Genomic DNA, 51,851 nt, shown 5'->3' with positions numbered 1-51,851 from the left:
TACTTGCCTTATGTCAAGGTACCTTAAGGTACCTAGCTGAAGCTGCCTCCTGCCCGGAGGCCTCTTACCCACTTGCATACCTCTGAGCAGTCCCAAGGAATGACCAGGCTTCCACTCTGACATTCGTATCACCTTTGATGGGCAGCTCCAAGCCATTATCTTCTAATATAAAAAAAAAAAAAATGCTCCTCAGCTGTAGTAACCTTTTCTAATGGAGGATTTAGGGTATGCAAGCAAGGATAAAAGCTCACTCACATGCTCATCTGTCCTAATTAAGTGTCAGCATCTGCTTGTGGATGGGGTGGCTGAAAGAATAGAGTAGCAGCAAATCCATCTCTATTCCTAGAGATAACTGGTAGAGTTGCTGACACTCAAAAGATTAATGTAGCTACATAAAATGAAGAGTCTGCCAGCAAGTTGTAACAAGGGGCTCTACATACTGCAGAGCATACTGGACACTTTCAGGGCTGTCACACCGCAACCCTTCCACCTCTGGCCAGCTAAGGGGTATTTGGCCAAGGGGTGGCCCTAATAGGTGAGGAGGAGGGAGGAAAGAAGCCAAGGGCCAGGAAAAAATAACTGGTCCTCACCAGTGAAACAGAACAAACCGCATGAGACACAGAGCAGAGGATTACAGGTTTTTATTTGTCAAACATTCTCCCCTAGTCTAGCACATTCTACAGTCTTGCTAGCACAGATGGTAACAAAGAGCCTGTAATGATTCAGAAGTTACACTGCTACAGAGAGCAAACAAAAGCAGAGATTTATTATGTAAAAAATGTATTGTGAGAAATGGGTGAAAGAGTGCAGAGGGGATGGGGTGGAAACTATGTCAGCTAGTGGTGCCTGCCCTGTGTGCAGCAGACATCTGTGCTAGCAATGCAGAAACCCTTCCTGGGATCACACCAGGTGAACACTCCACTGTGCTGGAAGCATCATTTCACAGAACCATCCCCATTGCCTCATGAAAAAGGCTCCTTTCAGGAGAAGTGACCTGTCTTCTATGTAGCCAAACCTCTCAAGGCACCTTGGGGAGCACCACAGGGTAGCACCACACAGAGCACCACGGCACCAGCTGCGAACATCCCCTTCTACCACACACCGTAATGCTGCCTTAGCCACAGAACCATAAATGCAACACTATCAGCCCTTTCACCTTCAGCTTCTGCTGCCTCATCTCCCTGCTTTACCCCACAACATTAGATGCAATTTTGATTCCATCAGATTGTTTTCCATTGACTACAGACACATCCAGAGCGTGAGGAGAGAAATTAAGGCTACTGAAGAGTGGGGATCCCTTTCTTGCAGGGCAAGCAACTGTGGTGATGGGTTACCACAGGCTACCGAGCTTTCACATGGGCAGATCTTTCAGGTTTCAAGACTCATCTCTTGCTTGCTTTTCCCACACTAATTACAACACGTTTTTCATTAGACATGCAGGTGAGGCAAACCCTAAGCTATCTCTGTTCATGCTTATGTCCCAGAGTTGATTGATTTGTTGTGTAGGGTTTTGGGGTTCTTTTGTTTTTGCCCTGCCCCCCCCCCCCCCTTTTTTTTTTTTTTTACAATGGGTACAAACTTGCACATTATTTTGGTGACAGTCCAGGACACCACGCTCAAGGCACTCCGACCCCTGGCACCAGACACAGGTTTCTCATTCCTGGAGCAAGGCTAGCCCTGAAGCATTTGAGTGTGGCTATAAATAAGCAACTAAGTAAGAAAATTTAAAAATTATGATCTACATAAAAGCTTTCTAGGCATTTCCTTTGGAAAAGCTGATTAGTACTACTTGCTTCTAGTATGAGCCTCATTTATGAATACACCCAGGCTCTGGAACTCTCCCACTGCTTTCATTTCTCTCACTTACCAGGATGATTTGACTGTTGTTTTTAAAGCAGCACAGGGTAGGGGATGACATGTTTTTTAGACACACCAAGGAAAATTAAAGGCTCTAAGAAGCTTTCAGTACTCCAAGCTCTCATAGGAAGCTGGTAGTAAAGTATGCTTAAGTTATAAAAAAGGCTCAAGCAATCTGCTAAACCCAGGTGTAAACAAAATCAACAAGTCTGCCTCCTACTACGCTCCATGGACCTAGTTAACCTGAATCCTTTGCGCCCCGTGCTGCATGGTGGCTTCATGCTGTGAAAGATGGCATTTAATCCTCTGGAGACGAAGAAAGTTGTTACCCGAGCTCAGCAAGGACAAGGAAAACACAACACAACATACGGCTTCACGCCAAGAGTGCCCTGCCCACTCCCAATAGACACTTATCCAGAAGCATCACTCCCCATGTCACCGGCCCCCTCCCTCCCCACCCAGCTCACAGCTACTCTCAAAATCCCAGCCCAATCCTTCATTAGAGCAAAAACTAGCCCACAAGTATGGGGCCCGCAGTGCTAAAGCAGAACAAAGATTCAACAAGACACTACCCTGAATCCAGCAGCAGTCAGTAGCAAATGCTTTGGGCAAGAATACAAAACACTGGACAAATATTGGGCGACCCTCTGCCAGGTACAGCCTTTCAGCAAGCAGCAGTTTAGGAACTTCAAAAGTCTCCTGTGTCCTATAAGGAAATATCCCAGGCTAGAAAAGCTCAAGGTTTACAAAAAAGAAGTTATCTGTGAAGGGACTGGAGAACTCCTGAATTCTCTGCACCCCAGCCCTCCATGCCCATGATCCAAGCTATCCTGCTACACATACAAACAAGAAGGCAAGTGCCTGCCTGAGCCTGCAACATTACATTCATGGTTTACCGAGCACTCCTGAGCACTGTTAGTCCTCTGAACACCATCCTCATCACTAGCATGCTCTCAGGCTTCTCCAGCCACTGTCTGCTCCTGTTGTGCTGAGGAGACAGTAAGCACCTGCGTGGACAACCGCAAGACAGACAGCACTGTCAGTGCGCTCGTACAGCAGGACTCCAGCCAGAGATGCTCCCGTCTCCAGTGCTGCCCCCAGGACAGCTGACTCCCCAGGAGTCTGGCCTGGGAGTATAAAAAAAAAAAAAAAAAGATAGGTTGTCTATTCCTTGATGAAAGGACAGAGTGTCTTATGAACTCACGTTGTAGGGCACCAGCCACGATGAGCCTTGGTGTACTTGGGCTGCAGCTCCTTCAGCTGGAAGAGGTTGAGGGCATGTACTAGCCGAGAGCATGTCAGACCTCCCAGGGCACTACTCAAGTGTTCGGGGCCAGCCTCTCTGCAGTCAGAGATCAGGTCAGGTCCCTAGTGCTGTCACACCTAGAGGACACCTTGCAACAGTATGAAGACAGCACTTCTTCCCCACAGACCAATCCAGCCAGAAACAGCTCATCGTGGATCTGCAGGTCTGAAGCGCTGGTTACTCATGTTGTCCTTCCTATGGATTTGGGGTCTGTTTTCATGCGAAATGAGCTAGAGATTCACACAGAGCATGACCACACGTACTGATGTCTTGTCCTTTGATCCATGGCTATGAAGTACAGGTAGCCAGTCAACTTGCTCTGAAAATCACAGGATTCATTTCCCCTCAGAGCCCAAGCCGACAAGATGGCCTATTATCTGCCAAATAACACAAATCCCTCCAGATCCATTAGCTGAAGCCCTGAACAGCTGATTCTTATGTGCAACACATGCCATCAGGTGTTTGTGGAAAGGTTATCTATCCATTTGTGTAATGAGCTAACTGCAGTGAGAATGTGCATCCACAATTCAAGCCTGCAAGACCTGGGATCCCAGCTTTGGATCTGCCTTTTTATTTGTTTGTTACAATGAAGTATGGCCAGACATGCAGATTATGGGTAAATCTGAAACTTGTCACCATGAGGTCTCTGCCATGAAGGCAATCTTCAAAGCAAAGGTTATCTAACTATAGCATGGTCTGCCACCAAAGCCTTTGAAAAGATAAAACTGCTGATGATTCCTTGTGGCAGGTAACCAGACAAACCACTCCTGTTCCAATCTCCACTCAAATGAAAATGAAATTAAACCCATTAAAACAGAGCAGACGAGGTGGTTGTACTGGGTCTGGCTGAGTCCCATAACAGCCTTCAGTGCTGTGCTTTGTATTGGTGGCTGGAGAGGTGCTGGTAACACAGCAGTGCTTTGGCTGCTGCTGAGCAGCGCTCCCACAGCATCACGGCTGGGGGTGGGCAAGATCTTGGGAGGAGACATAGCCAGGACAGCTGACCCAAACTGACCAAAGGGAAATTTCATACCATAGAATGTCGGCTCAGATGTAAAAGCTAAGAGAAAGGAGGAGGGGTGTGTATGTGGTGGCATTTGTTATTTACGATATTTGTCTCCTGGAGCAACCGCTACACATACTGAAGCCCTGCTCCCCGGGAAGTGGCCAAACATGGCCTGCTGATGGGAAGTAAAGAATAACACCTTTTGTTCTCCTTCACTTCTGCACACACACCTTTTGCTCTTGCTTCATTAAACTGTCTTTACCTTGACCCACAAGTTTATTTTTTCCACCTTACATTCTCCTCCCTCTTCTGCTGAGGAGGGGAGTTATAGAGTGGCTTGGTGGGCACCTGGGGTCCAGCCATGGTCAACCCACCCATGAAAACAGAGCAGACAAGGTGGTATAACAGTATGGCTCATTCCACTGCATGACAAAAACCTTCTGAACAGAAGCCATGCCACCTTCAGAAAGCATTGGAGAGGCTTTCTGCCAGACCAAGCCTACCAGAACACTATGAAAGCACCATGTCTCCCACAGACCCTGCCACTGTAAACACCAAAAACGTAACAGGAACATGCCAGCTAATGCTCTGAACTAACCTCTTGAGTCCTAGCTTCTGGCCTGCAAGAACAAAAAGACAGGGCAGGACCCCAGGCATATCCCCCGAGGGTGTGCCTACAGGTTTCAAGTTCCACAGAAGTAGCAGAAGCTTCAGGAGGAAAACAAAAACCTTTGGAAACCAAAAAGCAAGCTATCAAATACAACAGACTGTTGTCCATAAGGGTTACCAGAGTGTCAGCATATCTAGCATGATGTAGTCCACACCATCTTCTCAGCAGATGTGGGAATCTGTCCTATGTATCAGCTGCAGTCCAGCTACTTAAGGGATTAGCTGAGAATGAGCACGTTGTTAATGATTAGCATTCTTTAACATCGTGCTCTAGGCTTGGTGGGAGTGCCCAGCTGAGGAAAGAGAAGCTTTCTGCATAGCTGTGGCTGAATGCCATGCCACGCAGGCACCTTCTGCCTGTTCTGGGGAGAGCAGCCATTCCCCAGTTACATTGTGGTGCCCTTCCCACTTTTCCAATGACATTTTCAGCTTCTTGACCCAAAATGCCTTAGGCCTGTCCCCTCCCATACTGTAGTGTTATCTGGTATCAAGGGGACAGATGCAGCAAATGCGGGTTTTTTAATCCAATAATCTCATTTTCAATTAAAATATATAATATATATATTTAAAAAGGTTTAGAAAAGCTTCTATGTAATTTGCAGCTACTTTTACATATAGATTACAATAGTGTACAACTCTTCCCCAAGGTGGTTTGAAACCACAGGGACCTGCCAATTCTTTCCCCTCAGTCACACACATCAAATATCAAATGCGTTTGTTCTTAATACAGCTCTGAAAAAAGAAGTCTGTCACTGGTACCTTCTCAGAGGGAGAGATGCCTAAAACACCTGATGGGGACACACTTAACATTGGCTTCATATTCACTGTAGAAAGTTCCCAGATTAGTAAAAAAATATTTCATCTATAGAAAATGCCCTTCTGAAAAGCATCCAGGGCTCTGTTAAGGCCACACCCAGGCTTTCCATTTCTCTGCTGTAGCAAGACAGATCAGAAACAAACCCAAAATGATGTTTTTATGTCCCAGAAACAGCTATTAGCATCTGTGCTTATTTTACAGCAGCCTGGTGTATCAGGAAAGTGCTGAGAACAGCATAGAGACTTCTTGAAACATGCTTCTGATTCAATGGGGCTCAGTTGGCACAGCGAAAAACTCCATGTCCTCCTGTTCCACTCAGGTGGACAAGAGGAAGCCTTCTACACTGCAGTCACCACCCCTCCCTGCAGAACAACAACGGGTGCTCCCAAGATGGGCACACTGAAACCAACCCCCTGAAACAGCACACCCTTTTCCCACAGGGCTTCCACCAACAAGCTCCTTCCAATTCCTCTGCGAGTCCGTGGGATACCAAATGCACATCTGGTGGTTTAATCAAAATGGCCAACTACTTTGCCCTCGAGGGCAAGCCAAGTGAGCGCAGAGCCAGTCCGAGGCACGGGAGACTTTCTGCCATAGCAGAGAGAGAATAGCTGTTGAGAGATTCCTCCAGCAAACCCAGCTCCTCACATGGGAAAACGCTATTGCCTGGCACAGAGTCTTCTGGCCGAGGTTTTTACCAGGGCTCCTCTTTGGACAGGTACAGACCAGGGTTTCTCCAGATGGCCCAAGGTGGGGTCAGGTTTGTAGGAAGAGCCATGGCACGTAACAGGATTATTATTTTTAAACTCTTCCTGTTGCAGCCAGATGCAGGTTGTCCCTTCTTCCCAGGCGGGCAACCCCTTCTGCCCAAGGTGTGGTGTGCAGGGAAACCGAATCCAACATGCTTCATTCTTTTCTCTGCCAGGGGTGGGAAGTGAAGTCAGAACCCGATGTTCAAAACCTGAAGGACACTAGGAAGAAGAAAAATAGAGTGAATGGTTAGATCTCAGCTTCAGCAGGAATCCTCGACACATAAGGAAATTACTATCAATCAGCCTCTGCTGCTCAAAGGATGCCAACTTTCAGCAAGGAACAAACAGATCACAAGAGACCTTGATCAATGGAAAGTCAAGTGGAGGATGCAACTGCTCAGCTCCAAGCTTCAGAATATAATTGAGACACAAAGACAAAACAGAAGCACAAAGGTCAAAAGTAAGCACTTCTGTAAGCTGAAAGACCCAGGGCACTGCAAGATAAAGAGGTTTATAGAAGGACTTGGTTATTGCAGGAAAGCAGCATGGAAGAGGAAAATTACTCTTCACTTTAAGAAACTACAACTATCAATTGACAGGGAAAAGGCTAAAAAAGGGATTTTTAGAGATCGTACACTTAAACTGCTTATGCTCACCCACTAAAAGAAATCCTGTATCTACCCATGAATAATTAAGCATTTCTAGATATCTCATTCCCCTGCAAGTCTAAAGATCCCTTTTCAGGTCTTCTGCCTCACCTCAACCAAGCTGCCTGTCGTGGTTTAACCCCAGCCAGCAACTAAGTACCACACAGCTGCTCGCTTACCTCCCTCCCGCCTCCAGTGGGATGGCGAAGAGAATCAGAAAAAAGGTAAACCCCATGAGTCAAGATAAGAACAATTTAATAATTGAAATAAAGTAAATTATTATAACAATAATAATAGCAGTGAGAAGATGGATAACAAAAAGAGAAATAAAACTCAAGAAAAAACCCAAACCAAGACAAACCCCAAAACCCTGCACAAAACAAACAAGTGATGCACAATACAGTTGCTCACTACCCAGTGACTGATGCCCAGCCAGTCACCAAGCAGTGATTCCCCTCACCCCCGGCCAACTCCCCCCAGTTTGTATACCAAGCATGACATCCTATGGTACAGGATATCCCTTTGGCCAGTTTGGGTCAGCATTCCTGGCTGTGCCCCCTCCCAGCTTCTTGTACCCCTCCAGCCTTCTCGCTGTTAGGGGATGAGAAACTGAAGAGTCCTTAACTTCGCATAAACACTGCTTAGCTATAACTGAAACCATCAGTGTGCTATCAACACTATTCTCATACTAAATCTAAAACACAGCACTGCACCAGCTGCTAGGAAGAAAATTAACTCTACCCCAGCTGAAAACAGGACATTGCCACAACTCACTCAAACAAGCCTTTGAATAGGTCTAAACACTTAGGACACTGACATAAAACCTCTATTGCAGGTCTGTGATTCACTTTAGAAAGCAGAATAGTGAGATAAATGAGGGGCATCCCATCAGTTGCATTCAGCAATAGTGAGCATGAAACAAATTCGCAGAAAGGGAAAGAGGCACCAAGAGTGAATGAGCCCTAAACGAGACAAGACAGGAACTTTAAACAGAAGCCAGAGCAACATACTACTTTGGGAAACTGCAAGCTGATGAGGGTTTTATTTATTTATTAATGATCTGGTAGACAAAATACAGCATTTGGAACAAAGGGAACTAGATAGAGCACAGCAAGAAAACCATGACTTCACACCAAGCTGGGCAAGGGATAGAGTTCTCCAAGGTATAAAGCTATAGGGAGTCTAACTGAACAACTAAAGATCATTAACTAATGTCCACCAAAAGAGTGGATGGACTTTACACTTGTCAATGAGGCACAAACTGTACCACTGTACAAAAGAGGCAATTCTATTCCCATGTATTCCTCCTACTGGCTTGCAGAAATACGTAACAGAGGTGGATGAACAAGCCCCAAGACCCTGAGCTGCTCAGAGACAGCCGGGTGGCCACCCACACTTCCCATGACTGGAATGGAGGACACTTGAATTAAGTGCTGAAGGCAAGAGTGGTTGCCTGTGATTGAGCACCTGCATGCCACAGTCTAATTCTAGCTGTGGCTACCCTTCTTCCATGACCTGGCTCGCTAAGGCTCCTGGAAGTCACTGTATGGCTTGCACAACCAGTGCCTTAACCAGTGAATGGCAGGTTTACAACTGAGCTGTAGCTACCAGACAACAGCAGCAGAAATTGTAGAATTTATATTTTTCCTGGTCAAGGAAAGTATTCACACGCTGACTTTCTTCCTCTGTGGCTAAATAACTAGGTTAGTGGGTGTTGCATCACTGCTGGGCAAGGCAAAGTTTCAATGTTTGATCTCTAATCTCCTAGCAAAGACACACAGGGTTCAAACAGACTCCTGGTGAAGCCGTGGACAAGCTCTTCAGCATTTAACTTGCAAGAAGGGGTGAAGTCATGTCAGCTTTGAGCACCATGGCTAACATCAACTAGCTTGTATCTTCCCAAGTGCTACAGAGAGACTACGTACTTGTTCCTAAAGATCTTCTCTTGCCTACAAAAAGTATCTCTCCAGCTTCAGTTTCGTTCTGGCTGTTCAAGTTGCTGAGTGTAATTACTGGCATTTATTGATGAGCAGTTTTTGCTCAGTGTTATACCTGTAACTGACCCCAAAAGCTACAGGTTAAACCCACAGTAACTACCCAGGACAGCTTTAGGCTAGCAATCAATTAAAGTAGCTTTTGCCAATGTGAATTAAAAAAAACAAAAAACCACATTCATAGGAAGGATGTGAAAGGAAAAAAGCCTGGCACACTGGAACAATATATACAGTGACAGCCATGCTTTCCCTGCACAGTGATTTCCAAGGAGGGACCCCTGAGAACTCACTGCAGTAACAGATTCAGAGAAGGGAGAGATGACACAATCTTGACCTCGTCACAGACATTGATGTCTGCAGCTCACGTGGTTTTGGAATTTGTAAATTTGTGAAAACATTCTGCCTTCTTTTCCCAGGGTCCTTCCTGGCCTCCAGGAACCCTCCTATTTCTCTCCATATACACCCTGTTCCCCCTTTCTTAGAAACCTGACCCACCTCTGTCTTGGCAGCATTTTACACAATACTTGCTCTCCTTTGGGAAAAAGTGCCCCTTGATCCCCTTCCATGGATTCCAGGATACAGGCAAAACTGAAAAGCTTTGCAAAGCTCAGAAAAAGCAAACAATCTAAGGACATACTAAAAGGCTCGACACAAAGCACGCTGAATGGGGCGTTACTTCTCCAAATGCAGTACTGCTGGTAAGAATTGTTCACTGGGAAGGCATGTAGGAGCTACACTTTCTGCTGAAACAGGATACCCGTTCAGAGCTTGCTCCAGATCTCGCTCCTTTCTTGGTGAGCACGTGTCCAGCGTATTTCCCAGAAAGTATCACTTCAACTTCACGCATGGAATAAAGCAAATCCAGGGTGTTAAACATCAGATAGCTCCCCTGTTTTGATTAAGCAATCCACATGCTAAGTATGGAATAATATGGGACAGGAACACAACCATGCTCTTAAGAGCTCATGTTCTCCCTCCTAAGTGTTTGATTATAGCCACATCTTCAGCAGTACTAGACCTTACCCTCGGATAAACATTCCTTCAGCTTCTCTGCTTCACCCTCAAAAAACAGTATGCCTGGTATTCTGTGGACAGAGGTCTTGCCTATCCAACTCAGATAATTAATGCATCCAGGACTGCAGGACGGTTTGCCTATGTTTTGAAAACACCCCTGTGCAAAACACTTCAACCCTACAAAGTCAATGTATTCCCCAAATATGATGGCCTGCCCTAGCATGGCATGAAAAATAAAAAAAACAAACCAGCCACAAAAGCTCAGAGCAATATCTAGTGGCAACACTGCTCAAAAGGTCACAGCCTCTGTCACTAACTTGCAGACAGTCCTAACACGGGTTGAAGGATGCCAATGTTTTGTCAACCAAATTTGTCTCTGAAATCAAAACTGAGTTGCCATATTCCACCTGAAGTCAGGATATTCAATTTAAGACATACACTTAGTAACTCAGTAAAAGCACAGTTAACAAATGCACCAGACTATAAAAAGCCCTGTAACAGAACAGAAAAGCTTGATTGTTCCTCCTTCTTGCTACAGTGAAGTTAGATCTGTTAAGTAGGGATAGAACATTACTAATAAATGAAATCCTAAGCAGTGTGGTGGGACTTGGAATAAAAGGAGTTAAATTGTGTTTCAAATGTCAGTATATAGTGGTGGATCAATAACGTTCACTGGGTTTAAGTACCACTGGCTCAAAGGACAGCATTTCACATCGTCTAAACCCAAGACACTTGTCTAGAATGGCTATATTGGGACAGTGCAGGAAAATATTTAACTTAGTATGTGGTCTCCAGCATGAACAGCAACAGAGATCACCAGAAAAATTAGGCTGAAATGGGCCTCCAAAGGTCACCTAGTCCAAACCACCTCCAGGTTACTCAGGTGCCTAGGAAAGAGTATTAAGGTCAAGTACATGATAATTTCAATCTCCATCATTTTGAAGCTCAAGGGCTTCCCACAGCCGAAGCAGTATCTTCATTTTGCCCTTATTTCTGCCGGCTCAGCTGGCCAGTATTAGGCATTGCATTTGCAACACTAACAAGTGCCACATCTACCTCCTAAACAGGAAATATTCTTGGCAAGGCTTCCTACTTTTCAACCAACATCCAGCCTATGCTCCAGTCCATAAAAAACCCGACCATTTTCTATTAGCTAATTGAGCTCCAAGTGTGAAGTACACCTTCAGCTCCATTTCTCTAATTCTTCAACTGCCTCAGCTCTTTAGCACTTCAAATCAGGGTGTCACACCCTCAGAATAAGTCATTTTTAACTCTTGTTCTCATATACACTATCTGCCAAGCTGACTTCAGAAATTTTTGTGCAAATATGAAAGATCACTGAAGAAGCAGCTTTGCTGTGAATGGGATAGCACCAACACATCCCTCCTCCTTCCATCTCCCTCCACACTGCAAACTCCCCTTCCCATTCTCATTCCAATAATGGGTACATCGGCAATTCAGTAAATGCTGATGAGCCAACTTACCAGACTTTACAGGCACTATCCCAGATAAGGAGAGGGCAAAAGGTCTGGTAACAGAGTGATTGTGTCCTGCTGCAGGCAAAGCAGGCAGTCATGACACAGACACACTTTGCAACTACACATACTGAAAAATTTTGCAAGGGTAATAACCTGAACAGAAACACAGTGTGTGCTCGGCTCAGCCCAACCATCCTGTATATATAGGATCATGTCTTTATGGAAGAGCATATGCTTACATGTCAGCTTCAGAGCCACAGACACTGCATGGCAGAGATTAACGCCCTGCAACACAGTCATCTTTGGTAACAAGAGACAACAAGAGTTTCATTCAGGTTACTGCTTTACTCCATAGAGGAGTTTACTACCCAGTAAGTTAAATCTACCTACCTTTACACAGCTTTTTCTCCTTCTAAAAAGGGAATGTGGCTCTCCCAGAAGCTTTTTACTGAAACACCACCTGTGCTTCCAAAGAGGTATCTTGTAACTGCTGCAGAGTTGGGCACAGGAACCATCCCAGACAGGGCTGTTCCCACTATAGAGCTGTACCATTTTACATAACTGCCCCTACCTTTTTGTGCTCCTGAAGTTAACTTGGTACCCAGGTATGGTTGGAGGCCTGTGAGGTGCTGGGATAGCTGGGAGTAGACAAAATGGGTTCAAAATTAAAGTCCAGTCCTTCTCCATCCATGAGTTCACTGTTGATTATGTAATCCATATCACATTCGAGGTTCTCCATGTACATGTCAATGTCCAGGTCAGTGGGCAGCCTGTCCTGGTTCAATCCCAAGGGAGCAGGGCTCGCAGAAGAAAGAAGCAGTGGACTGCCCAGCTGGACTGACTGGGTAGTTGTTGCAGAAACAGGAGCCTTCAAACTGGTGATGCTGGCAGTGTTTTGAGGAGATGTTACTATGGGAAGCGTTGATGGCAAAACACTGGCACTGACTGGTTCTGCCTGCCGCTCTGTAGGCTTTCCTCGTGGATTGCCTGAGGTCATCTTACTCTGGGCAGCTTGTCCACCTAGAAGCAGAAGAGTTCGGCTGCTCATCCTGTTACCAGACTGAGGGAGAACTGGATCGACCTGAGTCATCATAACATCCCTCGGAGGCGGAGAGCTGGGTGTCAGAAGAGCTTCCAAGGTCTGAGGGGCAGAGAAATGGCTGACCGAACTTTGCAGCGAGATATCAACAGGGTTAAACAGGGAATTGCCAAAAGTAGTGGTCTGACCAGCTGCACTTGGGCTCCTCAAGGAAAAGCTGGAATCTCTCTGGATCTGACCACTCGAGGCAGACTGCTGGGTAGGTAACACAGATGAGCTGGGAGACATCAAATTTAACCCATCGATGAGTTCAAGCTCCTCAGTCACAGTTGGTGGAACATTGCTGGATGCACTGGAGTATACCAGAGAAGGAAGCAGCTCTTCATCGTGAAGGTCATCCTGCTCTGTCAAGATAGGAGAAAGCCTGGCACTAATGGTGCTTGCATTTGAACTGGTTCGAGGCCGGAAGGTGTTCCACATGTCAGAGTCCTCATTGCTTCTTGAGGATGGGCTCCCAGGCCACTTAGGGAATTGGGAGCCAGGACTGTCAGCAGTAGATTCTGGAGCAGACTGGAGAGGAGGCTTCTTTTTGGATGCTTTACTTCTGACTTTTGCAAGTTTGCTGCTGTTGTCCATGGAGGCAGCTCTTCTTCTTGGTGCTTTTCCACTTTTACCACCCTCAGGATTGAGCATCCACCAAGAGCTCTTCCCTGTAGCTTCATTATGGACTTTAATAAACTTGCTGTGCAGGGACAGGTTATGTCTAATAGAGTTCTGGAAAAAACAAGCCAAAACCAAGATATGAGGACCTGACAGTTGACACACTTCCCACCTAGAAACTTCACAAGCATGAACACATTCAGACAATATCCAGAGAAAAAAAGATGTAACAAAGACCTACCCATAAAAATCTGCTATTTCTGCTCAAACATGCTTGACAGCACTGGCAAGCAGTGCCATGTCCCACTGCAGCACCAAGGGTGAAACTACCATTGACAACTAGCGGCTTCCAACTAGCTGAACACTAACACAGAAGCGCTTTTCAGGGCCATACAGAATCTGCGAAAACTAAGTATACTACACAGCAAGTAAGCAATTCCCAAACACAGCTTGCAACTTCAACATGAGCCTAACTGAATCTGAGCTAACGCTGCTTCCCATCCTTCTGCCAACCCTATTAGCCAGCATAAGCCTGGCTGAAGTTTTAATTTTTATATGGCTAGCTTTCAGATAGATTCAAGCACAGCACAGCAGTGAACCAAATAGACTGGGTAAAGGGAAGTAAGAAAACACTTCTAATTCAGTACACCTATTACCATCTTTATCCTAACACCAGAGAAATGAGAGAAACTTTGTGGAACAAGAGTCCTAGTTATCCTGGAACCTGCCAGCCTCGCTTTGCAAGGAGGCAGTACACTTTCCTCTGTGTACATTTCTAATGGGGTAAGATGTTCAGCAGATAGTACACTCCCACACAGTACATGCCAGTTTTAGCCTCTCCCATCTTTCCATTTGGCAAGGCACGCATTCCTTGCCTCTCCCAAGTCCCTTATTTTGGTTTAGCTTTGCTGGAAATTGCAAGCTAACATATATGTAACACCACCAAACTGAATTTTCATCCTGCAACTGATAAAAGTCCCCAGTATTTTAGAATTAGCAAGTAATAATCTCACTGTTTGAGCAGATCCTCCATGAACTCCCCTTGAGACCTGTGTCATGCATTTGTTTCATATTTGCATTTAATTTGTTCAGATGGTCAAATTAGCCATCATTAAAATGTGCTACGCTGCTAGCATAACAGAGGTCCAAGAGCAACATCTTTTTCATATAAACTAAAAGGTATACTGCAGCCTTCAGCCTTCATGCGTACTCTCCTAATTCGGAACCAAGTTAACTGTGCTTTTATCATCCTTTCCCACCACCTCTGAACACAGTTCTTTCCTGCCTGCTGCTTTCCCTCTCCCCACCCTTTTCCTCTCAGACAAGTCCTCATCATGCTAATTTTGGCCACCTCACCAAAAGTACTATCCTAGAACAAAGCAGATGCAGATAAACAATACAGGCAAAGTGGAAAGTTTTCATGCAGAGGGAAGGAGATGCAAGACTTATTCTGTGAGAGCTTTCATTTTAACCTCTGGCCGTTAAGGACTTGGAGAAGACTGGCTGTTTGTTGTGATTGGCATCAAAGAATACATATGCTCTTACTTGGAAAGCACCCCAAGGGTTACTGCGGAACCAGGGCCTGACGGAACATGTGTCAGTCAATGCTCTTACATAGTTTTATTATTTGAGTCGCTCACAGTAATAGCTATACAACACTCCTGCTTGGCATCTTGTCTTGAATTGTAATTTAGACTGGTACCCTGTCTCCCAAAAGACTGTTGCTTTCATTTCCAAAGAATCCCCCTCCCCTTTTCCCAATGTGCATGCTTTCAAATGCATACTGCTACAGCAATAAGAACCACTAGGTTGTCACTAATTCTGCATTTATTCTCCTAAAAATAATCTGTGAACTTATGATGACACCCAGTCCCATCAGGCGTGGCCCAGTAACTTGCACACACAGTGCACTTTTTGGAGTCTCATAACCATCCATATTTAGCTCCACTTCGTAAAATGGAACTTTAAACCAATAGGCTCAGGATTTCAAAATTTCACAACAAACTATATTCTGTTTTTTTCTCATGTACGGCTATAGGTTTTAATTCCTGTGCCAACAAAAGCACACTGCATGGGTGCAAGCATTTCAGCAACACTGAAACCTCAAGAAAATTAGCACCACTTTGCGTATCATAAGTGACAATTTTAGTAACTAGTTTTCTAGGTTTTTTTCGCTGAAAAGCAGCTTGAAATAAGACATCTTGGAATAAGACTAGGATTCACATGAACACAGATAAGTGAAGCCTGGTACCTTTTATGAAAGAGTCTCAAAGTCCTTTTACATGTTACTGCTAAAATGACATAACAGCTCATAGCTGTAGAAACAGATAATTGCTGTACCACTCCTTCCTTCCTCATCTTCAAACTCTCCTCCTCTCCTCTCATAACACAAGCACCTATGACCCTATGAGCTAGTTCAGAGAGCTAACCCAACCAAAAAGCAGCCTCATCCTTCCCTTAAAATTACTGTTCCTGCCTCTCTTATCTCTGCCTGCTTTTTGAACTACCTCACTGTGGGGGTCAAGCACTGAAAACTAAGGAAGAGAACGGCATGTGTGGTTGGAGGCAGAGGAAAAAACTCGGAACACGTTTTACATTAGGGTTAACTGCTGTCAGAACTGCAATACCCAAGTTATCACTTCTCTAGTGATTATTAGCACCTCTCCTGCAGACTTTGCAAGGCAGCTCACCACTGCAGCATGCACAACTATAACCCACAAGCATGACTGAGCTTGCCTGCATATGGGAGACTCAAGTCCAGAGAGTCCCAAAATACAACTGAACCAACACACCTACCAGCCTGGGTGCTGTAAGACGGCACAAGAGATTCACACTTGCATACCACACGCTCCCCAGCACAAGAATGCATCTGCTAGAATGATTTAATATACCTAACATATGGAAGGCACCCTCAAATCTCATTGAGAAAGTGAGGGACAAATGAGTTATGCTAAAATAATCACAGAACTCCAGGTCAAACCTGACAGGAAAGGAAATGACAGACTTCAGTCACCCAGGCAACCCTGACGTATTTCCTTTCTTGATGGTAAGCAACTCAAACCAGAAACATATAGATGACAAAGTTTTTAGATGCTCAACCTCAGCAGTGCAGGAGCATCCCAGCTGGTCTGAGCACCTGCAAACCACACAAGGTCTTGACTCTGGAACATCTTCGACCATAAGGAAGCATGACGTGAAGGAAGAGGTACAGGCAGGAATCCTTCAAATTCTTAAGGACCTCTTGAACAATTAGTTAGGGGTGGTTATTGCTGTTTATTCAGCTACCTTACAGAAGTTCTTACGGCTATATATTAAGTATTATAGTGAAAACAATGCCAGTCTGTGTGTCTGTACCCATCACAGATCAAAGATGATTCCTGTAAACCACATTCAGACAAAATCATTCTGAAAATCATCACAGATATTATACAAAAAATTAAAATTTGGTTAGAAACATTTATTGTACACTGAAGGGTGGACCATTCACTAGGTTCCAACCACTGCATGTACAAGCTAGGATGTATGGGCCTGCCACAGAAGTGTGGCTACCAGCACACAAAAACTATTTCCTAAATCTCAGTTACCACAACAATAAACCCACCTTCTTTGATAAAATCTCCTAGCCCTATTTAAAGGATAGGAACATTCCTCACCATTGTGCCAGGCCTGCCCCACCAGCATCAGGGCTGCTGTGCATGCTGCCCAGCACCGAACAGTGCCTCAGTCTCAGAATGGGGAATTAGCCATGGGAACTGGCCGCACAACCAAGCAGTCACCTACCTGGGCAGCCTTCTGGACAACCGCCATAGACAGCAAGATTCTATGGAAAATGCACAAGTGGGTCATACAGAAGACAGAATGCCAGTGACAGCCTTCCCAGGGGACTATATGGCTTTGTAGGTAAGGCTGAGCTTATCTACCATGAAACTGAAGTTTTACTCAGGTTGGTTGGTTTGTTCAGATGTTAAGGCTCCTCACACTAAAAACAAGCTTAAGTTCACCCTCCTGCAGTGTACTTTCCTCTAAGCACTGATGTGACAAGAGCAGAAGGAGGCTTTTGTGCCCTGCCCAGAAGAACTCGTCCATGCAGCAGTGGTGCATGGACTGTGCTAGCAGAGTGCTCAAGGCCAAGCACAAGTCATGCTGAGAAAGACCTAAGAAAGAGTAGCTATCCTTGGAAATTCTGTGCTTGCCCATATTTGCCTGGATTTTCAATCACTGCTCCCTAGTGCCAAAGCCATTCTTCTGGAAAACATCAAGTTGCTACTACAAACCACAAAGGCACCAGATTTCTTCACAAAAAAGTCTCTCTCAAGAATGAGCGACTGGGAGGAAAAAAAAGCTATGCAATCACTGCAGCTGCTTGTAATATACTTTGCCTCGGAGGCATACAAAGAACATGGTCACATCCCAGCACAGGGCCATGTTCCAAAGCCAGGCCTATAATTGTGCGGAATTATCATTTGCCATGGCATTCTTGGGAGGCTGCAAGGGGAGAATGCCCCACCTGCTGCATTTGTCAGTGCCTGTCTCAGCACTCACCCAGCCACTTGGCTCCAAAGGCTTCAGGGAAAAAAAAAAAAAAAAAAAAATCATCATTGCAGAGATTTTGCAAAGTTACGCTCCAGCAAGTAAACAACTCCTCCAGAGCCAGGGAGCTGAAACATTCCCCCAGCAATCCCCTTCCAGAAGGCACACGTGAGCACAGACGTCAAGCTTGGCAGATGGGGAGCTGTATCTTAGGAAGAACATTTTCCTTTCTGTAATCTTTCAATGGCAGCCCAGAAGAAAGTCCTAGCTCTCTAAAAAGCAAAGACTGAGGCGATTTGCAAGTTTACCAAGACAGGCAGGCATATACAACAAAAGCTGATCAGGATTAGATAGAGCAGAAGAAACTTGTTGGAACAAGTAATACCAGCAGCCCAGGAGCAGCTTTCTCTGAGGACTGCCGGGAAAACTAAGCCATGCTGCAAGGAATAATCTTTCAGCAAAGCAGCTTTCCAGAACAAACTGGCAGGGAGCTGGAAAGAGTAACAGCAAAAATCTTCAGGTACTTTTACTGGCATTGCACAGGGCAGACAGACTTTTGCCAAAAGATAATCTCTCCCCCACTTCTGAGGGGGACAGCTACACTCTAAGATTTCAAATGAAAATTAATTCAAGGCATTATACCTTCTTTGGGAGAAGGAGCTGTTAACATCACTTTAGTGAGGGCTAAGTATATGCTGCTACGTTGCCATGGTAGGCCCTCGCCATAGCTGACCACTTGTCACAGTTTTATCCCACCTGAGAAACAGGACACACGGTGACCCCACACGCACACCATTGTCCTGCTTCTGTGCACTGCCACGGCCTCATGTTTCACATCCAGCGCTTCACCATCCTCCCATCATCAACACCCTGCCATGCCCAGCTCCTTCCCTCCCTCTTCGCCAAGCCCTCACTTAGGCCAGCCACCATTTAAAGGACTAATAGAATTAAAAGGTAAAATATTCTATTCAAAGAAAGACCGATGGACAAAAGCATCCATGCTCCTCAAGTTTCCACACTAGACTCTTCACTATAGCCTCTGAACAACCATCATTCAGCTTCTGTTTGTTATTTCCCCCTCCTGCTTTAAGAAAACCCAGCAAGGCTGTCAGCAGCTGGGACAGAGAACATCTCCCCACTGCCAGGACTAAGCACATCGCTAACGCCACATGAAGGCATTTGGGGGCATACAAGGTAATGGCAAGAGTCCAGTAGTCAACATGCCAAGAAACAATAAACTTTTCATCTTTACCAAAACAAGCATTCACATACTTTCGTATCCACTGAACTGGAATTTATTTGCAAGGTGTGAAGATAACCTGGCAGAACCTACCAGCTGCAGCACAGAAGATATAGTCCAGAAGATGGACAGGTTTGCCTTTGTCTGCTGGCTTATTACTCTTTCATGGAGGGGCTTCAGAGGGACACAGGATGAGCGGCTGCTCCAACCTGAGGGAGCTCTGCACGAGGCCTGCCAGAAGGTCAGACACCCTAAGCCCTGGGGGAGCCCAGGGACCTTCAGAACCAGCACTATGGCACTGCAGGGCAGTGAAGTCTGTCATCACAAACTGAATTGCAGGGTACAGGCAAGGAAGCACCTAAGAGCCCTCAGCCAGGTCTCCTAATCTGGTCAACAGTCAGTATCAACTATGGGCAATATGGATGTAACACAAGTGTGGAATAGAAGTGTTTAAAGTAAAATGCTGACCGCTATATAATGAAGATTAAGAGCTACCTGAGTTTCTAGAGGGATGACACCTTCGGTTTCAGACAAGCAGAGTGCTTGGTAATTTTAAATTCATAATAGAGCTACTTGAGTTGTTGCACATATGCTTGTGTATATACATATACACATGTGAATCAAAGTGAATGCAGAGTACCAGAACGCAGAGGTGTGACTTCAGCCTCCTGTACCTAATGTGATACTGTGGAATCATTTATTCTTTCCTTTACATTGCACGCATAGGAAACACCTGATTTTTGCTTTAGTGAAGTGCCTTTGGAAGGTGAAAAAGATGGGTTTAAAGTTCATTCTGTTCCTACAAAGGGAAAGACAACAGCTTTGGGAGGATACACAATGTTTCACTGAAAAAGACTAGTTCTTAACCTTGCTCCTCACGTGTCAAACTTACTCGTAGATGTGAGAAGTGCAACCACCAGTGCAAACTGCTTCAGCGGGGTTTATGCACTTCTAGTTTATTCAAAAACCTCAACACCCTCCTCCCCCAAGTAATCTCAAAGCCAGAAGGAATTTATCCTCTTATTCACTGAGCAGCTTGCAAAGCACCAAGGGGAGGATTACAAAGGAGCCCTATGACACACCCCTTGAAGGACACTTCTGCCTTTCAGGCTGGTTAATTCTTGGCTTTGGCTGAATTATTGCAAGGAAAGGACAGACTGCACACCCAGCAAATCTGTCCTTTACAAATTGCTTGAAGCAGTTCAAGAACAGCAAACACCACCTTCCTCGAAAACACAGATTCTTCCGGAATTCACAGAGGTTACACCACACCCTGGCAGTCTGTAACAGCTGTATTTCCCCCAATTGTATAGTAGGACAGCTGTAAAGTAATTATGAAGCAACAATGAGTTTATGGGGTTTATATTAACTAAAGTAATTTTAATAAAATGTTTTTAAAGACACATTTATTTTAATTTCCCCATTTAGAATTCTCTGTCAGAACTACACTACATTCAAATAGGACATTATCAGTACAGTTCTGCCCAAATACTAGAACTCTAGGAGCTGTTGTACCTTAACAGGCATCAAAATGCTACATCAGCATTTAGCAGCAGTTCCACATTATTTTCCTTTATTCAAACTCGTGCTGTTAAAACCTGAGAAAACAAAGCTAAGACAACTCAAGAAGTTTTTATTTTACTTTACAAGTTAAAAAAAAGAAGCAAGCAGAGCTACACAGCTCTAAAAATAACAAGGAACAGTGAAAAAAAACCAACAAAAACAGGCAGGTCCATTCCTCAACTGCAGAAACATGTTTTGCTTATTCCATTTGTCTTAAATATAAAACATGCACCTGTAAAATTTCCACTACATCTACAAAATCAAACTGATTTGATTGATTCCACATCTTTAAAACTGTAAATGTCTAACCTCCCTTCATCTAATGCACCTTGATGCAAATAGACTAAAGTAAAACAAACAAAACCTCTTGCAAATCTATGTGTGTTAACATAAGGCAAGACTAGAAGTCAGAGCTCTGTGGTCACACGTGATAGGGCACGCATCCTGCCAAGCCCTGCCAACAGGATTTGAGAGAGCGAGCAGGAAAGAAAACTGAGCAAAGGGAATATACCACAGCCCCTTTTACCTCTCCTGGCCACGTAAGATTAACTGCCTACTTCCTACATAGCAATCCAAACGCTGGTAATATTTGTTAAAAATGAAAACAAGTTTTAATGAGTTTCCCCTAGCATTTAAACAGTTTCAACTGTATTTATACCATGGTTTTCTGTTTGCTGGTTAGAATCAAGGGTTTTAAACTGCTTTAATCATAACGGCAGGCTGATTCCCACCACAGCTGCTGTTGTTCTGCTGTCCCTCATCTTTCCTGGCAGAAAGATTCTGTTCTCTCCCTGTACTAAAGCCAGCCTGAGTTAGTCCATTCCCAGGCTGAAAAAGTACAAACGAATTTCACACTGAAAAGTCATCACAGAACAGCTACAGCAACAGCCTCTGAGCAAGCACCTCAAGCAACCCTTGTATGTGCACAAATTCTCATCTCTGCCTTTCTGCAAGTTAAATCCAACTGTACGTGTCCCAAAAGAGATACATGATTACAGCACAGGGTAAAACCAAAGACTGATGGTCCTATTACATGTAGTGAAGGACACTTCACTATATTCTTCCACCTTCCCCACGATATCCAGGGATGCATTTTGGAAGCCACAGTGAACTTTAGTCTAAGGCACTACTGCCAAAGAGATACAGACACATCCCTGAAGAGAAAATGCACAATTTCCATAGATTGTCTGCAAAATAACATGACTAGACAGCAGCAGCAACATACCTAGGACAAGGACAACATACCTAGCCTGAGGAAGCAAGAACTATCTTCCAGCAAGATCATTAAGTCTTCTGAACAGAAAGAAAATGCACCCAAATACTCTCCCAAATCAAAACTTAGTAAGGAGGATTCAAATGACAAAGGAGGAAAAAAAAAACCAGTCAATTTTAGTCAGACTATATGCACTCTCAGGGAACTAACTGTCCATAAGCCAGATAAGTGGGAAAGGTGAAAAGTTTTCTATCAACCCGTGCCAGCCTAAGCTGTGACAGCTGTGTCCCTCTCACCGCACTCCTACCCCCTCTCAAGCAAACATCCACTCTCATGCAACCACATGGTGTGCCACTTCAGAGAGCTGAGCCAGCTGAAAGCTAACCTACCAGAAAAAGCTATTATTTTTTTTTTTTTTAAATTAACTCTGTGCTGACTTACTGCTCAGTCACAAAGGCAGAGGAACTGTGGCTGGAATCACAGAAACCCCAAACCACACCGGCTCGAGCTGCCAGAGAACTGCAGCACGGACGAACTGCTAACCAACACCGCAAATGGAGAGCTCCACTGCAAACAAGAGCGTGGCATTAAGCGTAATTCCAGTCTGCAAGGAGAGCAACAGGTCACACTCTTTAGACTCTTGTCACTGTAGCATCCACTGCAACACATCAGGACAGCCCCAGGTACTATTTTGCAAGGCAGCACTCACATGTCCCTTTCTCTTTGCTGGAGTTCATCTGACTGTAGAGAAGGGGAACAGCAGGCTGCCACCTGCAGAGCACGGAAACAAGAGTTTAGCTCTTGCCACAGAGCTTGGCACGTGTCTATTTCCAGGGCGAGAGGAGAAGCCACCACCAAGACTCTGGAGCAGCATATCGCTTTCCCTTTTCCCAACTCCTGCAGAGGTACCCAGCACTAGCACCACCTGGCACCCTTTTTCAAGGGAACCTCTTAGAAGTCAAGAACGCCTGCTACGAAACTGTTATTTCGATTGAGCTTTAGCACAGTCCAGCGAAAAAGAACAACGACCCCGTATTAAAAACCCTTCCAGCTGACGCTCTGCCTTGCACAGACGCTTAGCTACAGCCCTTACACCGCCGCTCGCTCCTCTCCCGGAAACCTTTCCGAGCCCAAAGGGTGCAAGAGGCAGCCCCGCAGGGCCCTGCCGTAACCGCCCAGCCCCATGACACCACCACCCACCCCCGCCCCAAGCCCACTCCTCCCCGCTCCCGCCGCACCGAGCCGGGGCCTGGGCAGGGCCCGCGCAGCCCCTGCCCCGCTCCCGGCCGGGCACACCGCGCCAGCCGAGCGCGGCGGGCAGGGCCGCGGCCCACGCGCTGGCAGCGGGGCCGCCCGGCCAGGGACGAACAGCGACAGGTGAGCGTGGGGCTGGCGGCGGGGCTGCACCGGTACCGGCTTGGCGGCGGGCAGGCGCCCCGAACAGCCGCCCCCCGCCCGCCCCGGCGGAGGCCAGGCCCGTCCCTCCCGCCCCGTCCCGGCTCGCCGCGCACCTTCCAGCCAGCAGAACTGTTGCTGTCGCCCTTGTCCTTGAAGTAGGGGACGGAGCGGACCATCCACTCGTAGATCTGCGCCAGCGTGAGCCGCTTCTCGGGGGCGCTCTCGATGGCCTGGCTGATAAGCTCCGCATAGGACTGGTTGCCCCAGGCGTTGCGCCGGGAGCCGCCCTTCCGCGCCGCCGCGCCGCCCGCCCGCGCCCCCTCGGCCCGCCCGGGCCCTGCCGCCGCGCCGCCCGCGCCCTCCTCCGCCGCGCCCGCCGCGCCGCCCGCCTCCGCCGGCGCCGCCGGTAGCTCGGGCCGCGGCAGGGGCCAGGTACAGGAGCGCGGCCGGCTCTGTGGCTCGAAGTCAGGGTCGATGTCCGGCGCCACCGCGGCGCCGCCCGCCTCCGCCATGGGCGCCCGCCTCAGCGCCGCCGCCACCGGGTCTGAGTCGCTCCGGCACGGTGCATCGGCCCGGCCCACCGCCCCTTTGTGAGACCCAGGCCCCGCCGCCGCCGCGCCGCTCTGTTTACCAGGGAGCAGCGCCGCGCCCTGCGCCTGCGCGCGTGGGGCACGCCGGGAGCCGCAGTCCCGGCCAGGCGGCGGCGCGCGGCCCGGCCCCGCGCGCGGACTGCAGTGCCCAGCGGCCCCCGCGCCGCGGGGCGGGCCGCGGCCTCCGCCGGCAGCGCGTGGCAGGCGGCGCCCTGGCGCGACTACAACTCCCAGCGGGCACTGCGGCGGCCGCGCTTACATAACCCGCTGCGCCGGTCTGCGAGCCCGGTGCGTCCCCATCCCCAGTCGCTTCTCCGTCCGCGCGGGAGCGCGCCCCCTAGCGCTCTGGGGCCTGCGGCTCTGGGACCGCCGCTCCCTCGCGCCGTCCCGCCGCGGACAGGAGCCCGCTTCTGGGACATGCCCAGCACGAGGTGTAACGCGCCCCGCGTCCCGGTGCCGGTCCGCTCGTCGGAACCGCGACAACCAGGTTCCGGCGCGCCGTGCAGCGCCCGGAGCTGGCCCCGCCCAGGGCGCTGTATGGCTCAGTCCCTATGTACGTTTTGAGTCCCAGCGGCTCGGCTCCCAGCTCGAGCGCCCAGCGCAGCCAACCCGGACTCGGGCTGCGCGCCGCCCCGCGGGTGCCCGGCTGGCGCGGCCCAGGTGACGCGGGGCAGCGTCGACAGGGAGCCCGGCGTGCAGGTTCCGGGGCTGCGCCGTGGCGTGCCCCACGCCCTGAATACCCGCTCCGCTTATTCAGGCAGCGGCCGGGCGGCGGCGCTGGCGGGCGCGGGCGGGGCAGCTGCTTAGCGGCCCCGAACCCTGGATACCCGCCGGATTATGCAGGCGGCAGGCGAGCGCCGTCGCGTCGTGCGCGGGGCGGGGCGGGCTGCGGCAGCGGGCGGGCCGGGCCGGGCGGGGCGGTGGCGGCACCATCATGTCGGAGGCGGCGGTGGCGGACACCCGGCGCCTGAACGCCAAGCCGCAGGACCTGACGGACGCGTACGGGCCGCCCAGCAACTTCCTCGAGATCGACATCTTCAACCCGCAGACCGTGGGCATGGGCCGCGCCAGATACACCAGCTACGAGCTCCGGATGCGGGTGCGGCCCCCGTGGGGCCTGCGGGGCCCGGGGCGGGCGGGGCGGGGCAGGCCGCGGGGCCCCGTGTGGGTCCGGTCGGGGCTGGGCTGCCCGGTGGCCGCGTGTACGGCCCGGGGAGGGGCAGCGGCGCTTGGTGCGCGGTGCCGGGGTGGCTGGGGGAGGGCGGCCGAGGGAGGGGCGGGTGGTCTCGTCGCCGTGGCTGAGCGTGGCCTGCGCGGCCGGGACAAGGAGCTGCGGTGAATGTGTAGGGAGCCCGGCCAGGGAGGCCCCGCGCTGCCCGGGCACAGCTCCTGGGGCTCGAGGTAGCCAGGCAGGGGCTGTTTTCGTCTGCGATGGTGGGGAACGGAGGGCGTGAGCCCCGGCGTTGGAAACCGGGCAGGGCTGGGCTGGGGCTGGCAGCTTGCCCGTGGCTTTCCAGCTGGCCAGGGCTCAAGGTCAGAGTGCTCGCAGGTGGGGGGGGTTGCCGGGACCCTTCGGCATCCAGCGAGAGCTGGTATGCGCAAGGACGAGAAAGGTGCTGCCTCAGCAGGCTCCTGCTCCTGTCCCCTCGCTAGAGCTCCAGGCCTGGCACTTGGGCACTGTTGGGTGGTTGCTGAGCAGGGCATGGCTGCATGCAGCTCCTTATCTGGAGCAGGGGAGGAAAGCTAGCCAGCAGTATCTTGGGACCTGATCACAGTGCAGTCTAGCTACTCCTCCTGAGTCAGCTTGATCGCTGTGATCTGGGAGTGCACGTAGCAGGCTGAACACTTCTTGCAAGGTTCTCTTCACTGGGCCTTAACCAAGCCAAATGGGGGACCTCTTCATAGCTCTGTGTCTGATAGCTGAAGGCAGTAAAACTATGCTTCCCCTGAACCAAGCAACCTTTAGCATATGTGCTAGCATTGACGTCTGTTCATAGCATGATTTAGCTGTTAAGTCTCCACTGCATTTCAGAAGAATTGGGTGTTAGTTTTTTTCTATTCTGATGCTCGGTTTCCATCAGCCTGCCAAAGAGTGCCTGGCAGGTGGCAATGAGAACCTCTTAGTCCCACTGAAACTAGATCTTGCAAGTTTATTTTGCAGATCTCATAAGAATATAGTTAAAACATGTTGCAGCGATACTTGTGTTCATCTGGGTGCTGCTTGTCAGAAGGTTTTGCTACCTCAATTCCTTCAATGTTTCAGGCTGCATGGATAGGGTAAAGGTGACGTTACTGTAGCTGTGAGTCTTTAGTGGCAGGGGTGGAGGTTGGGGAATTGCTGCACATTCCTCCGGTGGCACAAGCCAGATATGAAAAAGCTGCTCACCTGTTAGGGTACATGATATGTTCTGAGAGAATATTGTAGCACAAGGTCTGGCCTTGAACAGTTGCTGGGACAACATTTCCTCCCTTAGTTCTTCCTTGGAAACACTGGTGTCGTGTTGGAGGTTCTTTTGCTTTGCAGGCTACTATGAAGCTATCTTGTAGATCCCTTCCAAATGGAGTGAACTTTGGGGGGGGGGGGGGGGGGGGGATCAGCCTTCTCTGTATTGTGAGCCCTTGTTCCAGCACATGCCCCTGGGAGGGGGTGTGTTCCTGAAATAGTCACTTGAGGAGGAGGGAATGGCTGGCTCAGAGTAGCCTGGCAAGTGCTTGCTTGATTCTGAAGGGCTTCAGTACTTGTGCTCTGTCCTGAATAAAGAAACTGGGTGTTCTCATGATGCCTCCTTCTCAGGGGGCTTGGTTTTCTAAACACAGCTTCAGGTTTCAGCTACATGTTGAAATACTATCTGGCTTCCAAAGCAACCTGCAAATTAACTACTTCTCCTTCATTACAGACAAACCTCCCAATCTTCAAACTGAAGGAATCTTGCGTGAGGAGACGATACAGTGACTTTGAATGGCTGAAGAATGAGCTGGAACGAGACAGCAAGGTGAGGCCTGGCTCTACCTGCATATTCCTGAAACCAGGACATGTGGGAATAGTTGTAGCGATAATCTTGAGCTGTCCGTAAGAGAGGCTGTGGTGGTGGGCAGCTGTTGGGGCTTGATCTCTATCCACATAACAGGGTTGGAGACGAGTGTCAAATGGCCAAGGGTATCTGCTTGCAGTTGGCCATTCTGCTGACAGGGCAATTCTCTGCTTTCAGATTGTAGTGCCACCGCTGCCTGGAAAAGCTTTGAAACGACAGCTTCCTTTCCGAGGAGATGAAGGCATCTTTGAGGAGTCCTTCATAGAGGAGCGGAGACAGGGACTAGAACAGTTTATTAACAAGTAAGTTTGGTGTCCTATGTGCTGCCTTTCTGGCTGCTGCCAGTAGAAGAGGGCTGTGGGAAGGAGTCTTGATCTGCTGCACAGAGGTGCCTTGCTAAAGGATGGTGCCTGCAGCCAGGTAATGACGCCGTGGTTCTTGAAGCAAGTCCTGCCTTGAGTGTGGGTTGTGTTCAGCCCTCTCTTCTGAGAGTGAATCAAATACTGGCAGAATAGCTGTGCTGCAGAGACCCACTGACAGGGTAGCGTTGGTTGCAGGAGGGAGCGCCCTGTGCTCAAGCACCTCTTGCTGGCCCTGTTGCACGCTGATCTCATCACCTTGGCCTGAGCCCAGCGCAGGTGTACTTGGAACTGGCTGCCTGTTAGTGAGGAGAGGTCTGCCTTACTGCCTATGGAGAGTGCAGGTGTGGGGGTCTCGGTGGTGGCTGTGCTAACCTCTGCATCTGATTTTTCTTCCAGAATTGCTGGACACCCGCTGGCACAGAACGAGCGCTGCTTACATATGTTCCTGCAAGAGGAGACTATTGATAGGAATTACGTCCCAGGGAAAGTGCGTCAGTAGGAGCACCTGGCACTGTCTTCCTCCATTCCACCCTCCCTCCTGCAAAAATGACATTTATTTTTACACTAAATCTGTCTTCTCTGAACCAGCTTTTCCTCTCTTGAACCTCCCAGTTTGTTCAGTATTTTCCTCTTTTGTAACTGGCAGCAGCTTGTTCTACTGGGCTGTGGTCTTGGCCTAAAGGTATGAAGATTTATGCAAGTGAGCTTGTTGTCCTGCACCTAGGGGCACGTGTGAATAGGTGTGGAGCGGGAACTTGCTTATGGCGTTATGGTGTAGGAGCTGCCTCTCTCCCTGTACAGGAAGGTATGAGATGACCTTCACTCCCCTGTCCGTGCAGCCCCAAGCATCTCTGCACGAGACTCTGAAGAATAGCAGTTGTCATGTTGGTCAGTGATCGCATCGGGTATTAGCGTTTTAGTAAGGTTTATCCAAAACAGTGAGTAGGTGCCTGGGTGTGTTGGTTTCTCGTCCACCCCATTCACCCTGCATGAAACCCTCATTCTTCACTGTCTGGAAGTGCTGAGACCCAAGACCTACTCTACCCCTGCTCTCAGCCTCCTGCATTACAGACCCGTTTGGTGTATTCGTGTTAATCCCCCTCCTTTCTAATGTGCTGCTGGCAGCTTGAGGGGTTTCCATGACGTGTGCTCTCATGATGCTCTGTGTGGGCAGTTTGGAGAGTGGAAGCTGGGGTGGCCTAGGTTATAGCAGCGTGTGCTGTGATGCCTTGGTCTGGGGTTTAAAAAATGCCACAGCTTGCTCTGCCATGGGCTGCTGTGGTGGTGTTTCCAGCAGCGCCCTGCTCAGCTAAGTTGCGGTGACCTTATCCTGTGCCCCAGCTGCAGAGGGGAGGACGTGGGTCTGGCTGAGGAGGAGCAGGAGAGGGCTAGTGGGGGCTGTTGTGACATGTGGCCGTGATGGCTGCCACAGGAGGGGCCTGGGGTGGGGTCACCTCTCCAGAAAGGGACGGCAGAGAATGGCTGGTCAGGCCTGGGTTAGACATTTGCTTACGAAGCAGGAGAAGTAACAGTGGCTTTTTGTGTGTTCTCCCCTGTTCTGCAGTGAGCTAGGCAGTTATTTTTGTGGACGTGAGGACGCAAGACTGGTCAGGAAAGCATTCAGAGCTTGAGGAGGGCTGCTAGGCTGTGATTTGCTGCAGCAGAACTGTCTGTTGGAGGCTCCTCCAGCTGCCACAGCTGTGACAAGCAAGGTTGGGTCTCAGCTCCAGGGCTCCTTTGGTCGAGGCCGGCTGGTTTATAAGTGCTTGGTCACTTTGTGGTGGCATGGTTGAGCCTTTCCTGGAGCATAGGCCTACAGTGGCTGCCCTCCTGTTCCTGCCAAGCGTGTCCCCCAAGGTCTCCTTGAAGTCTCCTGGGTGTTTGGTGAGGAACTGGTGCTGCTGGGTGAGAGGTGGCTCTCGGGGAAGAGGGGAAGTTGCTGAAACCGGGAGGGAACTGCTCCGGGGACCGGCTCGGCTCGGGAAGGGCCGTGGGGCAGCGTGGGGGTTGGTGCCGGTGGAGGCGGCCGTGCCCGCAGCAGGGCTCAGCCCGCATCCCCCCACCGCTGCCGGCCCCTGCTTGGGGTGGCCCCTTCCTCCTGCTTGTTCTGCCGTGGGGCTGCCATCCACCCAGCTGTCTCCACCCTGTCCAGTGTAACGTCCCGGTTCCGTTCGCATTAAACCACTGTGAAGCCAAGTCTCTGCCTCGTCCTGGGGGGGCTACCGGGGAGGGGAAGGCACCGGGAGGGGGCGTGGTCTGGCGGGCGCTGCGCGGCGGCGGCAGGTGCCCTCCCCGTCGGCAGGCGGCGCTGCGCGACGGCGGGAAGGGCCTCAGCCGGCGGCGGCGGGAGGTGTGTGGATGGCCCTCCTCGTCAGCAGGGGGCGCTGCGTGGTGGCGGATGGCCCTCTCGGGAGGCAGGGGCCGCTGCGCGGCGGCGCCCGGGCGGGATGCGGCGGTCAGAGGAGCTGGTGCCGCCGGCGGGCAGCGGCTCGCCGAGCTGCCCTGACCTGCTGCGGAACGTAGGCGGCCCGCACTCGCCGCTGTACTATAGCTTCTTCGAGGAGGAATGCCGCGCCATCGCCACCCGCCTGCTCGTGGGCGCCACCGTCGCGGCAGAGCCTTCGCAGAGCCCGGGGGAGGCCAGCGTCCTGCGGCTCGGTGCCGCCGCGCCCGCCACCTCTACGCCGCTGCGCGCCTCGCCGCCCCTCGATGAGGGGGCCCCGGCCAGCGCCCCGAGCGCGGATGCCAGTGAGGCCGGGGCGGCCTGCGAGGAGCCGCCGTGCCTCCCGCAGCCCAGGCCCGGCCCGGCCCGGCCCCGCAGAGCAGCACGGCGCGGGGCCGGGCAGTCCCCCTGCGCGCCGCGCCCCGCCGGCCGCCCCCCCGCCCGCTCCCAGGGCCGCGGCGACGCGAGGGTCTCGGTCTCCCGGGGCTCTCTAGCTCTGGAGCTCCCGAAGGCCGGCAAGGGGCTCGGTGCCCCGGAAACGCGGCTCCCCCAGCCCTCGGGTGAGCCGGGCCGCGGGCGGCTGCCCCGGGCGGCCGCTGCCCCGCGCTGCGCCCCCCTCTCTCCTGCAGGTACCAGGCCGAAGCTGGCGTCGGCTGCCAAGTCCAGGCTTCGGTGTCCCGGCTGGGCCTCGCAGCTGGCGCAGCGAGCCGCCCTTCCCAAAGCCGCCCGCTGTGCCGCGGACACGGAAAGTAATTCTGCCCCTGCCAGTGGCCTGGCACGGAGTGGGAAGCTGGGGAGGGGGGTTGATGCTGCAGGGAGAAGGGGGAAGGCCTGGGCTGCGGCGTGAGATGGGGACGGAGCGTGGGGAGTGGGGAGTCCCTGGAAGCGGCGCAGGTAGGAGCCTGGGAGATGTGCTCGTGCCCCAGGTGCTGTGCTAATTAGTACTGCCAGGCCTCCCACCAAGGCGGGCTGGCAACCTGTCGGCTTGGAGCCCTCACCCCGTGGTCTTACAGGGTTGTCAGGGTGCTGGTGCTCGTGGGCCGGGGATGAGCAGCCTGACTGAGCCCCTAGGAGCTGTGCGGTGTGGCAGCTTCGGGGTAGCAGCCTCTGTCCTGATGTTTGTCCGCTATAGCTGCTGTCAAGGTTGAGGGTCGCAGACAGCCCTCCCAGAGGCTCGCTACAGCAATTCCTACTGTGGCTTCTCATGCCCGACTGCGGACACTGGGAAAAGAGGCTTCCCCCAAGTGCTCTTGCCTTGATAAGGGTGAGTCTGGGCAGAAGCCCCAGGGGCTCTGGTGTTGTGGGAGCCTGGAGCTGCTGCCCTGGGGAGAACATCTGGGTGTTGGCTGCAGAGTTAAGGCTGATCACGGGGAAAGGTCGGGAGGGGAGCAGCATGTGCTCGGGCCTAGAGGAGGAGGGGAAATGTGATGTGGAGCTGTAAGGCTAGGTGAAGTCCCTTTCCCTGGCACCCAGCAGAGAGCCAGAATGGATCTGGTGCTGTGGGACATCTGTAGGACAGGGAGCAGCCCTTGTCAGCACATGTTGTCCGGGCACTCTCTGAGCAGGGGTTGATGCTCTTGGCTTTTATTTCCTGGACTCCAGGATCAACTACCCAGGAGCTCATATGCAATAGGACCCAAGAGCTGGAGGAAAACGGTGAGAGCAAATAATGGCTGGTTGCAGTTTGAACTGTCTTGGGAGCAGGTGAGCAGTGTGGAGGTGTGGTCCCACACAGGAGTGGGGAGCTGGAGCTTGCTCCCCTGTAGAGAGGGGCCCCTCTGGAGCTTTCCTGACTGCCAAAGGCCTGCTGAAAACCAAGTGTCCTCTGAGTGTGCCGCAGTGAGGGGAGTCTACTTTTCTGTGTTGGGCTCTGGTGGAGTCTCACCTTGTGTTGGGGTGAGAATAGGGAAACATGGGCAGCTGCTTGTTGGACAGAGCCACTCCCCAGCAGGGCCCTTGCTGAGCACCTCGGGGTGCTCCAGTCTGTGATGCCTTCCCCAAGGACTGCAGCTGGGCAGCCTGCAGTCCTGGGCCCTGCAGAGGAAGACGAAGCCATCCCCACTCTGCTGGGACAGCCCTGCCCTGCCCAGTGCAGCTGTCTGCCTTCCCTGTGCGAGCAGACTCCAAGCGGGAGCCCAGAGTCGCTGTGAGCTAGGCCATGCAGAAGCACCTTCTCCCAGCAGCACCCGTACAGGCTAGGCCAGCAGCATTGGGTTGGAGGGGCTTGAAGACCTCTGGCTGCCTTGGACAGGTTCTGCCCCTGGTCTGGAGCAGCTCTGTAGCTTGGTTGAAGAGAGGCCGGGGATGGCAGTTATGCTTCTGGTGGCAACACTTCTCTTTATAGGTAAGGTTGACCAGACGTGGGTGTGTGTGGAGTCCTCTTTATTCAGTGAATTGGCCCCTGGCCCGACCCCAGGGTGTGGAGATGCAGTCCCTGCTGAGCAGGTAAGAGACAGCTGTGTCCTGGCACTGCAGAACACCATTCAGCTGATGGGCAGTTATGCCAGAGGTGGGAGGTGATGGGACCTGGGGCTGTCAGTTTCTAGGCTGGCACCTGAGCTGTTTTAGCCTTTCCCTGGGGTTTACACAAGACCTTGTGCTTTTGCTGCATGGTTTACCACCTCTCCGGTGCTCAGGGGACTGCAGGCTTCTGTCCAGTTCATCTTTTTTAAGGGGTTTTTGAAAGGTGCACACCCCCAGTGTCTTGTGGTGTCACTTTTATACTTCCTGACATGTTGGACATGTCCCCAAGATGGGGTGAGCAGAGCCTGCAGCAAGGTGAGATTCCATGCTGTGAAGTCTCCTACCTGTAAAATATGTTTGTGCATTTGCCAGCATTTTTAGGGCTCTTCACTGTGAAGCAGTAGCCTGCCAAAGGATCCTTGTGACCCATGGACATTGGCAGTTGCTTGCCTACAAGCGAACAGTGGCTCCTTTGCCAGGCACCACTGCTACAATGAACACTCCCTGGCAGTGGTCCCATGGGTGCTAGGCTTAGGGTGTTGGATGGGTTGTGCTTCAACAGTTCCAGGCTTGTGAAGCAGAGGTGAATGTCAAAATGATGCCCTGCTCTGACGTGCTGAGGGGGCTGAGCAGGGCTCCCCAAGCCCAAGAACCGCTGGTGTATGTGTGCTGCCTGCAGAGATGCTCCTCCACAGGAAGGGCTGGGCTGTGGGCCACTGCGTGGGGGTGACCGCCCCCACCATCACACTTACACCCTGCTCTTGCCAGTCTGCAGGTGATCAGCTGTCCCAGGAGCTGAAGCGTGTAAAGAATGAGTTGGAACAAGTGAAGGGTGAGCTTGGTACGTCGGACTGGCTGTTTTGGGGGCTGTGGGACACCCACAATCCAGACGACACCCCTGCACTTCTAACTGGAGCCCAGGGCCTGCAGCATTGTGGGGTTGGGGATGGCTTGTTTGGGTGTAGAGCAGGATCCCCTACTGCCCAAGAAGGTGTGAGGGTGAGGTGTTTAGGACAGGCTGAGCACACACCTGTTTGCCTACAGCTGACAAGACTGCCCAGTGTGAAGCCTATTGCCGGACGATCTCCTCCTTGCAGGCTCAGCTCAGAGCAGCGGGTATGTTCCTTTCCTGGGGTGAGCCTTTGCCCCTGGGCAGGTTGCAGGAATGCTCTGGTGATCCCTTGCTGGTACAAATGAGGGCTGCCAGGTGGAAGGGACACAGCTCGTGGCCTTTCCCATGAGGCAGGTGCTGAGTGTTGCGAACAGCAGTGCTTTGATGCTGCCATTGCTTCCCAGGAATCTGTCTGGAAGACGCAGCAGTGGAGGAGTGTGGTGACTCAGGGAGAGACTGACAGCTGGCACATGGGGACAGACTTGAAACAGCCAGTTGTCCAGCTGCCTGAGCTGCTGAGCCAGTGATGTATGTAGAGCTCTTGAATGAATTGAGTTTTTTAATTCATTCTATTTAAAATAAAGGTGTCTTTTCTCAGTGATGCTTGTTGTCTGCTGGGATAGGGCCAGTGCCTAGTGCTGCCTGCTGATGCTGTTCTCCAAAGGACTGGGCAGAAAGAGCAGGTCTGTGTACAGCTGTGGCTGGTTCTGTTCAGCCAAAGGCTTGAGGTCTGTTGGGTGCAGGAGGTGGGTGGTGGTGGGTAGAAGCACAGCAAGGCTCTGGGGAAGCCTTTCTGGACAAACCTGGTGCTTCCAGATGAGATGCTTGGATGTGTGGTGGTGGCAAGCAGCTGTACGAGTAGGTTTCTGCCTTAAACTACCTTCATGTTGGATGTGGGAAGAGGCAGTGCTGGCTGATGGCATGTCAGGCTTCTGCAGCTGTTAGCTGACTGTCCTGGTTTCAGCTGGGGTGGAGTTGATTTTCTTCTCAGTAGCTGGTGCAGTGCTGTGTTTTGGATTTGGTGTGAGAACAATGTTGATGGTTTTGGTTGTTGCAGGGTAATGTTTATACTAAGTCAAGGACTTTTCAGTTTCTTGGGCCCTGCCAGTGTGAGGGCTAGAGAGGCACGGGAAACTGGGAGGGGACACAGCCAGGACAGCTGACCTGAACTAGCCAAAGGGATATTCCGTACCATATGACATCATGTTGAGTATATAAGCTGGGGGAAGAAGAAGGAAGGAGGGGGTACTGGGCATTACGGCGTTTGTCTTCCCAAGTAACTGTTACACGTGATGGAGCCCTGCTTTCCTGGGGATGGCTGAACACCTGCCTGCCGATGGAAAGCAGTGAATGAATTCCTTGTTTTACTTTGATTGCACGCATGGCTTTTGCTATACCTATTAAACTGTATTTATCTGAACCCACGAGTTTTCTTGCTTTTACTCTTCCGATCCTCTCCCCCATCCCACTGTGGGGGGAGTGAGTGAGTGGCTGCGTGGGGATTAGTTGCTGACTGGGGTTAAACCATGGCACTGATATTTGCTATTTTATTAGCTGGTGGCATGTGTCAGTGTCTGGGAGCAGGTGGTGGGAAAGCAGCACGTGGGACTCAGTCCCTGACTGTTTGTGCCTGCCAGCACTGGAAAGCCCTGCCCTGCTGCCTTTCTGTGACAGGTTCATGCAGGCACCTTATCATGCTGCCTCACATCTGTGTGAGGCCCTAGAGAGTCCTGCTATCTGGTGTTGGCAGCACCCTGAGGCTGGGCCAGGAAGGCTGGCCTGCTCCCGCTCCCCCGTTTTCTCTGGCTGGTGTTCCTGGCTGCTCCAGAGTGCTGCAGGCAGCCCACACCCCTTCCTGGGGCAGCTGCCCTTGACCGTGCACAGGGACGGCTGCTGCACAGGGATGCTCCATCCACTGCCTCCCACCTCTGCTTGGCACTTGGCCACGGAGGCGAGCAGCTGCAGCGCTGGCATCATCTGCAGCAAAGTGCTCTAGCACAGTGAGCAGCGGCGGTTCCTGTACGTGCGTGCTGAAAATACCTTCTTGGTGCAGGTACTGAGGGAGCTGACTAGGAAGAGTGCCCTGCTAGACTGGTTGTTTGTAAACAGAGATACTTGTGGGTGAAGCAGTGACTGGTGGCTGTCTTAGTCACAGTGATCATGAAATAGTTGAGTTTTCAAATCGTTGGTGATGGGAGAAAAACTCCAGCAACACTTTGACCCTGAGTATTGGGAGAGCAGACTTCAGGCTGCTGAAAGAGCTAGTTAGTAAGGTCCCCTGGGAATCTGCTTTTGAAGTATTTGGGTCCATGAATGCTGGTCATTTTTTAAGAACCATCTCTTAAGACATGGGAGCAGGCAATCCCAAAGTCAGAAGTCAAGAAAGCGAAACAGAAGACTGGCTTGGCTGAGCAGGGATCTTCTAGAACTTAGGTGGAAAAGGAAAGTGTGTGGAAGCAAGGACAGGCAACATAGGAGGACTACAGAGATGCTGTCTACCACTGTAGGAAGAAAATCAGTGTGGCCAAAGCTTTACTAGAATTCAGGCTGGCCAGCACCCTGAAGAACAATAAAAGGGCTTTGAAAAATACGTTAATATCAAAAGGAGAATCAGAGGTATCTTTGGTCCATTGCTTGACAAGGTCAGTCACCTGATGAACAGGGATGTAGGGAAAGCAGGAGCACTTAATGCCTGCTTCACCTCTGTCTTCAACACCAAGGATGGGCCCTGGGACCTCTGGAGCCCTGTGTTGGAAGACCATGGCTGAGGGGATGATAAACTCGCAGCTGCCCCCGAACTTGTTTGAGACTTGCTGCTCCAGCTGGATTCACATAAATCCGTGGGGCCTAGGGTGCTGAAGGGGCTGGCTGATGTCATTGTGGGGCCTCTTCATTATTTTTCAGTGGTCCTGGGAGTCTGGAGAGGGCCAAGTCAACTTGAAGCTGGTGGATGTCCCAGTTTTCAAGAGGGGTAAGAAGACCCTGAGGCCTGTCAGTTTCACTTCAGTGTTTGGTAAGATTATGGAGAAGGTTATTCTGGAAGTTACTGAAAAACACTTGAGAGACAGTGCAGTCATTGGTCAGAGACAGCACAGATAAACAAGGGGAAAGTCCTGCTTAACCAGCTTAATTTCTTTTTATGGCAGAGTCACCTATCTGGTTGACCAAGGGAAGCCAGTAGATGGGGTGGATTTAGGATTTAGCTGAGCTTTTGACACCATCTCTCATGGTATCCTGGATAAACTGTCCGGCACACCACTCAGCAGGTCCATAATATGCTGGGTGGGCAGTGGGCTCACGGGTCAGGCTCAAAGGGTTATAGTAAATGGGGTTCACATCAGGTTGGTGGCCAGTCACCAGTGGGGTTCCCCAGGGCTCAGTTTTAGGGCCAGTGCTCTTTAATGTTTTTATAAATGATCTGGATGCAGGAATCAAATGTAATTTTGCCAACGATACTAAACTAGGAGGAGCTGCGGACTCCCTGGAGGATAGAGAGGCCTTACAGAGAGACCTGGGTAGACCAGAGCTGGACAATCACCAACTGTGTGAAATCTAACAAGAGCAAGAGGCGGATTCTCCACCTGGGACAGGGTAATCCTGGTTATACACACAAACTGGGGGGCGAGAGGCTGGAGAGCAGCCCTGTGGGAAGAGATCTGGGGTCTGGGTTGATGGCAAGTTGAATATGAGTCGCCAGCATCCCTTGGCAGCAGCTGTGTGCTGGGGTGCATCGAGCGCGGCACAGCCAGGCGAGGGAGGGGATTGCTCCTCTCTGCTCCGCGCTGGTGCAGCCCCACCTGGAGCACTGCGTGCGGTTTGGGGCACCCCACCACGAGAAGGACATCGGACTGTTAGAGTGTGTCCAGAGGAGGGTGGTGAAGATGGGGAGACGCCTTGAGGGCATGACTTAGGAGGATCGGCTGAGGTCACTTGGTTTGTTCAACTGGGAAAAGAGAAGGCTGAGGGGTGACCTCATCGCAGCCTGCAACTTCCTCAAGGGGGGCAGCGGGGGGAGACGTGCTGGTCTCTTTTCTTAGGAAAAGGTTCTTTACTGAGAGGGTGGTCAGCACAGGAACAGGCTCCCAGGGAAGGGGTCATGGCACCAAGCCTGTCAGAGTTCAAGGAGCATCTGGACAACACTCTTTAGTCATATGTTTTAGCTTTAGGTAGTCCTGCAAGGAGCAGGGAGTTGGACTCAGTGATACTTATGGGTCCCTTCCAACTTGAGATATTCTGTGCTGCAGTCATAAAAGGTGATGGGGCTCCAAGAACTGATTTACATCTGCTTCTGCAGGGCTTTTGGCCCCCTTTCCAGGCTGGAGCCACCTCCTACCCTCCTTGGTGCTGGCTATGCATGCCTTGCTGCTGTCTGCTTTCCCGCCGTTCCTGTCAAGATGTGGCTTGCTCCATGCTTCTGCCTGCTCCAGGCCCTTGGCCTGTGCTGCTGGATCAGGGCCCTGAACTGGGTAGGGGGGAGAGTGGTAGACTGGGAGGTGAGGATGGGGCACTGGGAAGATGGATGTGGAGCTGCGTGTGAGGTCAGGGAGCTGGAGCCACAGTTGCTGCGCCAGTACTGCTCCCCGCCAAAATTGCCTCCTGAGAGCTGCTGTCGCGAGAGGGTTTCCAGGAAAAGGCAAATCTTGATGTTATTCCCGCCCCCGCTGCTCTGGGTACCCAGCCTCTGGTTGGCTGGGCTGGGATGTCACCCCATGGAGCCCTGCTGCGCCCGCAGTGCTGCGGGTCCTGCCCAGCAGCACCCTCAGCGGCGGGGCTGGGAGCATCTGGGCGCGATGAGCAAGGCTGTGGGGGATTCCTGAGAGCTCACCGTTTCCCAGTGGGGAGCGTGGGGGCAGGGAGGGGAAGGGGTGTTGCTGCGTCATGGTTCATTCGCAAGGGCTGAGAGCGGGAGGGGAGCCTACGTCACTGCCTGCCAGCTGCGCTTCCAGGTTGCTGCGGGGGGGGGGGGGGGGGGGGGCGGGGGGCAGGCTTGAATCGCTGCCCGTTTGAATGGGTGCTGGTGACTTGCGAAGGCCGGATTGCGTGTGCAGAAAGGTGCTGGCTCCTGCCTGCCGGCCCGGCTCCAAACAGCTCTCCGGAACCTGGTGTTTCCCATCACTTAGAGCTGCCTGTTGCTCCCGGAGTTGAGGAGACTGTAGCAGAGCAGCGTGGGCGCTGGCCGGCGCTCGCTGCCTGCAGAGCACATGCGGGTGGGGGCAGAGCCCCCCCTCCGTGCCTCGGGCTCCCTGTGGCAGGGCCGGCCGCCCCGCTGCTCCCCGTCCCGGGGCAGGCTTTGCCCTCCCGGCACCTCTGGGCTCAGGGGACCCTCAGCCGCCTCCCCCGTGGCCTTTGCTGGGGGGAGCACGGCGGATGCCGCCGGCCGCATGGTCCTTGCCCTGGGCTCGGCATTGCCGCCCGCGGTAACGTTGCCCCGCCCCCCGATGCTGGGGGCCCGGGGGGAGGGGGGTCCTGTGCCCGCCCCACCCCCCGGTGCCATTTATAACTTGAATTTATATTTTTTTAAATCTGTCACCTGGGGAGCGGCACGGCGCGGGGCAGTGGGCAGGGGTGGCACTGGGAGGTGACGGGCTGCCCCGCACCGGCTGCCCCGCTCGCCCGTCGCTTCCTGCGGGGCGCGGGGAGCGGGAGGAGCCGCCCGGGCGCGTCCAGCCACCGGTGCCCGTTCACGGCGCTTCGCTGGAGGTGGGGGCGGTGCGCTCCGGCATCCGGCGGGCGGGGCCGGGCAGCTCTTCATCACCCGCGGCGGCGGCAGCGGCGGCGGCAGTCCCGGTGCGAGCGGAGCGGAGCTGAACTGACCTGACCTGACCTGACCTGACCGGGACCGCACCGGATCCAGCCGAGCCGCCGGTGAGTCGCGGCGGGCACCGCCGCCGGGCCGGGCGCGGTCTGGCGCAACCGGTGCTGCGCTTGCATCAGCCGCCGCCCCCGCGTGGGGCCGGTGCGGGTGGCGGCCGGGACGTGCCGCGCCGCGGTGCCCCGTCCCGCTCCCGCCGTCCCCGGGACAGCGCCGGGCTCCTCGGCCACACGGAGCCTGGCTGGGTAGCTCCCCGGAGCTGGAGATGCTCCCGCGGGGGCTGGGGCGAGGGTCCCGAGAGGGGGCTGACGGCCCCCGGCACCTGCCTCGAGCCGCGGCGGGATGCGGGGGGCACGGGGATGCGGCGGGAGGCTGCCGCCGGCGGGAGCTGTCGCTCGACACGTTGTTTTTCCTCTGCCCCGCCCGTAGCTCGCTGCGTGCTGTCCATCCCGGGTGGCAGCGTGGCTTTCTGCGAGACACCTCTCCGGCCTGGGGCCAGCCCACCCTGCCCTCGGCGGGGGTCTGGGTGCTTAGTGCGTGCCTTCCGCCGGGCACGGCCAGTCCCGGCGCGGCGGGGCCCGCGGGGGCTGGGGGGCGCTAACCCACATCCTCGTGCTCGGCGCCGACCACGTTTTTCTCTGCGCTGCTCTGAGAATAAGGGCCGAGTGCGTTTCTGCTGCCAGCCCCGGGCTTGCAGTTTTTGCAGAGCTTGTGTCGGGTGTCAGAAATCCCTGGAGCCATCGAACAGCCCTGGGAAAGGCAGCCGGAGCTGTCAGGGCAGTGGCTGGCGAGGGTACCAGTGCTGGGGCACTTGTTGCCTTGCAGCCTGGCCCAGAGGCAGTCCCACGCTGGGGTGGCACCTTTGGCCAAGGCTGAACACGGCCTGTGCCAGCTCATGGGGAGGTTTCTCCTGAAACGGGCCTGATTTGCTGGTTATGGGGAAGCAGCCAAGCCGGGTGGCTGCCACTAGCAACCCTGGTAATCCCCTCAGTGGAAAAACACCACAGTTACCCCCGGGTTGTACTTACGCTGACCCATACAGGGTGATGTTGGTGCTGCCCCAGCTGCCTGGCCTGGAGCGTCTTTCACTTCCCAGTTAAGGGAGCAGCTGGTGCAGGGAAGGCGCTGGTGGGCAGGCAGTCCTGTGCTGGGCAGGGGGAGCCAGCCATGGGCACTGGGAGCCGATTTCCTTGCAGCTCCTCTCGCTCTGTGCCAGCTGCCTGCTCCACAGGTGCTCATCTCCCAGAACTTTTTTGGGATGGGCAGCTGCTGTGAGCAAGGGGAATGGGGGGTGTCGCACATTTAGAGCCAACTGCAGCCTGCGGAGCATGTGGGCTGCTGGGCAAGCACCATCAGCACACGAGGGATGTGCTCCAGGGGCCTGTGCTGGGTGTTTAGCCTCCCTGCCGAGGTGAGGTACAGATGCTGGGAGCAAGGGAGGAGGAATGGCCGTATCCCAGTGAGTCAGCCCAGCCTGCCAAATCCTCCACTGGAGGAATGCTTTGTCTCCCTGCCATCGCTGCTGTGCATGCCCACACACCAGGCCAGAGGGATGTGCCAGCAGTCAAGTTTGGGCTGAGGTATCTCTAGGCTGCCAAATCAGTGGGGAGTTGCTGGGAGACTGTGCAAGCTCTGGGGTGTGCCTGGGGGCGCGGTGGAGGGGACCACGCGGGGCTCATGCAATGACCCTGTTTCCTATCATGAACCTGCTGGGTTCATCCCTGGCGCACTCTCCTGACACAGGGGCTGCGCAGGTGGGGGTACGTGCAGTCCCGCAGTGCCTTGGAGGGAGCTACCACAGGCTCTGCCCCACCAGTGTGGCAGGGGCTTGGTGCTGCTGGGTCAGTCAGGAGCAGGCACAGCTCCTGTGGGCATTGCTGCCAGCTCTGCTCCCTGTGGTGTGGGCTTACGCTCCTACAGTCCCTTCTCTTGCAGGGGTTTTGAGCAGCTGAGCACCACCCACGCGAGAAGATGCTTGGGAGAAAAATGACAGTATTGGGAAGAAGCTGATCCGCCGGCGCATGGTGGATCTGAGCTCTGAGGACACACGTTTTGCTCGCTGCCTCTCCACACTGGACCTCATAGCTCTGGGGGTGGGCAGCACGCTTGGGGCCGGTGTGTACGTGCTGGCTGGGGAGGTAGCCAAGGAGACAGCTGGTCCCTCCATTGTCCTCTGCTTCCTGGTGGCTGCTCTCTCATCGGTACTGGCTGGACTCTGCTATGCAGAGTTTGGAGCCCGCGTTCCCAAGACCGGCTCTGCCTACCTCTACAGCTATGTCACTGTTGGTGAAATCTGGGCTTTCACAACCGGCTGGAACCTCATCCTCTCCTATGTGATAGGTACGGGACCAGGCAGGGTGTTGGCATGTGTGCCTGGGCTCCTTTCAGCACCGCACTGGCTGTGAGGGGCTCATGGAGGCAGCCTTTGGTGCTGTGGAAGCAGGGTGTGAGGTGGCATCATCAGGGAGGTGGGTGCTGGGTTGAGGGTGGCCAGTGCTGCTTTACCCTGGGCTTGGACTGATGGACAGGTTTGCCATCAACCAGGTACGGCCAGCGTGGCTCGAGCCTGGAGTGCGGCATTTGACAACATCATTGGCAACCACATCTCTACCTTCTTCATGAACAAGACCACACTGCACCTTCCAGGGCTGCTGGCCGAGCGCCTGGACTTCTTTGCCCTGATCCTGATTGTGTTGCTCACTGGTGAGTGTGTAGGAGCAGCTCTGTGTGACTGTGGGTGGTGGCATGGGAGCCCAGCGGGTCCCCACTCATCTCTTCCATCCCTGCAGCACTGCTGGCCTTTGGCGTCAGTGAATCTGCCCTTGTGAACAAAATTTTCACGGCGGTGAACCTGGTGGTGCTGGGCTTTGTCATCATTGCTGGCTTTGTGAAGGGAGACGTCAGAAACTGGCAGCTTTCAGAAGAGGACTACAGCAACCTCTCGTACTTGGAGCCGACGAATGATACTATGTGAGGAGAGCAAGCAGGCCAGGGTCTAGCACAGGGCTGGCACTGGCCCTGCTGTCCATGCACTCCATGGCAGCTGCCCTCCTCCCTCCTTTCCAGGAAAAAGGCCTTTGGCTCTGGTGGCTTTGTCCCCTTTGGACTGGAAGGGATCCTGACTGGCGCTGCCACTTGTTTCTATGCCTTCGTGGGCTTTGACTGCATTGCCACCACAGGTACGGCCTTGGGCAATGGTGGCGTGGGCATTTCCCCACAAATGCCCATCCCACCACTCCTGGGAGGTTTCCCCATGGTGGTTCTGTCCCCAGCTGGGCCAGAACAGAAGGGCTCACAGCCTGCCCTTCCCCAGGCAAAGGGGCTCCCCACACCATGTGGTGGGAGCAGAGATGCTCCCGGGGCAGCAGGGAGCCTTTTTACTGACGACTCCAGGCTGTGATAGTGCTGGGAATTGCTATTGCCTCCTGGTTATTTCCTAGCTTCAAGCAACATTTTTCTAAATGACTTGAGTTCATGCAGAACTGCTGCTCTGTGGAGCACAGGGAGCCCTCTTAATTTCCTCTCATTCCCCCAGGAATCTACTTAGTGGGTGGCTGGTACAGGCTGTTCTGCCTGACCTCCCTGCCTGTGCCTCCCTGGCCCCAGGGGCTGCCCAGCAGCCTCCTCCTTCCCTCCTACGCTGGCCACTGGCCGCCAAGCCCCTTGCCAGGGAGTGCGGTGCAGCTGGAGAGCATGCCTTTGCAACAGCCGGGGGCAGAGGGTGGCTGTGTTGCTGTGCTGATGCAGACAGAGGATCTGCATTCAGTGCGATCTGCAGGGAACGGGAGCTGCTGGCGGGGGCAGAGGGCCAGCACAACTGGGAGGCTGCAAGCCCTGGGCAGCCACATGCCTGGAAGTTGGGGCTGCAGCCTTGTGCCTCTGCTCTTGGCAGTGCTGAAGCCTCTGCCAGTGCAGCAGCATGGCTGGGAACCCCTCCTCTCCAACAGCCCTTGCCTGCTGCTGCCGCCCAGCCCCATGCTGCCATGGAAAGTCCTTGCTGTGGCTCATCCCACAGGGCCAGCTGCCCTGTGCTGTGTGTAGAGCAGGGGTGGATGTTGTCTTTTGTCTCTGCACAGGGGAGGAAGCCAGGAACCCACAGCGCTCGATCCCCATTGGCATCATTGTGTCCCTCCTCATCTGCTTTGTGGCTTATTTCGGGGTCTCCGCGGCCCTGACACTCATGGTGCCCTACTTCCTCCTGAACAAGGAGAGCCCCCTGCCTGAGGCTTTCAAGGTGGTGGGCTGGGAGCCTGCGCGCTACGCCGTTGCCGTCGGCTCACTCTGTGCCCTTTCCACCAGGTAGGACTGGCTCCATCTCCGGCACTGCCTGGCATGGCATGGGGACCAGCAGCACTCATCCCGGCTGGGCTAGGGGTTTGCCCTGTCTGGCTGCTGTCCTGCTGCTGGCACAGGGCTGGTCCCATCCCCATCTGGCTGGTGGGTATGGGCAGTTTGCCTGGTGGGCCCTGAACCATCTCTCCCCACGGCAGCTTGCTGGGCTCCATGTTCCCCATGCCCCGTGTGATCTATGCGATGGCAGAGGACGGGCTGCTCTTCAAGTTCCTCTCCAACATCAACAGCCGCACGAAGACCCCTCTGTTAGCCACCATCACCTCTGGGCTTCTTGCAGGTAAGGCTCCTGGCCACTGCCTCGCACTTGGCCTCACAATGGTCTGGAGCCACGCTCATGCTGCATGTCCTTGTTGCAGCGATGATGGCCTTCCTGTTTGACCTGAAGGACCTGGTGGACCTCATGTCGGTTGGCACGCTGCTGGCCTACTCCCTGGTGGCAGTGTGTGTGCTCATCCTCCGGTGGGTGCCTTCTCTTGTGTGGCAGTGCCTGGGGTGGATGTGCCTTGCACTGAGCCTGGGGCTTGTGGCCACAGCTTTTTCCCGGGGGGATGCAGTTTGGGGAAGCATCGAGCCCTCGGGATGGAGCCTGCTCACAAGAGCCTGTGTGATGTCTCTGGGCAGATCCATGGAGTGGCTGTTGCAGGGGCCAGAGCAGCACATGGGGCTGGGGGAATGGGAGGGGTATGAAGGTGCTGTCCACTGTCCTCATGGGCTGGGAGGTTCCCTGGCCTCACTGCAGCTTGTCCCATCTGCTCAGGTACCAGTCTGGGCAGTTGAACTCTCCAAAGGCCATGGAACTGCTGGAGCTGAATGGGAATGAGGAGGAGAGGGTGATCATGAACCCAACTGTCACCACCACCAATGCCCAGCAGAAAGAGACGCTGTCCCTGGTGACACTCTTCAACCCACCCACAGACACCCCCACTGCACTCTCAGGGCGCATTGTCTACGTTTGTGTCTCAGTCATTGGTGAGTGAGCGGGAGCCGGTGGCCGATGTCCCCTCCTGTTGGGGGCCAGAGGGCCAGAGCATTTTTGCGCATCTCCGCAGAGCTGGGAAGGGATGGTGGGCATGCTGGGCAGCAGAGAGGGGCCGGGCAGCATAGGCTGCCAGCTGCTGTTGGCAGTGCCAGCAGGCACTGGGCCTCCTCTGCCCTGAGCAGGGTGCCAAGCGCAGGGCACAGGTGGGGTCTGAGCCGCACGATGTCTGATGGAGGACGTGGGTGCTAAGCCAGGCATGGGCAGGTGGTCATGGGAGCTCCCTGTTGACAAGCGTGGCCCGCGCTGGCCACCCAGCAAGGGTGGTCTCCAGCCCCCTGAGAGCACTCGGGCAAGATTTGATCCGTCCATCAATGGCTTGATTGTGCAGCTAGAACGGGGCAGCTTAGCCAGGTCTGGGTAAACATCAGAGCTGGGTTTGAGCCCAGCCAAGTGCAGGCTTCCCTCGGCTTGCCAGGCTGGCGAGTTCCCCTGGCAAAGTGCTTTTCTGAGGCTTTGGGGTGGGTGTTGGAGACAGCATGTGCTGCACCCATACCTAACTGAGAGGAATGGGTGCCTCAGCCCAGCCGCTGGTGAGGCTCAGGGTCCCAGGGACACCACATGCCATGCAGCTCCCTGACTGCCCCCTCTTTTGCAGCCACACTGATCATGGTCATCTGCGTGGTCCTGACCCTCAAGGTGTCTGCATTGAAGAGCGGCAGTGTGGGCTGCATTGTGGCCCTGGTGCTGCTCATCGTGGCTCTGCTCATTCCCACCATCATCGTTTGGAGGCAGCCGCAGAGCAACGCGCAGTTGAACTTCAAAGTGAGTGCAGCCCCCGGCAGCTTGGCGTCTGTGGCCCCACAGGCTCCTGGCAGGGTCTGGGCCATTGCAGGATCTGCCAGGGCTCACTGCCAGGCAGTCGCCATCAGGAGAGCCCAGGGTCCCAAGACACAGCTCTCCAAGGTGCAGTCCCACCATGGAAGGGCCTGGGTGCTCTCTGGGCTGTGGCAGGGGTGGGGGTCCCTCTGTAGTCATGAGGACCTTTGAACCCAGCCGGGTGCCTCAAGGAACCACTACAGCTGACACAGCACCTCTTGTCCCTCACCAGGTACCTTTCCTCCCGCTCCTGCCAATCTTCAGCATCTTCATTAACATCCTGTTGATGGTACAGCTGAGTGCCGGCACCTGGGTGCGGTTTGCCATCTGGATGGCCCTCGGTAGGTGTTCTGCAGAGGAGAGTGTGGTGCTGCAGGGTCTCCCCTGGGGGGCTGTTACACTGGCAGCCTGCTGCCACACATTTCATTGTGGAAACTGTCCTGCAGGTTTTATGATTTACTTCGGCTACGGGATTCGGAACAGTGTGGAAGGGAAAAATGCAGAGTAACCCTGTGCCACAGTAGAAAAGCCTCTGCACCACCCTGGACTGGACCTCAGCCCTGGGGCTGCTGCGGTCTGAGGGATCAGGCACCAGCACTCCATGGACCTCTGCCAGTGTTCCCGGTCAGGAACTACATGATACAGTCATGATCTACATGGTATATCCATTCCCTCTCCCATGGGGAGCGAGCTCCAGAGTCAGGACTGCGGAGCCAGGTTGTGCGCTGCCCTTTACCTTCACAGACCAGAGGTCACAAGATGAGTCCCCGGGCCACGTGGGAGCGTTTGTGGCACGGGGCTGGTCTCTGCCATCCCCTCAGCCCCATCGACTGGTATGGCCCTCCTGCTATGGAAGCTGCTGTTGGAAATGCTGCTTTCCCTGCGCACAACAGGCCCCATGTGATGATGCAGCTGTATTCATTCCATTTGTCCTTGTCATGTGGCTGTGGTCACACCTCCTCTCCATGCTTTCCAAGCACGGGGTGCGTACATGACAGCCACGGCTGGAGCTGTGTGACAAAGCTGGGAGCATCTTGTTCTCGTGCTGCCAACAGTCCGGTACTCCGCAGCAGCACGGGGCTCAGCTGGCCAAAACCCCCTGTGCTGGGATCTGCATCCCACACTGAGCCCCGTACTGCCCTGGCCATGCTGCTTGGTGTGAGCTTCCAGCTCGGGTGTCTGTGAAGATGTCCATAGTGTAGCTGTACCAGTGTCCAACCTCGTGTATCTTTGTATAATTGGTGGTTTAATGTCAACTTTTATACCTATTAAAATAAATATTTTTTAAGTGTCTGGCTACGGTCCAGCTGTATCTCATGTTAATGCCCCGTGGTGACAGACCCCTGGGCAGGACCCCACGTGTTACTGGGCTGGGTGCCAAGCTGGTGCCAGCACAGAGCAGGGCTTGGCCACAGCTGGCTGTGCTGGGGGAGCTCCCTGCCCGAAACCTGCTGCTTGGAGCCACCAGCCCTCATGCTGTCCGCTGGGACAGTGAGCCAGGGACTGTGGAGCAGTGCTCCAGGCCAGCTCAACCCAGCACTGCTGGTACCTTTCTGGCACCTGTGGGCAGGACTCCAGCCTGCCACGGTCCCCCCTGCAGGCTCTGTGCTGCGTGGGAGTGTGTCACCAGGGCAGTGGCTGCAATAAAGGCCTTGGAAATATTTCCTGGAGGCTCCAGTAATGGCCTGCAGAGGAAGCACAGCCAGAAGCTGGGCTGCATCCATGTGAGATCATGATTTCCCAGACTCTGGTCTGGTCTAAATCAGCCCTGACATTATTTTACAAAATAAACTAATTTAGGGCAGATGTATCTTGTGTGGGTTTGGTATCTCTCCCTGTTTACTGGCAGTGGAACAGGGTCACTGCATGGTCAGCAGCAAAGGCCTCATGCCATCAGCTCTGCTTGGCCCCCGGGCTGGAACTGTGAGCCCTGCCGGGGGTACCTGCCAGAGCCTCAGGCTCCAGCCCTCAGGCACAGCTGACTCCTGGCACTGGCTCCTCGCTGGTTCTTCCAGCTCTCTCCTGGTCATGCCAGTGCCTCAGTGTGCTGTGCTGGGTCTCACCACCCCACCTCAGGGGTACCTTCGGCCAGGGGCAGCACATGGGGCCCTGCTGAGCCCTGAGCCGGCAGACCCCCAGCACCCACGCACACGGGTTCAGGTGCTGTCGCCCAAGCCTAGCGGGCAACGGGCCCACGATGTGGCTGCAGCCCTCACCCTCTGGCTCAGCACTGCTGCGGCCCCCCGTGCCTCTGTCTGTGCCCCTGTCCACATGCGTGGGTGCACATCCATGCCTGTGGCCACACGTGGGTCTGTGCCCGCAGGCGTGTCTGTACCTGGCTCCAGGCCATCCCACTGAGCACTGGCATCCCATCCCAGGCACCCATTGGGACTGGCAGAGCTCTGCACATGGAGCTGGGTACTGGAAGCTCTGGGCAGCTCCCACCACAGCAGCCTGGCAGGGAAGCAGCTGTCTGGCAGCTGCCAGCCTGTGCCGGTGCGGTGCGTTGGTGCCATCCCACCACAGGCACAGGTGCTGGCAGGAGCACAGCAGCCCTATCCCAGGGCACAGGCCCTGTGCTGGGCACCCTGCTCTTGGCTGCCTGCCTGGAGGGGTCACCCCAGCCCTGGGAGCCCACTCTTGGGGGGACCCTGCCTCCCTCTGCCTGCCACCTCCTTCCACTCCATCGGCACTGGCAGAGCTGCCGGGGGTGGCACTGCATCCTCTGCTGGGCAGCAACCCTGCCTTTCCCAGGCCCCGCTGGTGCTGTACACCTCCGCACATCAGTTGGTGGGTGAGTAAAGCCCAGTGGAGCCCCAGCGTGTTGTCCAGAACTGCCACCATACCAGCCTGCATGTGGCCTGCTGAGATGCTCCTTGTGCAGACAGGGATTGGGTGAAGGCTGTCGGGCATTGGGGGCTGTAGGGTAAGCTTTCCCCTCCTGTGCCGGTCTGGAAGGGGGAAAATTCTAAAAACTGAGAAAATGCAGCAAAAAGCAGAGCCTGGCTTTGCTGCTGAGATGTCTGGTCCCCAGCCCTGCACACAGCTGCCTGCCGTTTGCCCTGTCAGCGGGGAGTTACCACCCAGATTTGCAGCACAGGCTGTGTTCCCGTCTGCTGCCTGGCCGTGGGCCTCGACAGGTTGGCTCCAGCCCCCACAGAGCGGCTGGCAGAGCCCTGGAGGGAACCAAACAAGCCCAAAGCTGCTCCCCTGCCTGTGCCTCTGCCGATGCATGGGTGCCAGGCAGACTGGGCACAAGCACGGGCTGGTGCATGGGCAGGAGAGGCAGAGCAGGCTCCTGTTTCTGTGCTATCTTGCTGGCTGTAGTGCCAGGCAGGCACTCAGGAAGGTCCCCCTGGGAGCTATAGCCAGGTCATGGTTTATGATCTCCCCGTTGCCATCCCCCCTGGATTTAAAGGGGAGCTGGAGGGTTGTTGGCTCCAGCTGTGTTTGGTCCAAGCCATGCTGAGGGGGCAGGCAGATGGGGAAGCATTGCAGAGGAGACCTGCCTGTGGCCACCGTCTGACGGTGACATAGTCTGGCCGTGGGCCATGCTGGGGATGCAGCACTGGTGGCTCAGGGTGCAGGGGGTGCCAAGAGCTGGTGGGTCTCTGCCTCCCTCCCCACCTGGCTCCAACCCATCCCCTGTGGCTTTCATACTTTAATAACCGCATGCACTGCCACGTGTCCAGTGCAGACCCTGGCTGCCTTTGGGGGACACAGGGCTTTCCCAGCGGAGGCATCAAGGCAGCTCACTGCACATCAGCTGCTTGCTGAGGAAGAACCTCCTGGGGGGCTGCTGAGAGGAGCCTATGTGGGTACATAGGCTTGGGGCAGGATGGAGGGGTGCTGTGCCACTGAGCCATTGGAAGGAGAGCTGGCACTTTGGATCCTGAGCCCTGCACTGCTCCCCTGCCACAACAGGGTGTCCCTGGCACTAGAGATGTAGCAGCAAATTAAATTTTAAATGGGGTACAATGATATATTTGGGAGTTAAAATAGGCTGGCTGGTCCACACTGCTCTGGGACACCAAATACTTCAACCTGAGGAGCTAATGCACCTTCTTCCCTGTAAGACCAGCAAGCAGGTACCCTTCAGATCCTCCTTCCTGCAGGTGACCAGTGGGCTGCTGGGTGGGATGCATCCATCAGCAGCGCCTGAACCCTGGAATCCAGGGAATCTGCCCTGGGGAAGACAGGGTTACTGGTGTGACAGAGCAAACTCCTCAGGTCGTGATATTTCTGCAGTGCTGGGGTGCCTGCTGGGCCTCGCTTCCAGAAGGGCTCCAGGAGATCAAAGCCAGTGCTGGGTGAGATTCCTATCACACCTTACTCACCTGGCTCCAGGCAGGTCCCAACCCTTCTGCTTTCTGTGGTAAGAGCTTAAGCATGCAAGACCCAGTAGCTGGCACGATAATCCTCCCAGCCCTGAGCCGCGGCAGGTGGCCGGCTCTCTAATCATGCAGGCTTAATGCTCTCCTCACTTTGCCTTTGCAGGTCTGGCATGATGACTTGCTGCCAGGTGGTTGCTCTTCTCTTACTCGCCTTTCTTCCCAGTGCTGCATCTGGTGATCTGGTTGCTGCTTTTGTTCCCCCATCCACGCTGCAACTAGCCAAAGTGCAGTTCTTGTCACAGCCTGTCCTGGAGCTGGCAACATGCTGTGATCATGCCTGCACCCATCAGGAGGCTGCCTTGGTCCCTCAGGACTTCCAGGAGTACCTCTCTTATGCTTATGAGACTGTACCCCAATGGCACCTGCACCCTCACATGGTGGAAGTGAGTTCCCGGGCAAGTGGCGTGGAGAGGAGACAGCGGAGACAGTGTGCGCAATGCAAGTACCAGATTTATGGCACAGACAGGCGGTTTTCCATCAGTGGGATGATGAACTACCCCTCCTCTGCCACTGTTAAGATCTCCATGGGCTGCACGTGCATGCAGGTGTCTGAGCACCTTGTCCCCACTGCATTCACAACAGCAAAGGCTACGTGAAGCGGGCCAAGAAGATCAAGGTGGGTTTCCTGACACCAATGCAGGGCACTAGCGACAGGACGAGAAGGCTGGTGATGCGCTGGGCTTGTGTACAGTGCATGTGGGTGCCCATGGGCTGGTTCCGGGGCTCCAACTTGGTCAGCATGGACAACATCTGTACCCTTTTGAAGCTGTGCAGACCACACCAGCACCTGCACATGAAGCTAATTGCAGCTCTGGCAGTGGAGGAGGCAGCTGGGAAGAAGATTGATTTCTCGGGTTTGACAGTGATGGGCTGGGCGAGCTGGTCTGCTGCTTCTGTGGGGTGGAGGGTGAAATGGTCCAGCTCATCGACCCAGCACGGTGATGCCGGGCCTGGTGTGTCTGCCTCTGGGGTCTATGGCAAAGTGTGGGATCCCATATGGCACAAATGGGAGAGGAAGGTGATCAGGGTTTCCTCAGGGCACCAGTGGCTGGAAGTAGCTGTGGAGCACCACGACTATAATCTTGCCATTTGCCTGACCACTCTAAAGTTTGCTCAGATTTGCTACTGGCTCAGAGGGGACTTCAAAAGCTGTCACACTGAATGAGAACCACAGCTTGCCTCTTCCCCTCTCCAGTGCAGATGGCTTTGAATGTGGTGCTCCTGAGTGAGAGCACGGCCAAGGAGCTTGAGAAGGAACATAACTTTCTGGCAAAACTGCTCCACTTTGTTCTCTATGGTGAAGGAAAAAGGTCTCCACAGATCACAAGGGATCCAGCAGAAACTCACTGGAGTCCAAGTCCTGATTCCCCAGGAAGCCTGAAGGGTGGTTTAGGCTCCTTTGGTTGGTGCTGGCATGGACTCAGCATCAGAGTTCTTCACAGAAAGAGCTTGGCTGTTGGCTAGGGAAAGTGGCCTGCCTCTGCTTCCAGTGTGTTAACTGCTCGTGGCTTGGAGAGGCAGCCTGTTGCTAAGCTGTGCCTGGGCTCTCTTGGGTCTCATCTCTTCTCAGTCTGTTGGCTGCACAGCCAAGCTTGGCTCTGCCCCAGCAATATGAGGACAAAGGGTTACCTCTCCTAACAGGACCTTTGTGTGCTGATGAAAGGCATCTGAAAGGCAGCCCTGGAGCCTGAGCCTTCTGGGCACAGAGTGTGCCACGGTCAGGAGCTCAGCCAGGGCAGGAGGGGCTGCTCCAGGACCTTGGCAGCCGCTATGCTTGGCAACACTCTTGGCAAGGACACCTCTTCCGATGGATGCAGCACGGTGCCACGTGGGTACCTACACGTGGCAGCACGGGCCAAGATCTGGGAGCACCTACTGACTTGTAAACTTTCTCATCTCTCTTTGGTTCTGTCTGGGATTGCTGTAGAAGGAAGGGATCCTGACATTTACTGCAGCTGTAGTATTTGAGGTGGATTCTTTTAGGCAAATACATGTATTTGAATAAAAGTCAGCACAAATCTCTTTGCAAATGTTTTGTTGAAAGAGGAATGGTGCATAGATTGCTAGCCCTGGTTTGGGACTGGCTGAAGGAGACACTCTTCCTTCAGACTGGAGTGGAACAGGGAGATCTCTGTAGAACTGAAATCACAGTATCTTGCAAAAATATGGGCTAATGCCTTCTGCAGTCATAGGCACCTGACTGAACAGATTTCTGCATGTTCTGTCACATACATAGGACTGATGTGTCTAACAGGCCACACCAGGCTCTTCCAGGAGCAGACTGAAAGCTTGCCTTGTGTTTCCCTACTCCATACACATGAGATTCCTTTACTAATCCTAGAGTATCATGGCTGATACCTCTCCTCATCTTCCATAACTTTTCCTGTTTCCCTGCTGTGTTTGCCCAGGCAATTATTCCCTCTGTAATTCACATTCTCCACAAGGGACCTCACACTGACACTGCTTTGCCAG

General features: G+C 53.4%; 5 protein-coding genes across 7 annotated transcripts; 4 read left to right on the top strand and 1 right to left on the bottom strand.

Moving 5' to 3' along the window:
- Window positions 1–625: 625 nt before the first annotated feature.
- On the bottom strand, window positions 626–24,386 carry FOXO4 (forkhead box O4). Of its 2 annotated transcripts, XR_008825444.1 has the most exons (4): window positions 23,297–24,386; window positions 12,112–13,353; window positions 9,686–9,885; window positions 626–6,626 (listed from the first exon to the last, which is right to left on the bottom strand). XR_008825444.1 is itself a non-coding variant. In XM_056359547.1 (3 exons), exons 1-2 carry the CDS (start codon window positions 23,693–23,695, stop codon window positions 12,130–12,132), a joined length of 1,623 nt encoding a protein of 540 aa, XP_056215522.1. In that variant the 5' UTR covers window positions 23,696–24,381; the 3' UTR covers window positions 626–6,626; window positions 12,112–12,129. The 2 variants fall into 2 exon arrangements, 1 of the variants encoding a protein (XP_056215522.1); XM_056359547.1 differs by lacking the exon at window positions 9,686–9,885 and having other exon boundaries at window positions 23,297–24,381.
- Window positions 24,387–24,647: 261 nt separating this feature from the next.
- SNX12 (sorting nexin 12) lies at window positions 24,648–29,363 on the top strand. The gene is made up of 4 exons (XM_056359548.1): window positions 24,648–24,872; window positions 26,671–26,766; window positions 26,983–27,107; window positions 27,564–29,363. The coding sequence occupies exons 1-4, from the start codon at window positions 24,708–24,710 to the stop codon at window positions 27,664–27,666; spliced, it is 489 nt and encodes a 162-aa protein (XP_056215523.1). The 5' UTR covers window positions 24,648–24,707; the 3' UTR covers window positions 27,667–29,363.
- Window positions 29,364–29,556: 193 nt separating this feature from the next.
- Window positions 29,557–33,562, top strand: LOC130158817 (dapper homolog 3-like). Its single transcript, XM_056359875.1, has 7 exons — window positions 29,557–30,359; window positions 30,743–30,874; window positions 31,213–31,266; window positions 31,955–32,055; window positions 32,842–32,914; window positions 33,118–33,189; window positions 33,370–33,562. The coding sequence occupies exons 1-7, from the start codon at window positions 29,615–29,617 to the stop codon at window positions 33,423–33,425; spliced, it is 1,233 nt and encodes a 410-aa protein (XP_056215850.1). The 5' UTR covers window positions 29,557–29,614; the 3' UTR covers window positions 33,426–33,562.
- Window positions 33,563–35,876: 2,314 nt separating this feature from the next.
- Window positions 35,877–46,278, top strand: SLC7A3 (solute carrier family 7 member 3). Of its 2 annotated transcripts, none has more exons than XM_056359874.1 (12): window positions 35,877–35,978; window positions 40,713–41,117; window positions 41,322–41,480; window positions 41,567–41,747; window positions 41,844–41,956; window positions 42,854–43,076; window positions 43,268–43,407; window positions 43,487–43,589; window positions 43,888–44,099; window positions 44,765–44,931; window positions 45,218–45,326; window positions 45,432–46,278. In XM_056359874.1, the coding sequence occupies exons 2-12, from the start codon at window positions 40,799–40,801 to the stop codon at window positions 45,491–45,493; spliced, it is 1,788 nt and encodes a 595-aa protein (XP_056215849.1). In that variant the 5' UTR covers window positions 35,877–35,978; window positions 40,713–40,798; the 3' UTR covers window positions 45,494–46,278. The 2 variants fall into 2 exon arrangements, with proteins under 2 accessions (XP_056215849.1, XP_056215848.1); XM_056359873.1 differs by lacking the exon at window positions 35,877–35,978 and adding an exon at window positions 38,555–38,830.
- A 3,178-nt stretch (window positions 46,279–49,456) lies between these two features.
- On the top strand, window positions 49,457–50,544 carry LOC130158884 (serine protease 23-like). Its single transcript, XM_056359984.1, is given in 6 exon segments — window positions 49,457–49,720; window positions 49,722–49,752; window positions 49,755–49,940; window positions 49,943–50,227; window positions 50,230–50,306; window positions 50,308–50,544. Coding segments are annotated over 6 exon segments (1,080 nt in total).
- The last annotated feature ends 1,307 nt before the right edge of the window (window positions 50,545–51,851 follow it).

The sequence above is a fragment of the Falco biarmicus genome, chromosome 14, assembly GCF_023638135.1.
Source record: "Falco biarmicus isolate bFalBia1 chromosome 14, bFalBia1.pri, whole genome shotgun sequence".
NCBI lineage: Eukaryota > Metazoa > Chordata > Aves > Falconiformes > Falconidae > Falco > Falco biarmicus.
This window is presented reverse-complemented; position numbering and strand designations above follow the sequence as displayed.

What these genes read in the sequence shown, in the direction of transcription:
- FOXO4 (XM_056359547.1), bottom strand. Translation starts at nt 23,695, where the DNA reads ATGGCGGAGGCGGGCGGCGCCGCGGTGGCGCCGGACATCGACCCTGAC. An exon ending in ACAGTTCTGCTGGCTGGAAG is followed by an intron (nt 13,354 to 23,296) that starts GTGCGCGGCGAG and finishes TGTTTTTTCCAG; the next exon opens with AACTCTATTAGACATAACCT.
- SNX12 (XM_056359548.1), top strand. Translation starts at nt 24,708, where the DNA reads ATGTCGGAGGCGGCGGTGGCGGACACCCGGCGCCTGAACGCCAAGCCG. An exon ending in GCTACGAGCTCCGGATGCGG is followed by an intron (nt 24,873 to 26,670) that starts GTGCGGCCCCCG and finishes CCTTCATTACAG; the next exon opens with ACAAACCTCCCAATCTTCAA. An exon ending in AGCTGGAACGAGACAGCAAG is followed by an intron (nt 26,767 to 26,982) that starts GTGAGGCCTGGC and finishes CTCTGCTTTCAG; the next exon opens with ATTGTAGTGCCACCGCTGCC.
- LOC130158817 (XM_056359875.1), top strand. Translation starts at nt 29,615, where the DNA reads ATGCGGCGGTCAGAGGAGCTGGTGCCGCCGGCGGGCAGCGGCTCGCCG. An exon ending in GTGCTCTTGCCTTGATAAGG is followed by an intron (nt 30,875 to 31,212) that starts GTGAGTCTGGGC and finishes CCTGGACTCCAG; the next exon opens with GATCAACTACCCAGGAGCTC. An exon ending in CCAAGAGCTGGAGGAAAACG is followed by an intron (nt 31,267 to 31,954) that starts GTGAGAGCAAAT and finishes TTCTCTTTATAG; the next exon opens with GTAAGGTTGACCAGACGTGG.
- SLC7A3 (XM_056359874.1), top strand. Translation starts at nt 40,799, where the DNA reads ATGGTGGATCTGAGCTCTGAGGACACACGTTTTGCTCGCTGCCTCTCC. An exon ending in GAGCCGACGAATGATACTAT is followed by an intron (nt 41,748 to 41,843) that starts GTGAGGAGAGCA and finishes CCTCCTTTCCAG; the next exon opens with GAAAAAGGCCTTTGGCTCTG. An exon ending in GTGTGTGTGCTCATCCTCCG is followed by an intron (nt 43,590 to 43,887) that starts GTGGGTGCCTTC and finishes CCATCTGCTCAG; the next exon opens with GTACCAGTCTGGGCAGTTGA.